The sequence below is a fragment of the Rhagoletis pomonella genome, unplaced genomic scaffold (genome assembly GCF_013731165.1).
Source record: "Rhagoletis pomonella isolate Grant_MI unplaced genomic scaffold, Rhpom_1.0 Rhpom_scaffold_00065, whole genome shotgun sequence".
Classification (NCBI taxonomy): Eukaryota; Metazoa; Arthropoda; class Insecta; order Diptera; family Tephritidae; genus Rhagoletis; species Rhagoletis pomonella.
This window is the reverse complement of record NW_023458619.1, coordinates 90,613-162,701: the sequence shown is the minus strand read 5'-3', so window position 1 is coordinate 162,701 and position 72,089 is coordinate 90,613. Positions and strand designations below refer to the sequence as shown.

Genomic DNA, 72,089 nt, shown 5'->3' with positions numbered 1-72,089 from the left:
AGTGAATGTACTGTTCTTCTACTTTCTAAAGAATTCTGTCTGATAAGCATGCAGCGAGCGCTATAAGATGGAATGGGATCGGAGAAGTTAAGCGGTTGAAGAGCAAACCGAATAAATTTCCTTTGAACTTTTTCAATTCTACTAGCATGACAGCATTCAGCATTCCCATTGACCTTTGAAAATAGATATTTCCCATACTTAAAAATTATACCCAACTGAATATTGTTACACGTATATAACCACGAATATTTAATTAACCCACTTGATATGCCTATTTACTAACTATATTTTGATTGATTTTTTTTTGTTTTTTCTCGCGTATAATTATTTTTGGATCGGCGATTTTTTTTTAATTTACTTTGCGTATATTCTTGTTCAGTACGCAGCTGAATAATTAATTTTGATATAATTTATTTTATTTTTTATTTTTTCGTCGCGATCGGGTACGGAAGTATCGCGCCACTTAGTTAAATTCCTTTATTTTTTTTATTTAAAGACTTTCTCGGACGTTTAATTAGGCTTTAGCTAACAAGCCGGCCATACTTTGCATTTTGTTCGGATCTTCAATTTTGGTTGAGCTCTGGGGGAGCCAAGCTTTACGCACTTAGGTAGACTTTTAATTTGAACTTGTCTTGACCTCAAGCGTCACAATTTTCTGATTTCTCAATTGCCTCTGACTCGCTTTATGAAACAGCAGCTTATGCAAAAGCGCAGTGCTTCAGTTATAGGTAGCGGCGTTAAGTCAAGAGGGGCCGGAAGAAATAACACTCCTGCTATGCCAGCAACTAATCCTACGGTGATGCACTCACCTATTGCTGACCATACGGAAGGAGTTCCACCTTCAATTCCAATGGCCAATCCTGCTCCGGGACTTAAGATTGATAGCCGTCAAAGTTCAAATTTACTTGACACTTCACCACCTGGGACTTCGGTCCACAATATATCTACCTCTATGACTATGTTGTCGGGAAGGCAAGGGAATGATAGGTCTTTGCCAGGGAATATCGGTTTTGGGGAAGGTACTGCAGAAGATAGAAGTAGACGTTCTAATGGCGGAGTGCCTGCAGGAGATTCGTGGGTAGGGGTGCTTCATCAGCTCTTACGTACTTCGCAAGAAGATATGGGAGCTGAAATGAGAACAATGCGAGAAAATATGAACGCATTAAGTGCAGTGGTAACTGCATCTCAAACCGCACCCAATGACCCTAGGGAGTTTGCTTCTATCGGACGCAATCCGACACAAGCCACTTTAAATAACCGACCAAATTTTACCACCAATATTGTCATTAAGCCACAGGATTGGAAGGTATCCTATGACGGCACTGGTAGCGTTTCGGACTTTCTTTTTAAACTCAATACGTTGTGTGAGCGCACGCAATGTACTGACGAACAGTTAATGGCAAGCTTCCACTTATTTTTGTCAGGGCGAGCTGAAGAATGGTACTTGTTGTTCACCAAGCAAAATCCAGATGCGACTTATCCCTTTTGTGTTATTCTATCAGGCGGGAATTTGGCACCTTAAAAAAGTGACCATGACATCATGATGGAGATCTCAAAGCGTCGTCAGAAGGCTAATGAATCGTATGATACATTTCATACAGATATATTAGCTTTGAACGCGAGACTAAGGGAGCCGATGTCAGAAACCTTTTAATGGATATATTGAAGAGGAACGTTAACAGCAGCCTTAAGTTGATGCTTTTAAATGCTGGTGCGCACACCCTACATGACCTACGTAACGTTGCTAGGAAAGGCGAACAGATCTTGAAGGAAACCAGGAGCTTGATGCCGAACTATTCAGGACGTCATGTCAACGAAAAAATGACTATTACACCGGATGAATGGACAGGAGGAATGGATGGAGAAGTTGATCCACAAGTGGAAGCGCTGAATTTCCAGAGGCCTAGGAAACCGGACTACTCAGGGATACAGTGCTGGAACTGTGACAAGATGGGACACTCTTACATCTGTTGCGAGGAAACGATTCGGAACGTGTTCTGCTTCAAGTGTGGACAGAAGGGGTGGTTACTCCAAGATGCCCCAGAGATCATCGGCGACAGGCAAACCGGAACCCGAGCGAGAAGGCAATCGGGGATTCTCGTTCGGCACCCTAGCCCCCGAAGCAGGGAGTACCGGAGCAGCAGCCTCCTGTACTAAACAAAAAAGTAAGCCACTCCCAGCCAGAACCATTCGTTTGCATGGAGATGTCAGTAGTTCGGAGAGTAGTACCAGTCCCGCGAGGAGGTCGCCAAGGGTCATCATAACGTTCCCAGATAGTTACGATAGTTCCGATTCAGAGTGAACATTTTCTTCTACAGCCAATCCTCAGCAGGTTCGAATTCTTAGAGCTTCGCGTAGGGATGTCGCATACCAGACTCAATTCCCAGTTAGTTTAGGGCAAAGAGAACAGGATTATGAGCAACCAAAACTTGTAGTTTCGGAAAATATACTACAGTGTAGGAAAAGATATTCTAGCCGAATAAATATGCGTAAACTTCTGCAAAGTACTAAAATGCTGATAAAACCAGATGAAAAACCGCTAGCAAAGATTAAAATACGCGATAGTCTCGCGGTGGGTTTATTAGATTCCGGTGCAAACGTTTCCATTCTTGGAAACGGATGCGAAGATTTCTTAAAAAGAAACAATTTAAAATGTCATTCTTTTCGCGCGTTTGTTTACACGGCTGGTGGAAATCAGCAGAAAATACTCGTCTCGATATATTTACCGGTCACTTTTAAAAACATTACGAGGACTATTCGCTTTTATATTGTACCGTCATTAATCCAAGAGGCATACCTGGGAATTGATTTCTGGATGGCATTTGCGTTAGCTCCCGATGTATTTCCAACCCTTTCTCACACCAGATCAGAAGATAGCAATGCAAGAAGTTGTTCATGAGTTTCCCTCGTACGAAAAGCTAGGACTAGGTCGAACCAGTTTAGTGACGCACCAAAGTCAGGATGTGCATAGATTCCAGGAAGGTGAACGCGGTCACCAAGAAGGACTCGTATCCGTTGCCCCATATTAATGGGCAGTTGAGCAGGTTAAAGGATACCAACTTTATAAGCGGTATTGATTTGAAGGATGCTTTCTTCCAAATCAAATTAACGGAATCGTCTAAGACGGTATTTGCGGTTCCAGGAAAGCCATTGTACCACTTTAAAGTAATGCCCTTTGGCCTGCGCAATGGACAACTAACAATGAGTCGGCTGATGGATAAGGCTATTCCTTTACGATTACGAGAGAACGTCTTCGTCTACCTAGATGATCTGATGGCGTGAAGCTCAAACTTTGAAGAACATTTGGAACTGATGAAGGAAGTGGCGAAATGCTTACGGGAAACGGGACTTACAACCAACGTGAATAAGAGCCAGTTCTGCCAGAAGGAAATTCGGTATCTCGCGTATTTGATAGGGAATGGTTTGAAAGTAGACCCAGGCAAAATAGAGGTCATGAAGTATTTTCCGATTCCCAAGTCTCCTCGTCAGTTTCGCAGGTTTATATGAATGGCAAATTGGTACAGGTCGTTTATTACCAATTTTGCAGATTTGGCGGGTCCAATGACAGATTGCCTTCGAAAGTCACCTGGTCCATTTAAGCTAACTCTTGAGACAGTCGAAGCATTTGGTAAACTTAAAGTCGCACTCTGTTCAGCGCCTGTCCTGGCACAACCAGACTTTACTAAAGAATTCGTAATTCAATGTGATGCATCCAAAATAGGAGTAGGAGGCGTGTTAATCCAGCTACATGAGGAAGGGGCAGAGCATCCCATAGCTTTCGTATCAAAGAAGCTTAATAACGCTCAGTGGAATTATACGGTCACCGATTTGGAATGCCTCGCCGCAATAGTTTGTGTCAAGCGTTTCAGTACCATATACTGAAGGATTGCCTTTTCAAATAATTACTGACCATTCAAGTCTCAAGCGGCTAATGACACAAAAAGACTTGAGCGGCAGGCTGGCAAGATGGTCACTTCTATTGCAACGATACAACTTTAGGATGGAGCATCGCAAAGGTTCTTTAAATGTTGTGCCGGACACCCTTTCGCGTTTTGACGTGGACGAATTCTCTCCAACCCCACCTCTAGAAATTGACTTGGCATCACCTGAATTTGATGGCGCGGAGTACTCGGAGCTTCATGAAACAATTGAAAACAATCACGAAGGGCTGAAGAGTGATGTTTCGAAGAGGTGTGGAAGAGGAAGAGGATTCGCTCTGGCGTCTGTGGTTACCGGAAGGGCTGACGGAGCTCGCAATCAAATGCTCACATGATTCCAATGCTAGTTGCCATGGAGGTTGACAGAAGACTTTAGAGCGTGTTCGGCAGAAATATTTTTGGCCGCAAATGGCAAAGGACATACGCCTCTATGTGAACTGATGTGAAACATGCAAAGCTGTGAAAGCCACAAATCAAGTGTCCAGACCACCTTCGTATCCGAGAGGCCATTCCAGCGTCGTTATTGCGACTTCACAGGATCAAAGAGAAGAAACCAGTTTTTGTTCATAGTGCTAGACCATTTTTCCAACTACGTATTTTTGAAGGCGACGCAAAACGCGACGTCGGCAAATGTAATCAGCTTCTTTAGTACAGAGATTTTTCCAGCTTTCGAGGTCCCTCAATTCGTCCATAGTGATAACGGAGCGCAATTCATTTCGAGGGGGATGCAACAGTTTTTTGAAAACTACGGAGTGGTTCACATTAAGACGGGGTTATACTCACCACGCCTCTGAACGAGTGAACAGAGAGATTGTTTCGAAAGTTAGAATAAACATTCCTGAAGGACAAGCAAGATCACTTGGACTGGGACAAACATATTCCCGAAATTTTGTTGGTTTTAAGAAGCGACATACCGCGATTACCATACGTCGATACAGAGCTCGCCATACTTCGCGTTAGTTGGACAAAATATGATACAACATGCATCAACCTATAGCATACTGAAGAAACTTGGTAGCCTAAGACAAGACGAAGTCCCGATTACAAGCAGAGCTGACAAGCTAGCAAACATTCGCGAACACATACGAAAGAACCTTGAGCTACAACAAACGTACGCGGGCTGTGAATTACCGGGAAGGACAAGAAGTATTCCGGAAAAACTTCGCTCTTAGCAATTTTAAGCAAGACATAAATGCTAAATCCTTGCCTAAATATATCAAGTGTCGTATTCTGCGAAAGGTAGGTAAGGCTTTGTACGATTTAGAGGACCTGAATGGCAAACCGATCGGGAGGTTCCATGCATCTGACATCCGGCCGTTACACTGTCATCTGTCACGAAGAGCGATCCGAAGTAAAGCATTTTTTTCCAAACTTTGATGATCACGTTTTTTTCTCAAATTTATATATATACACGTTGTTCCTAATATTAAACTTAGCGATAGGATAAAACCTTGACCGCCCGCAGACTGCCCGGGGTCCAACTTTGCATGGCTTTTCCTCGAAGCTAAGTCATGTAGTGCTGTAACTCGCTTCTATAACTCCTCCTTACCGATCATTTCTCTGCTGGTAGAGAATGTGTCATTCACTACTACTCATTAGCAGTAGAGAACAAGGCGGGAGAGAATCGGGACAAAAAGGAGCTACTGGACTAGCGGGGGGGCCGTACTGTGAAGACCGACTAAGTTCGGCAATTGGGGGGTGGCTAACTCTAGCCAAAGAATGTGAATAGGGTATCTTTTTTTTCTCTTACTGTCCTTTTCACTGTACGCTTTGGCGGTTGGGGACAAACCGCCCAGTATCCTCCCCGAGCATCTATATTCACAGGAAGTTCACGCGCGCTCCCGTCGGGAGTCGTGAACTGCCTCACAATCCGCACTCCCATTAGGATTGTCTTTTAGGAGTTTTGACGAGTTCTCCTTATCGAAATGTCTAATTTATTTCGGAGTTTTAAAGGGTTCTCCTTTAAGAAAATGTCTCTTGGGCCACAAAGCCATAAAGAATAGGAAACAAAATAAATATATACACGTTTTTCTCAGCCGCCGGATGGCAATAAACTCGCGGCCAAGTGTCCTTTTCAGGACAGCCTGCCCTGTGTTCTTCTTAGCGGTGTTGAACTAGAGGGGAGCCAGGGTGTTAAGACCGACTAAGTTCGGCACTTTGAGGGGCTAGGCTTCTCTGACCTAAAAAAATAGAGAACCACCGCAACACCGGACTTGAATTTTTTCCCAGAGTTTACTCCGTATAATTCTGACTCAAGCATTTCGAAAGGAACCCTAATTCAACCCATACTTAGTCACAACCGGGATTGAGTTCCGAGTCTAGTATGCTAAGCAAACTCTGACGCAACCTTTATTTTATTTTTTTCTACCAGAATTACGAAAACCACCCTGACTTACTGAAACCCCAGATTGAACCTTTTAAAATATTAAATCATTGTTTTATGAATACAAGAATTACAGGCGCCCGACTCAGTATTGACTAAATCAGTAGACTTATTGTTCCGGAGGCCGACTATACAAAACTGATCCACCCAGAATTACAGTCTAATACTGACGCGGAAAGTAGTACAAGCGTTAACTTCAGTGGTCCAGTATCATAGAACTAAACTTACTAGTCTCCCAATACTTAGTCTGGCGAATTTGAACTTCTACCAGACGTAACTACGGGGTTGTAATTCCTTGCCCGGCTAAATACTCCTTTTTTTTAGACTCTATATCTCAGGGGTGAGTCGTGCCCCACGTTCCTGTGATTTTACCACCTTACCCGTTTTCCTGTTCACTTCTGTGACGAGTCGTGAAGTGAAGCAGGGTTGGTGTGGGTTACTGTTCACCGCACAAAATATATATACTTTATTCTTCGGCGTATAGCGCCCCCGGTAGCGTGCCATACATTTCACCATCTAATAATTTTTATAGAGCGTACGGCAACACCAAAACTGCATGGAAGGTATGCCATTTTGTGATAGCTGTGTTTCTTGCGGACAGTGTCGCTGATTGTCAAGCTGAAATTAGTCGAGAACGCAGAACGTATACTTAAACGTAGTCTGTATACGCAGAATTTTGTCGATTACTGGAGCCCTCAGTGTTGCTTACTACACTATTGCCACTCATCAATGCATTTTCATAAACTTACCCTTTCAACTACAATTTTTCGTGCTATAAAAGATTTTAGCTAAATATAAACTACTTAGTTTTCAACAAAAACCTTATTCAATAGTACATTTCAAATATTTTAAACATATTTTGAATAGGAACTTATATCTTTTTTACCATCTGTAAAACTGACGAAGTGGCAACCATCTAAAGAAGGAGAAATCAGCTGACACGGAAAAATCTAAATTCCGGAGATTTCTGCGCTACGGGCTACAACTACAGAAAAATTCTGCGGTGTTGAGTTTTCATTTACATGGCGCTTTGGTAAGACAGATCGTGTCAGCTGACTCGGGTTTACGTACCGGTAGGTTTACGTTCTTGACTAATTTCAGCTTTACTAGTTCCTGCAGGTCTGTTCGTCTACTTTTTTCGGTTAATAAACGTTTTCCCGCGGAGGACGGTGATAGTTTGTGACAGTTGTCTGTAACTGCACGTCTTCACAGGATTGAGTTTATATCTTGACACAAATGTTAGAATATAGGGAGCAATATATATCAGGGCTTGTATTTTGGCATCTACTGCGGTGTGTTGGTAGTTTGACAGCTACGTTTTCCTTTGTACTAAAACATTTTGGCGGCAACATTATCAATATTCTGATATAGAGCCAGTGGCAATCGGTAACTTTTCGGCATGGTGTACGAATAAATTGAGTTTTGCTGTGCTAAACGCAAAGAAAAGTTTTGACAATTGGATAAAAACCACACAAAAGTTCATGCAGGAACTCTATTTCGTGTGTTGCTGAAATTGTTAAATTTACATCCATTTTTTAACTTGCAAGTAACGTACGTTCATTTGTTTTATCAGATTCCATTTTGATTTTCATTCTTTATTATCGCCCACAATATTTTGCCTTATCCTGAGATTCGCCCGAAAAGTGTTCATCCGCCCATAGTAAATACATGGAAACCAAAGTTGAAAAGTGAACCGGTTCGGAAAAAAAATGAAACTCATGATAAGGCTGATTACACTTAGAAGCTGTCAAAATTTACCTAGAATATGAACTAGATAAAATTCTAACGTTCGTATTCACCACGAAACTGTCAAATTTGTAAACTAGCAATTTTAAAAGAATTTTTTTTGCGGTTAACTCCGGTAAAAGTACTTGCAAAGGAGTCATGGCAACCCCGGATTTTTTTTTTGATATTCCACCTTGCACTGTGGCAAATTCCATTTGGAAGAGTAACGGAGCCAGTCCAAATGACGCAGTGCCCGTTACTCTTCCAAATGGAATATTCCCGCAATGCAAGGGTATAAAAACCCGCTGGAAACTCCGCAATCAGCCATTTGCATATTCATACGACTAGAACAAGTGGAATTTATCAAGGTGAACGAAAGCAAGTAAAGTGCATTGTCATAATGAAATAATTAATTTTGTGGTTTCAATAATTTAAAGACCAAAGTCAACGAACTAAAAATCAATTATTGCCAAAGGCAGTGAGGAAGAAAATAATTAATAGTGAAAAAAAGGGCATAAACTGTCGGCAGTGGGGGAATTAGCCCCAGGAAGTGCGTCCCAACATACGTTTCTATGCCACCGCTACGGGATAGTGTCACTAGCTGTGCGCATTGTACCCTGATTCACCATCCGCAGGAACCGGCCACCAGCTGGAGCTCTAAGACTGCCACAGTGTGGCAAAATTGCTGGCGTGGAGCGCATTGCATAGCAGTGCCACCGCTATAGCCAGGTAAGTTTTGTGGTAATTATCCTGTTTATACGATGTACTAATTCGTGTTAACTAAGTTGTTTCATTTCGGTGGGGACATATTGACGCAATTGGCACATGTTGGGACTTTTAGCGTGTTGAATAATCTGCACTTGAAATGCGAGTTAAGAGCCTCTGAACTGTGTTCATAAAAACGATGTGCGTCAAGACGTCCGAGCTCCTGGTTTCTCTCTTTTTTGTGTGAAATTTTCTTATGAATGCTGGTTCCATAAAGAAAAGGAGAGAAAAATATGCGAAACCTCTGATTATGTCCATTGGACCCACCTTTTTCGGCAGGGATAAACTGCCAATTTACACTGGCAAGAGGAGTTTACATTAAACTGAATTTGGGCCGTATAAGCAGGGTAAAAGGCGCGTATTAATGGTCCAGCTAAGTGTGAACCAAACACGATTAGGAATGCGCCCCAATGTTATTGTAATAACTATAAACTTATTATCCACCCACCTCCCTAGTCGCTGCCTCAGTCCGTGAACTAGCACCCGCAAGGGGCGATACGAGCAACCGCCCACGAGCGGTACCCAGCTCCCGCAAGGGGCGACACAAGCTACCGCCCACAAGCGGTTACCAGCAACCGCCCAAAGAGCGGCAACACAGCGACCAGTAACCGCGGAAGCGGCAATCTGCAACCGGGGTAAGCACCCGGGTCCACACAGCGACCGCCCAGGGAGCGGCACCAGACGACCGCCCAAAGAGCAGCAACACAGTGACCGCCCAAGGAGCGGAATCGGCGACCGGCAACGACGACAACCCACCGCAGCAGCAAAAAAACCAACAACAGCAGGGCCCCCATCAGTGGCCTGCTGCAACGACAACAAAGGCTGCCACCGTAGCAGCCGCACCAGCAGCAACAGCAGTGCCCAACGAAGGCCTGCTGCAACGGTGGGTGAGTCCCTATGAGAATACAAACTCACACATTAGGGTGACAGTAAAGAAAAAATAAAGTAGGATTGAATTTGGAAATATAATTAAATCTATTACCAATCAAGGTTTATATAAGGCAAACTAAAGTATAATTGCCTTATTCATAAAAAATAAAGTAGCCTTATAAAAGGTTTATAAATTGAAAAATGTATGAAAACGTCAATTTATAAAGCTCTTTAAACCTACTTTATTTTTTATGAATAAGGGCCTAAGTATTTAACTAACTCAACTGTAAATTATAAATCAAAACAAAACTTGAGATTAGATGCAAGTTAGATTAAAGAAGAAAAGATAGTAAAAGAATTCATTGAATTACCTAGACATTAAGTAAGAACACATGGCAAACTGATAGTAGTATATGCATAAGTAGGAATCCCTGATACTAAGTATGTACACTTATGCTTATACATCGAGAAAAGGTGATTTTTAATTGAAACATATCTTATCCCTCGGTAATTTAGATAATGAAGAAAAATCTATATACACTTATTAAATAAATAACTCACGTAAAATTGAGTTATCTCAAATTGAATTAATTTAAGTTAAATTAAATCAAATGAAAAATCAATCAAGTTAATTAAAATTAAATAACATTTTAACTAATGCTAAATAAAACAAGATAACTACAATCTCTTAAAATCTAAATAACCTAATTTGAATTAAATAAAAGAAAAATAACCAATTTTTAACAAAATAAATCGAATAATCTACAAATAAAACATAAATTAACATAAAATAAAGATATAACGAAAATTCAGCTAGAATAATTTTAAACAAATAAACAATGATTGTAGTTGGCTTATCAAGTGAAAATAATGGAAATAAGCAACAACAATTAATAAGGCGAACTTAGCGCAGTGCGTAGGCAACTGGCTGAGTCAGTGGGATCGTCGGTTCGAATCCTACTGAAAGAAGTCTGATGAGGAAATGTGGTGATTTCCGAAAGAGTATCACTTCTACCATTTTTCAAATTATTGTTGCTTTTCCACAATAAGTTTTCATTAAAAAACGGCCTCGAGCTCAATAAAAATTGTTGAATATAAATAAACAATACTAAATTATAATAAAAGAAGATGGCCACAGATAATATAATAAAGTTATAATTAGTTAAATCAATAATAATAAGATAAAAACAACTATATAGCTTCTACCGTAAAAAAGGGTTTATTTTAAGTATTGTATTGTGTGTCTTCGACTCCATGCATATAACAGGCAGTCGGTAACATCGATAACGATGTTTAACCGCAGATTAGTGTTAACCAGACATTGAGTACCCGGCCCTAAGTTAGTATTCGCTCTTTAGCGTCTAGGTCCCTTACCTTACACTAGAATTATACTTACTTTGATACTTATACTTACATGATATACTTACCGGATTTTCCTACTGGATTTACCGACCTGACTTACCGTAATTATACAAGAATGATAGAATACAAGATTGCGCCGTCCTGGCCGTTGACATTTGTGTACCACAAGAAAACAAAGAATAGAGCGAAAAAAAGAACGAGTTGAAACTGCCAAAACAGTTCACTTTACAGCGGAAAACGTGTTTTAATTTTGCTAAATGCGAAAATATTGCATTTTCACATAATCTATTAGAGAATAGTGAACGTTAGTGCACACGATTGCTTTGCAATCGAAGCTGCTGCAGCAAACGTTTTAGTGCACTCCATTGCTTTGCAATCAAGGCTGATGCAGCAAACTTCGGCAGCATCTCAGCGGGATTGATTAGTTAACTTGCTAAAGGAGGATGCTTGGAGCAGAAGCGAAGTCATTGTGATTAAATGCTGTCAATATAATAATAAAGATACATTTCGAGAACGGCTTTACCGTGTCCTATGTACACAAAATGCAGCGATTCGTCACAGCGCTACACTTGCATCTCGCATCTTGATGGCTGTCGAAATTTAACCACGGCACTTCATTTTATTAGTTTTTTACGCAGTCTTCAACTCAAAAATCACTCACAAATTGCGAATTAACGCTGTTTAAACTGATTTTTCACTTAAATTTAAAATTCTCTTTGTCGCAGATTTGTAAACAAGGGTTTATTTACAAGTTACCACAACTGTCAAAATCGGCAAAACCAAAGTAGCGGTACCACAGGCGAAAACTCCCTTACGTAATATATGGACAGCCCCATATGGCATCGATGGGAATTGTTACCTCCTATTTTTCTTTATATATAAATACATTTTTACTTTTTATTTGCATCTATCTACTTTTAGGTAAAGTTTCCGTAAATTAGGTACAATTTTAGAATTAAATTTTCCATCCCTGATGGAATATCAGCTGTAAAAGAGGACCAGAAACAAACAGCTGATTGCTCTTTGTTCAATAAACATACCTCCAAGTCAAAATTAAACATACCTAGCAGGGTTGCACAAGTCTGACAGAATTTTTTTTTTAACTTTTTATTTTTATTTATTGAATAAGTTTTCGAATCTTAATCTATTCACTTAATTTACATCCCTTAGTTGGGACGAGTATTTTCTTAACTGGCCCTAAGAAAAGATTACGACTGGGCGGTAAGTCATTCCTACGTAGTCTTGAGGTGCTGTTGACCCGCAATAAAGATCTTGCTAATTGATTTGGGTGCACTAAACGCTTCGATACATATTAGAGCTCTCGATTTTGTTCGCACATTTTCAAACAGCCCAGGTATATGAGCAGCGAGTACTCGCACACTTGTTCAATGCTCATTACTCGAAAATTTTCGAGCATGAGCTCGAGCATTTCGAGTTTTTTCGAGTAATTTGAGCAATGTTTTTTTTTATTATATTAACATTTTTGGTAGCAACTTTTTAAATTTTTCAAATTATTGATATATAATGCAAAGATTGTTACATTGGTATTTAATAATATAATTTATTTAACATGAATTAGAAAGCAGCTGCTAACAAATACAATTTACAAATTTTCTTTTGTTTATGAAATTGTTCAAAAACTCGAAAATTTTGAACAAACATTTGAGCAGTTGAGCAATGAACGAGTTTCGAGCGAGTATCGAGCTACTCGCATTGCTCGATACCCGGGTATCTAGAGCTCTAATACATATTTCGTCTTCCGTTGTTCTATTTCGGTTCTTACTTCTGGTATTCTCAAGTCGCGGTGAATGTTCTCATTTCGGATATACCAAGGTGCTCCGGTGATTGTTTGAAGGATTTTAGATTGCGCACGATGAAGGATTTCGATGTTGCTGCTGCTCGCGTTTTCCCATAACTCACATCCATAGGTCCATATCGGTTTTAAAATTGTATTGTAAATAAGCACTTTATACTCCAGACTCCGGGCTGAGCGAAATTTAATAAGCCAGTGGAGAGAATTAGCCTTCAGCTTGAGATGAGTCCTTTTAGCCACTATGTGGTTTCGCCAAGTAAGTCGCCTGTCCAGATGGACCCCTGGGTAAGCGACATGATTGCTTTGTGGTATTTGTACGTTGTTTAAAGTCGGGGATGGACAGTTACTCTTATTCAGTGTAAATGTAACTTGCTTACATTTTTGCTCGTTAACCTTTATTCGCCAGTTTGCGAGCCAATTGGCAACAGCTTCCATATGATTGCCTAGAAGCGCAGTTGCTTGTAGAGGACACTTGGAGCGACTGATTATGGCATCGGCAAAAGTAGACATTATCAGGCGGTCGTTTGTAGGAATATCCGCGGTGTATAAGACATACAGCATCGGACCAAGGACACTGCCTCGTGGTACTCCAGCTTCGATTACATGGGCTTCAGAGATGGTGGTGTTGCATCGAACTGCAAACTTTCGATTTTAAAGGTATGACTCAAGCAGTTTGTGTGTGCTTTGTACGAGTAGCATCTGTATTTTATACATAAGACCGTCTAGCCAAACGCGATCAAATGCCTGGGCTACGTCAAGAAATATTGCAGCGCAATATTCCCTCTTTTCAAACGCTGTTCGGATTTCGGTTGTTATGCGATTTACTTTCTCGATTGTTCCATGTTTTTCCCTGAAGCCAAATTGGTGAAGTGGTATTATGTTGCGGGCTTGCGGATGTGGGGAGATGCGCAGCATAAGAAGTTTTTCGAATAATTTCGACATACACGGTAGCAGGCTGATGGACCTATATGAAGATGGCTGCGTTTTGTCCTTACCGGGCTTTGGTATCATCACAATAGTCGACTTTTTCCATTGGTGAGGGAAATGACAATGTTTTGTGATTGCGTTAAATAGCATACAGATGCAGAGTACAGCACAATTTGGTAGCTCAATAATCATTTTTGGGCTATTAAGTGGTGGCCTGGGACCTTATTTGGTTGCAGTTCATCCTTAATTACTTTTGAAATTTCTGCAGGTACAAATTTCAGCGGCTCACATTTTGACATATTGGGTACGGGTGGTAGTTGAAAATCATTAGTTGCGGGGTTTGGCCTAAAAACATTTTTTAGATGATCAGCAAAGGTGTTTGCTTTTTCTGCGTCACTCCGAGCCTATTTGCCATTATGGTCCCGAACTGGCATTTCAGTCTCTATTGGCGCATTTAGATTTTCGTGTGCTTTCCATAACGAGTGCTTTGTGCTAGTCGGTGAGAGCTTTTGGATCTGCCGGTACTGTACGTACTGTTCCTCGTTCTTGAGGGCTCTCGCCAGTGTATGTATGGCTGCCTTGAACAGTTGGGCTGACTTCCAAAACGTCAATTGCATTGCATACGTACAAAGTTTAATGTTCCATAACGCCGAACTACAATTGGTTGACAATGTACACTTTTCCAAAACCCTCCGAAAAGTTATCGAAACGCATTAAGACACTTGCAAACGAGACGCCATTGACGGTGTTTGATAGAACTGTGGGCGACGTAGCTCTTTTGGTGAAGGAAACGTCAGGATTCGTTTGGGAGAGTACAAAGGCATTCTATACATTATAAGTATTTGTAAAAAAAATTTGTAGGCGTTTTGCACTTTTAGGTTGGTATGTATAAAATTTTGTTTTTGTGTCATTCAGGTATTTGGACACTGTGCGAAAATCCTGTTCGGAATAAATTTGAACTTTAGTTTCGCGAATATTTCCCTTAGATAGTGGGATAATATGAAACTTATTACTACCTATTAGCTGAGTGAATTTTTTAACAAGAGCGCTTGAATTCTCTTCTCTTATAAAAATCGGAGGAGGTTTGGCATTAGTAGCTTTTGCAACACCTTCAGGAATTTGGCTATTCACATCATCGGCATTGTCTTTTAGCAGTGCAAATCTATTCGTACTGACTTGCTGAGTTGAGTTTAGGCGGTTTATTTTTTCTTACTCCCCGTTGAATTTTCTCTGATTTAGGGCCGTTTGCACCATGTCTAGTTAATTCTAACTCCCAGTTAAACATCTTTATCGACGTTATCGACACCCATCATATAACATGTGATCGATAAAGCAGTTAACGTGCTTAACTGAAGGATGTACCTCCAGTTAGCGTTAACTAGAGATGGTGCAAACGGCCCTAAGTTTTCTTTTTATTGTAACATAGCGGTCCATTCCAGTCTGTATGGCCGCATTTTTAGTTGTTTCGTTTTTCAACTTTTCTTGCACTTTACCTTTGTTGCTAGTGTAAGTGCTTGCACTCAAGTCAATTTGTGCTTGTTCAGCAAGAATAGGCCGGGCTGTTGACATCGCAGTGCAGCCGGCGGGTACCGGTATGTTTGCTGTTGTTGGCGCGATTGAGGTAGTAAAAGATGTGACTGTACTAGTTGTTGTTGCAGCTGTGTTTGGGGATATGTTATCGCTTACCGAATTTGATGTAAGCGTTGGGCGTGAAATGTGATACGGCCCAGGTGAAGCGCACTCTTCACTCCAAGACATCGGAGTCGTCGATGGTAAGCTTGGAGGGCAAGTCCGCTGACTTGAATCTTGAGGAGGTTTGAGGGTGGTCGATGGATTGGGCTTTGCGCTTTCGCTGTCACTCTGGGACCGAATAGAGAAATATGCGTTGTTGCGTTGAACTGAGAGCCGGCGCTCATTTTGCTCGCGTTGCTTCTGGGCTCGGATTGCAGCTTGATTCATCGCTTTCTGTTTTTATCTGGTTTGTTTGTTTATTTATTTTATTTACTTTAATTTTTTTATTTTTTTCTTTTTTGTTTTATTAAATTAGCACAATATTTAGTGACTACGGAGCGAACTTAAAAACACGTCCGCACTCCTCGACGTTCTAAGTCGAATTTGCAATTAATAACTTGAATTTAATTATTAATTGGCAATTAATAACTTGAATTTTCGTATGATAAATTGTTTAACAAATTGCCTAAACAAAGGTCTAAGTTGGTTAAAAGGTTCTTAATTGCCAATAAGGTGCCTGTTTGAACATAGTCTTAGGCTTAAGGTCAACACAGGCCAGCACCGGGCGTCACAACTCCACCAATGGCGACCTTATATTCGGCCATAGTTTTTTTGTTTTGTTCATTGCCTTTCATTTTAGTTTTCATAGTTGGTTTTTAGTTTTCTTTCGATTTTCAGTTATTTTAAATTTTAAATTTAACGTTCTTTTTCAGCTCTTATTCTTGTCTGTGTTAACGGATTTCTTTTTTTTGAATTTTTGAATTTTTAATTGTGCGTCCGTCCGTTAAGACGTTTGACAAGGCATGACTTTTCTCTGATATGGCGCAGGGAACGGCCGTGAGGGCAAAAGCCCCGCCCAGCCGACATGACTAGCCACAGTGCACCCCATTGTGTCATGCCGCCTGCACTCACTATTGCTCCTAATGTATGCGTACCATAACAAACGATCACTTTTCAGGCTATTTGACACTTTGAGTTCGTTTGTTAAGTTAATTTGTTTTTTTTTGGCACACCCAATTTTGACACCAGATTTGTGGGTTCTTCGTTAAATAAAAAACGGCCAATTGGTAAAAAGGTGTTACACTTTATTTTACATTTTGGTGGAACAATATAAAAGTTTACTAATTTTAATTTAATGGTTAATGCCTTCTCTTTTAGGGTTGAATTATTGTGTCTGATCAGCGTTGTGTTAAGTATGTCCTGTCGTGCTATGTTCATTAAGCCCTATCATTTCCCGTCCTGATCACTAGATGTCACTGTCTCACATCTTTCCTGTCTTGATCGCTAGATGTCACTTGTACCGTGGGTACATAACTAAAAAAAAAACCCGCAGCTAAGTATGTTTTTATCATCAATTAAACATTTTTTTTTATCACTTCCGGTGTTTCTTTTCGGACACCCTGTTCTTCTCACTTAACACAGCTCCCAAAGATGAAACGAAATCTCCTTCATGGCATCTCCTGATCATATGATTACCGGTTATGTTTAGGTTGTCGATAAATCTGATTATTTTCCGGCTTAGGAATAACTTCCGGGATGACTATTCGTTCTTTTCGCTGGGAGTCTTCAAGTCGTCTACATCGTGGTCGTTCAAAGTATGGAAACATAAAAAAATAAAAGTATTTCTTTAATTTTTTTTTTTGTGAAAAGTTAATAAGGTAAGGTAAGAGATCCCCTAAAAAAAGTCATATAATATGTTTTGTGAAAGTGGTAGAAAAACGAGACCCGAATTTCCTCTAAGTGATAAATTTAACTCCCTTCCAGAAATGATTGAAAACCTTTAACTAAAGGAAATCACCATTAATCTGGACAGTGGGTTGGAAGTCTTATGCGGCCCTTAATTAAATTAATCGCGCATATGGTCAAGTCAGCCATCTGTACGTCCATCAAAATCCACAGCCTTGGTATTACAACGAACGCTGCATAAATTTTACTCCCGGTGGCGTATAAAATATATTAACTTTTTAAGATCCCTAGATGCTTGAAAATATTTGTATGCATATACCAGTGAATTGTTTTATGTTGAATTGTGAATTATGCTGGATTCAGTAATAGGGATCCGCGACCACTAAAAACCTAAATTGAAAGAGTTAAAACAAAAATTATATACATAAAGTTAGTTAACATTAAAGAATGTTACATTTATCTTCTCATACTTACCTTATTCCTATGCTTACCTTTTAAAATTAGAACTATTTTGAGTTGCTTTTATATATCTAATATAAAAATCAACACGTTGTTAAAGAATTTCTGAACTTAAGTTAGATTTTTATGATTTTCGCACTTACCTTTTGAACAATCGGTGAACCAATGGGTCGCAACTCCCGCAGTAGCACCAATGTTAATTGAAAAAAAGAAAATGAAATGAAACACAACCAAGTGTATTAGTAACAGCTATAATTTCAATTGGTTTTATTATCAAATAACTCAGTGGGTGTGCAATATGATTACCTTTGAATATGTATCACTGGATGATGGCTGAAGGCGTCCGGTCTCCTTGATAGCTCGAATGAAGTGAAAAAGTCCCGCTTTGACAAAGTTAAGTTTATCCGCCGGCAGCCAACTGCTCGGAGGGGAAACTTAACGAAATTATATTACAACGGGAAATAATACATGTATTGCTAACGGCGTAGCAATAAAGGTAGGCCGTATATATGCCAGAGTATGTTTGTGTGCTCGGCTCAAGTCAATGCACTTTTACATTACCTTTAAATTATTTAGTTTTGCATGAAGGCCTAAACATGCCGGCTTGCTATCAGCAACGTCGGTCGAGCGCTTCAGCCACCACGCCGGACTAAGTACTAAGAAGTAGAAAAACCAGTCTAAACATATGTAAAATAACAACTCATTTGAGAAAAAAAGATTATTATTGTTTCCAGTGGAAGGATGCCTCCAAGTTCCGGTGGTCCACGTCTTAGTTTCCTAGCTAATGAAAGGATAAAAGGAAAAAATACTAATAAAAAGGTATGGTTGAACATTTCAGAGCACAATTATTCATACAAAATTTCAAAATTCAGTTAAAAATTCATGTTTAAAGAAAATCAAAAATGGAATTTAAGAGCGACATACTCCTGAGAGCATCCATCCAAAAATGGTGCTTTGCGCGATAAAGGGACCAAACGTATTTGGGAGCATACCCGGCAGTATGATGTCTGGGTATACGTCGGCTCCCAATACTAAGCGAATCGGAGTAGACGTATAAAAGTTTGGATCCGCTAATCGTATGTGCGTATACGCTGTCGCTACTGATGGATCGACGCTACTAGTGGGGCTAACACGAACGTAATTTTTTATCATTGTGGCGTGGATAGCCAACCTGGTGTTCTGGCAGTGTTTTCCCCTCAGACGTAGTAGACAGCCACGTTGGGTTCCGAAATTTGAAACGTCAAGCCTGAGTTCTACCGCTAAATCTGTTGAAATTATCGAAGACGGAGAGCATACGTCGATTAACGCGCGTATAAGGTGCAGCCGTCCACGAGCTTCTACTTTTACCACGACCGTAGGAGCAATAGAGGTCACCGGTCGTAACGCTTGGGTTTCGCGTGCGAGTCGACCCGCTCGAAATGCAATGGGTAGCTGGCGAGGCCTCGTCTCCAGTCTACCCTGATCGCGATTGGGCCTGTCTGACTCCTCTCGCCTTTGCCGCAGGCGGAAAGGCCTAGTTTCCGCTCTGCGGTTCTGTCGGGCTGTTGACCGCGGTCGGAAAGGCCGTGTTTCCGATCCACGTTCCCGGCGTCGCTCGTGTGCTAACAGTGGTCGGAAAAGCCGAGTTTCCGATCCCCTGGTTATACTCGGGCGGAGAGCCCAAGTTTCCGGTGTGGATTCTGCTACTTCGTCTTCCGGGCGGAGGGGCCTGGTTTCATTTCCGTAGTCGGACGCGTTTATAGATAACACGCGTTCGGACTCGTCTCCACTGGCAACTTGCTCGCTCCACGGTCTCGGGTCAATCGGCTGAAGAGGTTCAAATTCATCTTCATTAGCAACTTGCTCGCTCCATGGTCTTGTATCGATTGGCTGAGGAGGTTCAGATTCGTCTTCACTGGCCACTTGCTCGCTCCATGGTCTTCCGTCGATCGGCTGAGGAGATTCGGATTCGTCGTTCATGTGCAGTGTTGTGTGGTGCTTTTCGCGACATCGACGGCATCTTTCTTCGCTCGTGCACTCGCCAGACCGATGTTTCATGGACAGACAGTTTCCGCAGAAGCGACCAATCAGCGCCTCCCTCAATCTCTCTTCGGGAGTTTTCCCGCGGAATGATGGACAGAGCCGTATCGGATGCATACCTTGGCATAAACGGCACGGTAGAGCAAAGCGGTTCGATTGTTGCTCTGCCTTCTTTCTCATCGAGGTGAAGCAAGTCATCGTTGATATCTGAAATCATCATTTTTCCCCTTTGTATATTTGGCTATATAGATATACGCACTTGTATATATACATATATTATGGTTGGGTGGCGAGTAGCAAAAAAAAACTTAATTATATGTGGTTATTATAAATTTCGTGATTAATATGTTCAGTTATTTTATGGTACGGGTGGTCTCATATATCACTGTTTTGTGATAGTGTGCATAATCTTGCATGACTTTTGCATAAAGAGTGTGGAGCACCTCATGTTTATGCATCGACACACTGTTATCGACTTTGATTTCTGTGCGGAACTTCGCTAAATCGCAAGTACTTATATATGTGCTTGGGATAAATTGAAATTTACGTTCTTATATTAGAAATGTGCTGAGTCAACACATATGAGTATTCATACCTACTCGGTACCTATTTAAAATATCCAGTACTTTTGACACTCGGCGTCGGACTATTAATATTATACACACTGTATTGAAATAAATAAGTCAATATATATATATATGTATTTATTTTTTTGTTAAGGAGCTATGTGCGGGACGCTTTGTGAATACTGAGTCAATAGCGCCTTTGGGGAGTGAAGAACAAAAATTAAATAAATGAGAGTCATTAGTTGTCGAAATTGTGAAGTTATCAACGTTTCGTTTTTATGTGAACCCTTATTATTCTTTTCAAAAATTGATGGGCCCGAAATTGTGCAACAAGTGGTTGAAGTGTGCTTATATTGCCCAGGTATAGTGCATTGTGTCGGTATCGGTTACCAACACCGGGGCTCTAGGTACCGAGTATTGGGGCAATTCTGCACATCACTATTTTTTAAATTGATACTTTCATTGATGTCAATTGCAGCCCATATAAGAATTTCCTCAATGACACAAGTGGGTACAATGAGGTAAGTTGCGTATTTTGGCTCATAGTATTTTAATTTGGTATTTTTTGTTTTTTCTTTACCTTCTACTTTCAGCTTCCATTAACTCCAATCCCATAGCAACTGAGGTGTCAACAATCTTTATCACCAAAAGCTCCGGCTATATGCAACCATTTCAAAATGATTTCCAAATTGATGTTCCATTGAAAATCCGGCGAAACGGAAGCCTTTACGTACAGGTGGTGCTAGCATTGAAAGGGGAGTCACTAGACTGGAGAACATTAAGACGGGACGGCCCAACGGTAGTACTTCCTACAAGAGGTGCAATCCCGTATTCCTCGGACTCAGACTAGTAAAACTGTCAAAAAATAAAAATTCGCTCAGAGCGAGAGAGTAACATTGGAAAGTACGGGATCGCTTTCTAGTAAAAAATGGTAACTTCTGTCAACTTCAACATAACCTCCAAATTTTGGTTGTAAATTTTTCCTTATTTGGTATGTAAACACAGCTCACACATGTAAATAACCAAAAATACTTTCAAATTCATTAGAATCCACTTAAACAAGTAATTAAATACTTTTCAACATGAATAAGCAGAGTGCACTTTTCTTTTGTTTACAATTTGGTTGCCAAACACACTACAGCTGATCGTTTGACACATTTACCAGAATTTACCAGCAAAAAGTTCTCGGACTAAAACTGGTAACTTCTGACAGAGAGAGAACCGTATTTACTTTCTTTTTTGTCCATAATGCCAATCTTTAAGACTGATTTATTTTTATGTTTTTTTTAATACACGTTTAAAAAATTTGGTACAAGTTACCAAAAATACCACCGAGTTGAAAGTAACATTTCATTATAAGCCTATTGGCATTGGAAAATTGCGTTTAATGCTAATGGTCGAACATACTATGCAAATGATGCAGACTATAGGATTCTCCCAGAAGGATATAGATGAATTAAAAGGTATAAAGGGTGACACGAACGCTTTCCTTCTCTGCGGTACTATATTTGTTGCCAGTGTGCATCTACTCTTTGACTTCCTATCGTTTAGGTATGACGTTATATTCCGGGGGAGAAAATATAGTATGAAGGTCTTTCAACGCGTACGACTCTTTGGTGTGCATTCTCGCAAATTGTGATATTTCTGTATTTACTGTACGAGAATACATCGATGTTAGTGCTCATCCCTGCAGGACTTGGTGTGCTTATAGAGTTATGGAAGTGCAAAAAAATATTGAAACTATAACTAGGCCTCACGGGCTTGCGAAGAATGCAGCCAAAAGATCTAGAAACAAGCAGAAGCACGAAAAGTTGTAAATTCACACATGTGCACTTTTATATGTGGAAAAGTGGAGCAGCTCGCTAGCGAATAAGTATCAATTAGGTGCTTAAAAGTGGCTCGCTACTTGATAAGCAGTGAAATGCATACTTCCACCGTGAAAACTGAAAACTGAGAAGCAGATTAAGTGAAACGTAAAACTTAGCCAATAAGCTATATTCGTACTTGTTTGCCAGCAACTTTATGCACAAAACGTTTAGGGCCTGTGCCAATTGATAGAAAAGTTCTATGGTGGAAAAACTTTTTACTATGGTGAGAAAATTTTACATTTCTGCTGTGCCAATTCGTAACTTTTTACTGCTGGAAATTTTTGACAGTTGCTTTGATGCACAAGAAGACTATCGAGTTTGCTATTTATAAAATGCAGCAATTATATAGAAAATATTTGCCTTTGATGATTTCAATCCTTCTGGAACTAAAATCCATGCATTTATTAGACCTTTTAGCAGTAATATTAAAAATAAAAACACGTCAAAACCGTCTGGTAAGTGTGTTCACAAAAATGTTTAAAACCGTGTACAATTGTTTCCAATAAAAACATATGTCGTTTTAGGGTATTATGTACATGCAAAAAGACGTTTATTCCAAAATACTAAGCAGCATTATGAACGGCGATAACAAGACTACAAAAATGTATCTTAGGTTGTCCTCTGCTTCGTTTCGAAAAATTGTAACTCACATTCCCAAAAAGCGCCACGGATGGTCAGTGGAGTACGAAGTCATTTGCTTAATAAAGTCTTCAAATTATTTATATTGTTCTTACTCACTTCCAGCCTTCGTTGCTGTTGGCGTTCTTTGAACTGAACCAAACATCCTTGTCAATGCGCTTTTCCAGAAGGATTCTGCGTTCTGAACTGCTCCCTGTAAAATAGTATTTTTAATTAAAAAAATACATAACGCCTTTTCATATGTAAATCTGAAATTAAATCTTACAAGTTATATAGCTTTTCTTTATTTTTTTTGCCGGCGGGACCATGTTCTTTTATTTCCACTAGCTTTTGTTTTCTTTAATTTATGTGTATACGTGCGTTGTTCGTTCTTCTTCTTGATAATGCTTGCTGTCAAATTTTTCACTAGCCCTGCCGTATCAAACATTTTTATTCACCTCATAGCTGTTAAAAATTTACTATCCAGAGAACTTTTCTATCAATTGGCACAGGCCCTGAGTTCAATTTTTCTCTTGGGCGCCGCTGCTATTACATACACGCGATGATGAGGTCATTTGATCTACGGCTATGACACGGGGTAACTCGGCATACCTATAGTGTGTGGCCAAAGGAGATTGCAGATACGCATCGAGTAGTGTTGCGAGTTCTAAATTGATTTCTTCGCCCGGTAACACAACTCGTATGCTGTATGTAGTAGAATTCTATATCGATATATCATTCCGTATATTTCTAAAAATGCTCGCGTTTTGATTGCAGAAAAGGGTTGCGCAGAATGACTCACTGGAATGTAGATCAGCAAGACCTCCGTATTAGGCAACATCCCTGGAGCGCGATTTGCAAGCGACTTCAAACACGTCTCGGAACTATTAAAAGGATGAGTTACTCTAATGCCCTGGGTAGGATAAATTTGCAGGTATGTGTAAACACTAAGCAATTAGTCTGCATGTATTTATGAGGATCTGGACCTAATCTCAGCACTGGGTTCAGATAAAGGCAGAATATTAATGTGGTTACTTAGTTTAAATAATAAAAACAGAGATGCTAAAGGCCAGCCCATATAATTACTTTGCCCACAGAATCCGTCCGATTATTGGGTTGAAAATTTTTAATTTAAGCCTATTTCTTATTCGGAATATGACATGAGTTTTCACTGATTATCAGTTACTCAGTAACTTGCCAGTAATCCAATTCTGTTGCAAGTGCTAACACCAGTATTGCCGTGTACCTCGATTTTTGTTTTAGCCGAATTTGTGCAGAATTATGAGGAAGTCGATTTAAAATACTCGTAAATAACTTAGTATTCTGATACGAAGTTTCAAAATAATAATGCTTTGAATACTTTGGGGCTGCTTTGTGCGTAAATATCGGATTATTACGTTTGACATGAGCATAAAAATGTCAGTACAGACTAGAAGTAGTAACAGGAAGTTCGTTTTTCGGAAATTGGAGCTGCTTTCAAAAGTCAGTAATTTGAAAGAGTAGGCCGATAGGTAGTGTTCGCAACTGCTACACTGTTTTTTATGGTTGCACTCTCCTTCTCATGCAAATCAATTATCCGTGAGACCTTACAGTTTCAGCTCTTTCTTTGAACATTACCTGAAGGTTTTACGTATAATGAGTAAATAATTTTCTTGATGAAAGGCCATAGTGGTGGATTATGTTAAATAAATTCGCGCTATGGTTGCGGCTTTTATGGCTTTTATGTGCGTGCCAACTCTTGTCATTTTCAGACTAATCGTTTTCAAAGAAGTTGGTCGACTACCAACTTTCGCTAAACCTTTTATTCAGCCAATCGCCCATGATGATTGTATCATGCACCATTCTCTATAAGATTACTTTCTCCTACTTTCCGTTGGTTCGTTTGTTAACAGTTTAAACTCGACAATTTTTTTTTCACGCAAAACTCAGTATTCAAAGTTTTTGATTAAGAGTGATTTGCAATAAGGTGCATTCCAAAGAAAAAGGCATCGAGTTATAACTTAAAATAAACTTGAATATTATAAGTTCGATTGTCGAGACTAGACTGGAGCTTTACTGGGCATGAATCACGTAACTTTGAAACGATAGTCGTTCAAAAGATACTGACAAAACGATGTTGTCAAAACACTGATTTATGCATTTGTGTTGCTGTTACGTGTTACTGTTACTGTTACGTGAAGCCAAACTGGAATCGAGTTGACGATATCGCACAAACGATCAAACAATATTTGATTTTTATGAAGTAAGACAATCTCGACACGATATCGTTCAGACGATTGTCGTCATACGTGATTCATGCCCTGGTCTATGAAACATATATATATGCGGTTTGCATGCGTTATTTTCAAGATGCCTGCCGTGAGAGCAGTAATGATTTATATTTGTATGCTGAAGTGGACGGTATTTGTTGCGAATTGTGGTTGTGGAATAAGTTGGGTTTTTATGAAGAGGAATCGTTGCTTGGTTGCGATTCGCTGTGTTGTTGATCACAGGGGGGTAGTAGAACCAACTAGACTACAGGTCTAGTAACCTGTCCTCTCCACTACTCTTGCCCTATTGTCTGCACCTAGATGGACGTTAACTACCCTTTCAAGTCCCCATTCGTTTGGCGACAGGTTATCTTCTTTGATGATCACGAGGTCTCCAATTTTCATATTGGCTTGCGGATGTCTCCATTTTGTTGCGTTTCTGCAATTCCGTGAGATATTCACTTTTCCACCGTTTGCAAAACGTGTGGTGTAGAGCCTTGAGCCTCTGCCATCGATTTACAATCGAGGCACGATTTTCAATTATTTATTTATTTAGCTATATAACATTTGTACAAAGTAAGACCCAGTCTTTTAGTAGTACATTTTCTTTTACAATATTTCTTCTGAACAAGCAACTTACAAACTAAATGAACTTAAACCTATTATTAGATACAGATATTATTAAACAAAAGAATTAGAGTACATTATAAACAAGAGTAAGTACTTAACTTAGTTGAATGTCAAAGAGAAGCTGAGAAGTTAAACGTAGAGACTGCAATTTTAAAACACCTTGCTTGCTTTATATTTTTAATGTCAGACGGTAGGGAGTTCCATAATTTTATGGTGCTAACAAAGAACATGCGTTCCGAAACTAAGTAAGGTGTTTTGGAGCAACGAGATTAAGAGTTCGGGGACATTGACCCAATTTAATTTTTTTATAAAGGTAAGATGGTTGACGGCAATATAATAATTTATGTAGATATAAGAGCGCACGTAATTTAAAGTACGCATTTAAATCTCTGCCTAGAATCTGTTGTGCAAAATGGGAGATATGGTCATACTTCCTTTTTTCAAACACGAATCTTGCCGCGTTATTTAGAGCAATTTGTAATTTATAAGTTGAAGCATCATCAATATTACAATATATGAGTGCCCTAACAAATTTCAATTTCGTTTGCTGTGGTAATTGGTAAGCATTATAGTATAGCTTTCTAAGGATATTGTAAATTTTACTAACTACGAAGTTAAGGTGGTCCACACATGACAATCTTGAGTTAATTTTGAATCCCAAGTTTGTTACAATACCATCATACTTAATACTTATTCCATCGAGTATTATCGGAGATGTACCGCTAAGGTCAAACCCAGATGGGGAAAGCGCGATTGCTTTCGTTTTTGACGGATTTAATTTTAAATTGTTTGCAACTGCCCAGTTAGAAATCCGAGACAGATCTTCGTTAAGCCTGGAGATCAAGTCTTCAACAAGACCAATGGGCCTTGACAGATACAGCTGGGTATCATCAGCGTAAAGGTGGATTGATGCGTTTTTACAACACTTCACTATATCGTTAATGAAGACACAGAACAATATGGGGCCCAAAATGGAACCCTGCGGCACACCTAATGTATTTGGCTTTAGACTTGAGTAATTGTTACCACAGTGAACTTGCTGTAGTCGACCCGTTAAGTAACTTTTTATTAGTTGTATAGAAAAAGCTCCAAACCTAAATTGACTACCTAGTTTACCTAATAATAAATTGTGGTCGATGGTGTCAAAAGCTTTTGTGAAATCAAGGAGTACTATCGTTGTCAAGTTATTTTTGTCTAAAGCTGGTCGTATGTCTTCAAAAATTTTCAGCATTTCTGTGGAGCAGCTGTGCTGACTTCTGAATCCCGATTGAACATCACTCAGTACACAGTTTTTGTTTAAGTGGGTGGTGATTTGTCGTGCTAAACATTTTTCGAAAACTTTCGAGAGTGCGGGTAATATGCTTATCGGTCTGAAGTGATCCGGGGAATTCGCACATTTAATTTTTGGAACTGGTATTATAATTGCTATTTTCCAGAGGGTAGGAAAAGTGGAGGATGTAAGGCAAAAGTTAATAATGTGCGTAAGTGATCGGATCGCGAAAGGAAGAATCATTTTAAAAAACTTTAGACTGATACCATCAACACCTGTAGCATTTGATTTGACAGCATAAACACACTCAGCTAAATCTTCATCCGTCGCACATTGGAATTGAAACACATTATCATCCACATATGAAGGTATAGAGGGCACACAAGCAGATGAAACTGAGTGGCTTGACGAGGGAAAATTGGCATTTAAAATTTCTGGATCTAAGTTACATGTGACATTGTCCTCACTAGAAAAACCAAACGTTTTGAGGTTTTTCCACAAAACTTTTGAGGGGAGGTTTTCATTGAGCTTATGTTGTAAGTATGCTCTTTTAGCATAACGTGTGCTTGCCATAACCTTATTCCTGGCTACTCGGTATATTTCCCACAGGTCAGAGCATCTATGGTTTTTCCAGCGTTTGTATGCTTTACTTCGCTCTTTAATTAATGACAAAATCTCACTGGTGAACCACGGCTTTTTGCTATTTTGAACCCTTACCTTCCTTAAAGGAACAAACTTATCAAATAACAGGCCAACTAGAGAATTAAAATGTTGTAACTTTTCGTCAGCTGTCGTAAATCTCCAACATGTATTCCAGTCAAGCAGATCTGCCTGCTTGAATAACTCACTTTGATTTACTCGCTTAAAGTCCCTAAAAAGCAGTTCTCTTGCTAATATTTGGCTATGAAAGTGGAACAGGAACAACATTTCATGGTCGGAGACGCCATCCATTGGTAGTTGATCAATGTGGTTGACATACTTAGAATCACTAACGCCAAACACATCTAAATGACTAGGTTTGCAGTGCGGAGCGAAGCGGGTTGCATATTTGTTTATAATAGTAATGCCTAGCGATAGGAAGTTGTTTATCAAACTTTTAGAGGAGTGGTCATTACATAGAAGGTCCACGTTTATATCACCACATACAACAATATGTTCATTGGAGATCGCAAAATCTGATAATTTATCAAAAATAACTGAAATGTCATTTCTCTTGCTTGGGGTATATATGCACGCAACAAGACACTTTGAACTGTTATTAAAGAACTCAATAAACAGATATTCTACTTCTTGAGAAGACTCCGATCTGCAGATTTCCTTCCATTTCATGCATTTCTTAAAGTAAAATGCAATGCCACCTCCTCGCATCTTAATCATTCTATCGCATCTTACTAACGAGTAGTCGCATAGGGCATCAATGTACTCTTTGAACCACGTTTCTGTAATACAGCTTAAGTCAATATTTAAGCTATTAAAAACAAAATTTAAATAATCAACTTTTCCGCCATTTAAGCTTTGAGCATTTAAACTACAAATATTAAACCCAGTGTAGCGATCTGATAAAAGTTTAAGAATCCCTCTTACATGATCTTTTCTAGCCAGCTCACATATTTCACTATACATTTTTAATAAGTGTTAAGGTGCGTATGCAAGGCGTGTTTACATTAACAGTCAGAAAAAATAACAATGAGACAGATATGACATAAAGAGAATAGATGTATGTTGATAAGTAGAAAAGCAAAAATACTAAATAAGGGAGAAATGTTGACAGGGTGACAATGCTAGTTACATACATTATCATAATAATTTTACATCTATTTACTTATAGCTGCAATACTCTCTATACTTTTTAAGTCTGATACTTTAACAGCGTCAGTTTGTGGATGACCTCTAACATATACATGCCCCAGAAATGAGAACGCTGATGTTAATCGTTTTTGCTTTTTAAGCTGCGTAGCAAAACGCATCAATTCACGATTTCTCTTTGTAAGGCACTCATGAATAAAGTTTCAACTTTACAATAACGGGAGCATCATTTTTATTATTTTTTGCTGGCAGCCGAAAGGCAGAGCGTACTGGTGTTAACTTCACTGCAAGCAGCTGACATAGTTGAGAGAAGCTGCTTGTTATGTTCTCGCCTTTCACGATAGGTAGGCCTCTGATGATGACATCGGAAGATATGAAGTTATTCTCATGCTCACTCATTTGTTAGCTTAGTAAGTGTACATCGCTGCGAAGCTTTTCTACCTTAGCACATTCAAGTTCGGTTTGAAGTAAACGCTCGTTGAAATGTTTTACCGCTGACTTTAGGTTTGCAATTTCTGCTGATAGCTCACCAACTCGTTCCAATATTCTCTCTTCGGATTCTCTTACCCTTTGTGTTAGCTGCTCAACTAGATACTCCTTATGAGATTCAAGGTGAGCATCTAGTTTCTCGAACCAACCATTAAGAGACGGAGTTGAACATTCAGCTCTTTGGAACTTACTCTGCAATAGTGGAGTTGTTTTTGGCGATGGAGACACTTTGCGCCCAGTGGTTCTTGTTGACATTTTTGACATGTTAACAAGAAAAGTTCAAGCAAATAAAAATTCACAAAGACTTAGAATTTGCAGCTTTATATATAGATGACCCAAAGTTGAACGAACTCGACACACCAGGATAGCTGATTCACTCACGGATATGATTGCGACAAATTGAGCAATTGATTTTCATCAGCGTCTATTTCTGGTGGAGCTAGTATGTTTCCACCGATTAAGAAGAGGCCTGGAGTCAGTGGCTCCAGTGATTTGATGAGGGACTCAGGGGTCGAGAGTTGAGACATGATTCAACTCTGCATAATAGGGTTGTAAATTCCTCAAACGTGTATTTGTGGTTGGGGAGCTGAGGCGGGAATGAAGTGCCACGAAAGCATTTGGTGAGCGTATTTCGCCAAAGTGTTATCGCGGGCGTCTTTTAAAAAGGCTTTTGTTTCGGCTCTCAGAGCTCTAGAAGCTATTGTCTGAATAGATATTTTTTGGACAGCCTCGCCGCGCAATGAACCTGGCACATGCTGCTAAGAACGACTGAGTGCTCAGGTCCGAAGTGGCTTCCAAATGGATTGCCTTTGTTGCGAAGCATACAAATAGGCAGACATATCCCTTTGACATGCGACAACCCCGGCCACTATAACTTTTTATGTCAAATGGACCTGCGAAGTCGACTCCCGCATTTGTAAACGCTCGTGAAAATGTCGTCCTTTCCTTGGGAAGAATTCCCATTAACTGAGTTTGCGCGTGTTTGCGATAAATCGTGCAAGCCTTACAGTTATGAATTGTGGACCTAATCAAGTTTTTGACCCTAGGTATCCAGTACTGTGTTCGAATCAAGCGCAGCATGAGCTGATTCTCACCATGCAGGGAAACTTTGTGAATAAACTGAACTATGATTCGGGACAAGGTGTAATTATAAGGCAGGATGATTGGGTGACGCTCGTTGTAGGCGACATCACGAGATGCTCCCAGCCGTCCACCTGTTCTCACTATACCGTCTTTATCGATGAATGGGGTAAGGGGCAATACATCACTTTTAGAACCTACTGATATTCCTGATGCTAATGCTGAATATTCCTAACCATAATGCTGCTTCTAGCAAACTATTACTAAGCGTTGGGTCGTTGCTTTAATTTCATCAGCTGAAATTAAACAAGATTTCGCTTGAAATGAAGCTTTGGTATTTGGACGGGTTCTTTAGGAGATTCTCATTACGTATGATAGCACTCTGAAAGCTCTTGGAAATTCAGAAAGCCTATCAAGAATATCAGTTTTACTATCCATTGTTGTTGTTATATGAACTTGTACCCTTTTTTCTTCAACGGTTGTGTTATAGTCTTTTCCTTGAGTGGGCCATTTTGAGTGGTCTTCTTGAAGCCAAGAAGGGCCCTCCCACCACAGGGAATTGTTTATTAACTCTTGCGCCGTAAGTCATCTGCTGGCTTAATCGGATGGGAATGACGTTGAGTCCACATGACGCCAGTTTTCTCTTCCCACCTTCTCAATTGTTTTGGTCACTCGATGGGCTACAGATGTTGACTATGAGCATGGAGGCGTGCGTATCCAGGCGAGCAAGATGGTCGAATCCGTCCACATCTGAGTTGTAAGATGGGCTAAGTTCAGATTATCCGAAATCGATTCCAAAGTTTCAGCCAATAGGACCGCTCCACAGAGTTCTAGGCGTGGTAAAGAAATCGTTTTAACTGGTGCTACTCTAGTTTTTGATAGTAGCAGGTTGATGAACACTTTGCTGTTTATTTCGACGCTCAAGTAAATAGATGCTGCGTATGCCTTCTCTGAGGCGTCACAAAATCCGTGAATTTCGATCTTGGCCACAGGGCAAAAGTGTACCCAACGCGGAATACGAATTCTTTCGATACTGCTGTAGCTTTCCCTAAAATTTTTCCAGCGGTCTAGGGTCGTAGGTGATACGGTTTCATACCACCCTGTTCCTTCCAACCATATATTCTGCATTAAAATTTTCGCTGTAATTACCACTCGTGCAAGCCATCCTAGAGGGTCGAATACTTTGGCAATAGCCGATAGTATTTGCCTTTTAGTATAGCTAACTTGTTCCTCTATTGGCTTGGCCGTAAAGTAAAAATTGTCAGAGTGGGCGTTCCACCTGATACTCAAAGCTTTGACTGTGCTGGTGTCTTCAAAGTCCAAGAAGTCTTCTTTCAGTAGAGGGGATTTTGGTATTCCCTTTAATATTTCATTGCAATTGGACGTCCATTTCCTCAAGGGGAACCCAGCTGACTACAGTGCAATTGTTATTTCGGTTTTTGCTTTGAGAGCGGATTCGATGGTGTGACCGCCTGTTAAAACATCGTCAACATACATGTAATTTCCTAATAATAATTCGTGACATATGTCCTAAAGTTTCGTACTCGGACAGTACCCTATTATTGTGTTTGTAGGCGTGGGTTCTTTGCTAGACGCGTCTCATTGCGAAAAAATTGAGAGCAAGCGCTCTTGAGAGAGGGTCCTAACCGCACGCTCCCTGGAAAATCTGTTTTCAATGGCAACGATACTGTATATTTTCCATCTTTGTTCCTTTTAGTTATGCGTTTGTAAAGGTCCTCGCAGTAAACTTCCTCTCTGTTGTATGTATGGTTCTTTGGGATATCCTCTAATTCCCAAAAATACGCTAATTGTTTATCTAGAGTGACTTCGTTGAAGAATGAAACGCATTTATTCGTTGGACCTGTTGCCTCAGTTTGACCGGTTAGTATCCAGCCGAATACAGTCTCTTGCGCAAGCAGGGTACCTAAAACATTCTTTTGTATGCCACTCAATATTATTTGGACGTAAATATCGCCGCCTAGTACAAGATCAACTTGCTCCTTTATGAAGAATCTCTTGTCAGCTAATACTAGATCCGGAAACGCTTGCTTTGTCATAGCATTTATTTGACAAGTTGGCAGATTTCCTGTAAGCTGTGGTAGAACCAGAGCAGTGGTATCTATTTTTATTAAAGGGTCAATCGGTGACCGCAACTGTATTAAACACGCTTGTTTTACTTGGCTGAAACGGTGTTGTTGATGCCTGACACCTGAGCGTTCAAACGTTTGGATGGTAGATTAATTCGGCGTTTAAGTCTTTCTGTTATGAATGAACATTCCGAACCGGAGTCTATTAGTGCAAGTGCTGAATAATTATTATTATTGAAGAAGATATTGACACGTGCCGTTCCTAATAGAACTCCCTTGTTCGTGTTGGCAAAACAGGACTTAACGTTATTAACCGGACTTCTATTTCCTTTTTCAGAGTTGCGTCTGGCCTGAGCTTGCGCAGAAGTTGACGGCGTATCATCTGAAAAATTTGGTTGTTGCCTTTGGTTCATGGCTGCTTTTGGCTGAGCTGCTTGATTATGCAGGAGCGTGTGGTGCCTTTGGTGACAGGTGGTGCAGTTAAATGAGCATGTACACCTTGACAAAGTATGTCCAAGGGATAAGCAGTTCAAGCAGCCATGATTCTCCTTAATGAAGGCTATTCTGTTTGACACCGTGAGTTCGAGAAATTTGTGGCATTTCGATAATTTGTGGTTACTGCTTTTGCAGAATTTGCACATGGTTTTGGCTACAGAAGCTTGAAATGCGCCAAGTCTTTTTTGCGGTGCTTTGGGGTCTTGGTATGTTTAATACCTACAATGCCCGAGACGGTTTCAATAGTTTGGAATCTGTTGGACAGAAATTTGTCCACATCCTCCCACTTGGATATTTCGTCTTGTTCTCGATCGTTTGTTCCCACAATGCTAAGGTACTTTCTGGCAACTTCGTTGAGCAGAGATAAGTAAATATTGCATCCCAGTTTGATATGTAAATTTTATGGCTTTTTAATGATGAGATGCAATTATTTATATCTCGCTGTAGTTTCTTAATCGAGATTCCGCACTCGTTTTCTACCGACTTTAAATTAAAAAGAATTTGTAACTGGGAGTTTACGAAAATACGTTTGTTCTCGTACCTATCAGTTAAATTTTTCCATGAAGTGGCAAATCCCTCGATGGTAAGTGGGCATTTTTGGACGATATGTTTGGCCTCCCCCTGTGTTTTTTGGTTGAGGTGGAATAATTTCTCAACCGGGGTAAGGCGCTTATTCAGTAAATATATGGCCGCAAACATGTCTCGGAATGTTGGCCAAGAGAGGTAGTCGCCTTTGAACACGTCCGTATCGCACGGGGGCAGATGTATATTGTGTTCCTGGACAGACACACCCTCTGTATCTTTTTCAACCTTAACTAACTTTGCCTGGAAATCTGACATGTTCGTCATGCATCGCAAATAAACAGAATAGGAGCTCTTATACCTAGGCTTAACCGTAGAGACTCCTTTAGCGTCTAACGTGTCGGAATACACTAATTCTTCGTAAGCTGTTTTTACCTTTCTCCATATTGCCTTAAGTTCCTCTTGCTGAAGAGTGAGGGTATATTTTGTGTGGTCAGTTTGGGCCGTGTCATTATAGTCGGCCTCAAATTCTGCCACAGCATCAGTCAATTTTGTGAATTTATCCATTTTTGTTGATCAGAACAAAAAATTTTTGCAAACTGGCAGGTATTATTTAGTACAGAGAAACCACTGGAGACCAAGATTCAAGTATGACTTCACTTAAGAAAAATGTTTAGAGACCACCACAATCCAAGATTTTAACACAAGAATTTCTAGTGTACTTTCACACGTATCAAGAAATATTGTTTTATTTGTAATAATATATATATGTATGTATGTTTTAATGGTTATACGTATGTATGTATCTGTATGTATGTATATCTATTTTACTTTTTTCTTATGATTGCAGAATCTAAAAACTCGCCACCCAACTCTCAATTGTAATTGAATTATTTGTCTACTTATTCCGAAGTGACTTCTTATTTGTCCAATATTGTGTGCCGCACGCGACTAGTGATTTTGTGGATGAAAATTTAAAGTGAACTCAATATTTGCCAACCAAATTAATAACAAGTGAGGTTAGAATCAAAGCTCCGTGATGAGTTAGTGTTGATGTACATACATACATGTTTATATGTACGTAAAGAATTTAACTAGCAACACGAACTAAATACAATAAACGTGATGAAAGCCAAAAATCATCGAATCGAATATGTACTTTGCAGATATGGGAAAATAATTTTGAGCCCCGAAATTTAGTGGCAAAGTGTGTTGCAGTTTTGTTTAAACGAATAGTTACACAAACAACTTACGTGAAAAGTTTTTACTAAAATCGCTGTCGCGCGCACTGGTGTTACTGTTCGTCTTGCATACCCGTATGTATGTATGTACATTAGGGCGGGTTGAAAATCTAATTTTTCTCAAATCCCTTGGTAATAGTGAAAATATGTTGTATCATGAAGTCAACAACAAGCCTGCAAAATATTAGTATTTTATTTTAGTTGTAAGAGCCCGCGCATCGACCGCAAAGTGACCCACAGCACACTAGTCGAATAAGACCAATTCTTGTTAAAAATTCTGGGTTCGGCAAAAAGTTTTGGTGCACATTATTAGATAATGAATCCGTTTACGTAAAATATAAAGTAAAATTTCATTTCTCGCAGCCCTTTAGCTTATCGTTATCCTCAATGTTATCTGTTTTCAATAAAATTTTAATTGTTCTCTTGATAATTGCACAGGCCTATTGTCACAATATGTAAAGAACAGCATTAATGTTACTGGCGTGCATTTAGGTCGCTGGTTCCAAATATTCTAATTTTTTTTCAATATTAGCTATAGTTTGCGAATTTTCGCAAATTTCGGAACAATTTCGGTAGCTCTAATAGAAAAGCCATTATTTTCAATCATCGTGGAAAAATTTTGTTTATGCAAATGAGTATGGAAACACTGAACAGGCACAACTTCTAGAAACACTAATTGGTTTACTTATGTTTATGCATGCAATATAAAAATTGCAAATATAAGAAAATGACAAAACAATTTGTTCAAATTTTTTTTTATTTTTAAATAATTTGTTTATAATCTGAACGATTTTAATCATATTATTATCAAAAATCAGTAACATTGAGTCTCGCCTTCAATTTGGTAATTATTACCTAAGTACCGACCGAGTAACATTTACCAAAGTTATATCGAAAAACTTAAGTGGATCTCCAGTTTTTTTCTAAAAAAATTTCTCTTCAATTGTATAAATAACTTTTAAATGGTAGAACCGGATTCCAGAAAAGTGTTTCAGGGAGTGACTTTTTTCGTTCAAGCTAAATGCAAAGCAATATCGTCCAATTGGAGAGTCCTCAAAAGGATTTCCCAGGATATGTTAAATACTATTGCATTTACCTACAGTCACTTTTTCACATAATGGATAACTAAAATATTTAAGTATCTATATCGAAACACTTATTGCACGTCCCCTACTTTCATATAACGGCAGATTTATAAACCGCGAACAATTTTCGAGACTGCATAAAGGACTTAAAATGGGCGTTTCTCACCCTAATTGCATTATGTTAATGTATGTAAATACTTATATGCTTGAAACTTATATTAACTTATCAAACGATTCCTAATCTTTGACAATACATGTTTGACTTCATTCACCACAATCTTGAAAACTGACCAAATCGGCGTGACCAAGTCCATGGCCCACTTAATATTACATAAATATCCGAAAACATTAGAACGTTTGAAATAAATCTCGTCTCACTTTTTTGAATTTTTCACTTGGTTGCTGAAGTAATGAAGAATTGAAACTTCATAAGGGAAAATTATAGTTTTTGTAAGTTTTATCTTAATATCGAAAAACTAGTAGACTTATTGAAAAATGATAAATGAACGTAAAATACTAAATTTAATAACCCTCAATTTGATATATCGTCCTGTTTATAACAATTAACACATACTATAGATATTACAAGCCAAAGTTTAATTTTAAAAATTCATACACTTTGATTCAATTGCGCGGGCTAAAGATAAGTTTTAAATTAATCTTTCGCGGTCAATAACAATTGGCTTAGACCTAAGACATCATAGTATTACTATTACAATACGGTCAAATGCCTTTTATTTTCCCCCATACAAAATCGACCCAGCCTAATGTACATATGCTCACAAGTTTTGTTTAATGTTTTGACAAATTATATTAATAATTGAAATTCACTGTTCACGATTTTCCACAAAATCAATATCGGTTATTATTGGCTTTTAAGTGCGCGAATTTTTCGGGATTTATCACGTCTTCACCAATCATACATAAAAAAAATGTGCTTGAAACGACAACCACGTACCTTTGTAACTAGTGTTTGAATTTTTTGGTGACTTGCGCTGTTTGCTGGAAAGATTTGCGCCTTTATGTTTCGCTGTGTTGGTAGGGTTTATGGTGAGCTGGTGGTAATTTTGAGCGCTTTTGCGTTGTTACCGCACCGTGTATATCGGTCCTTTGGCTCCTTATTATTTTTGTATGGAAAGACGTCTGCTCGATCCGTGAATCTAATCTGGGGCGTTTTTGTGATAGCTTCCGTGACTTTGAATATATATTAATGATCTCTGGTTACCTTGAATTTCGGCTCCAAGGACCATGAACAATCGGTGAACCAATGGGTCGCAACTCCCGCAGTAGCACCAATGTTAATTGAAAAAAAAGAAAATGAAATGAAACACAACTAAGTGTATTAGTAACAGCTATAATTTCAATTGGTTTTATTATCTAATAACTCAGTTGGTGTACAATATGATTACCTTTGAATATGTATCGCTGGGTGATGGCTGAAGTCGTCCGGAAAAAGTCCCGCTTTGACAAAGTTAAGTTTACCCGCCGGCAGCCAACTGCTCGGAGGGGAAACTTAACGAAATTATATTACAACGGGAAATAATACATGAATTGCTAACGGCGTAGCAATGAAGGTAGGCCGTATATATGCCTGAGTATGTTTGTGTGCTCGGCTCAAGTCAATGCACTTTTACATTAGGCCGGTTCTACCTTTAAATTATTTGGTTTTGCATGAAGGCCTAAACACCTTTCATTTTCATACTTACTTTAAGTTTTCATATTTGACTTGAAGCTCAAATGTACATAGGTATGTACATGCTTAACTTAATGTTAATTACATATATATATGTGATTATTAACATACATACATATGTACATTAATACCATATGGTGAACCCACAACTCTATCCTAACTCAACAACGTGTTTTAGTTTCACATTTTCCTGTTTTACAGCCTTATTATAGAAAACGCAACGTGGCGCAACGAGTCACTTTTACTCATGTGAAACAAAATTCGTATTATATAAGAGCGTTCACTCACTTTAGTGACTGTCAGTGAATGTGAGTGAATATGTTACATTTTTGGTATAATATAACGACGCAAACTGACGCGAACGCTCATTTTAGCTGTCAAAATATTCACTTGCTTCTGGGGTCGCGTTTGCGCGTTTTATTTCATTTTGATTGCTTGTGTTTGGTTATTTTCAATCGTTTTAATTCTTTTCAATATGAGTTTGGAACAAGGAAAAATGTAAGTATATAACTATTTACACAACTTGCCTAATGTGAAGTGGTGATTTGATGATGACGTCAAGCAACTCTTACCTTATGAAGTATCAAGTGAGTGTGAATGTGAGGTACTCGACACCTTTGCTGAGTTCAACCTCTGTCAAATTAACAGAGTTAATAATGACAATAACCGTATTCTTGACTTAGTATTTACAAATAGTGATCTTAAATCTGATGTCGAGCCCCTCTCTTCACCCCCCGTTCACCCGTTCGTTTCGAACTTATCAACTATATTAAATCAGTTAGTTATAATCGCAAAAGCTATAACTTCACTGAAGGCAACTTTGATGAGATTTCACGCTCCTTGAACTTGGTGGACTGGGAATCTGCCTTGGGCATCGCCCAATTATCAAACGCTTACGATACTTTGAGAGCCGAACTTGAAGTGGCAATTGAAAAATTTGTCCCTATGAAGACTGTGAAAAATCTTTCCAAACCGGTCTGGTATAACTCTAGGCTTATCAACCTAAATAATAAAAAAACCAAGGCGTATAAACTGTATCACCAGTCGAGTAATAGCTTAGAGTTTGATGCCTTGAATAAATTTTTATATCAGAACTACATCATTAAAATGGAGAGTGAAATAAGGTCTAACAGTAAAAGGTTCTGGAAGTTTGTGAATTGCAAGAAGAAAACCACAGGGATTCCTGACATGGTGCATTATTTAGGTGAATCTTCGACGAACGTTCAGATGATTTGTAACATGTTTGCCAATTTTTTCCGTTCTGTGTATGTTCCTCACTCTGAAGCCGGAACAGTCAATGTTTCCTGTAACAGCACACTCGTCCTTAAAGGATTGGAGCTCTCAGAATATGAAGTCCTAGATGGCCTTTTAGCCTTGCCAAACGACCCGAATCCTGGTGAAGATGGCTTTCCCCCTTCCTTGTTAAAGAGCTGTGTGCCAGCGTTAGCATTACCATTATCCAAAATATTTAACAAATCCCTAAATTTAGGTGAATTCTTACCGATTTGGAAAAGGTCCTTCATCACACCTATCCATAAGTTTGGGAGCAAGTCCGATGTCCAAAATTATCGTCCAATCAGTAAAATTCCAAGCATACCTAAATTCTTCGAGAAGCTAGTTTACGATAAGATTATTTTCCAAATTTCTGAGCTCATATCGCCCTATCAACATGGATTCATTAAAGGTAGATCCACTTCTACAAACTTAGCGTTATTTTCAAATTTTGTTCTAAAACAATTTGAAAACGGTCATCAATGCGATGCCATATTCACAGACTTCTCGAAAGCATTTCATAAGATTAGTCATACATTACTACTTAAAAAGCTGGAATTAATCGGAGTGCACGCAAATATGCTTAAGTGGTTTGCATCCTATCTTGTTGATAGGACCCAATTCGTTCGCATTAATAATACTACATCCGATGTGATTAAAGTCACCTCAGGGGTGCCTCAAGGCAGTCATCTGGGCCCGTTACTTTTCTTGGTTTTTGTCAATGATATTCCGGACGTTTTCCTTACATCGCATTGTTTAATGTATCCTGATGATATAAAGTTATACAGTCGTATAGTAAGCGTGTCCTACTGCATTAATCTTCAAGATGACTTGCTAAGACTGAACTCATGGTGTGATGCTAACTCTTTGCCTCTTAACGTTGGTAAATGTCAATTTATGTCCTTCAGTAGACGCACAGTAACAGTCGACTACCATTATGGGTTAGACACATCTTCTCTTACTAAAATTTATGAAAAGAAAGATCTGGGAGTCATATTTACTTCGAAAATGTCCTTTTCTAAACATATAGATTTTATGATCACCAAGGCTAGGTCGATGCTTGGCTTCGTAATGAGGAATTCTAATGAATTTCAAGACCTCTTCACACTTAAGAGCTTGTACTTCTCATTTGTAAGATCGAACCTTGAGTATTGTAGCATCATTTGGGATCCCTTCTACTCGGGTTCATCTTCAAGGGTAGAGAAGGTCCAAAAACGCTTTACCAGATACGCAATTCACTCCCTGCGGTGGAATTGCAACATGCCCGATTATAAGAGTAGGTGCCTTTTATTGGCATTACCTACTTTAGAAATGCGTAGAAAAATGTCTTCAATCATGTTTATTAGGGACATAGTCACCAGCTACGTCAAGTGCCACTTCTTGCTCGAACTAATTCTTTTCAATTGTCCTGTTCGGGATCTCAGATTCAGCGACATGTTCCGTTTACCTAATCACAAGACCAACTTTATGTTTAATGAGCCGCTTACGCGTTGTCTGAGGCAGACTAACCAAATTTGTCAAAATTTAGATGTTTTCTCAAATTCTCTGGAGAGCTTTAAGTCTAAACTTATTCTCGTTCTGCATTTCTTAAATTGTAAATAATTTTTTTTTTATTCAGATGCACATTCACATACCCTTGTATTTTGTACATGTACCTTATTACTCATTTACTTATTTTATAGATTTTTTTTCCTTTTCTTTTTTATTTAACTTTAGTAATCTATCTGAGATGTACTCTAATTGATGAATTGAATTGAATAAATGAATAAATGAAATAACTATTGACAACAAAATAATTAAAGAAATATTTTCATCTTTCAGGTATAAAAAAACGACAAATGAGCAATTTGACATTCTTTCCCGAGAAATGGAAAGAAATGTCCTGATTGCAATAGGCGCCCCCGTTTTTGGAGGAAGTCGTGCGCAATTTGAAGAAAAATGGGAGGAAATCTCGCTTAAATTAAACTCTGCTGGTCCACCACATAGAAGCGTTAACGAATGGAAGAAGGTAAGCTAACAAATTTCCTTACAAAATAAAATATATTCATAGTTTTGTATTGGAAAATATTTAACACATTAGGTATGGACCGACATGAGAAATCGGATGAAGAAGAAGATTAAAAAAAAAAAAACTCTCTTCTCCGCGAAACTGGAGGAGGACCGTTCAATGAATGTTCTTTGACACCATTGGAGCGAACAGTTGATAAAATTGTGAATCTGTCCAAATCAGCTGCTCCAAGTGGTCTTGATTTTGGTGTGGGACTTTCAGACAACGCCGTTCAACTTTCGTCCTCCCCTTCGCCTTCTCCACCTTCGCCTACACATCCATCGTCCACCGAAATACCACGCGCGCAAATTGAAGAAAATACACGACCAACAACATCATTGCTATTGGGTTCCAACTCAACCTCAGCACCACAACCCGCACAACCCATTATATCCGGAAGACGCAAGCGGAAGAGGAATGACTTACTGGAACAGCAAGTTGAAAACCAAAACATGCTTTTCGATGTCCTGAAGTCGCACGTCGAAATGATGAGGAGGATGGCTGAAGCTGTGGAGCGGCAGGCTGTTGCCTCAGAAAGGTTATGCCGGCTGATAGAAGAACGAAGCCAAATTGTTTTGCCATTTTGAAAATTAGCTTTTTATTTAATATTTTATAATTTACAATCTTACTATGTTTACATTACATTATTATCATTTTCATTGGTGGTATTATTATTATTATTTTTTTTTTTTTGTCGTAGGAGAGGGAATTGCTTTATGCACTGGCCGGGGGCGCTAGTCTCTATACTACCTTCCCCGAGTGTGGGACTCCCACCGAAGCGTGTTGGGCTACCCACTAAAACCCAAACTCCCACCGCCCGCGCAAGTACCCGCATCTGACACCGCAATTCTGCATGTCTTCAGATGCAGGAGCGCGCTGTTAGAGCCTTGGGGCTGCTCTTTTGTAGGGGCGTTTCATTCGGGTGTCCTCAGTAGACAACCGTCCTCTCGTTTGCAGCGGAGTACGAATTTCACGTATCTCGCAACTGCTTCCCACTTTTCTGCGCTGGAGATCATTACCCCAACTATGTTGTTCGGAGTTATGTCTCCGTGTCTTTCGCAGGTAAAGAATGTGTGGTACACGTTATCTTCGACGTTTCCACAGTAGTGTCAGAACGGTGAGTCCACCCTTCCCATTCTATGAAGATATTCTCGGAAGTAACCATGACCGGCGAGGAATTGCGTCAGGTAGAAATCGACTTCCCCATGTGGTCTGTTCAGCCATTTTTTAAGGTCGGCTATCAGGGAGTGCGTCTATCGACCTTTTGTGCTTGCGTTCCAGTTTTGTTGCCACTGCTGGATCAGTTGCTCCCGCGCCCTTGCTGCGGCAGCTGATCGACCTATCTCGGCACTGAGATTGTAAATCTCTTTTCGCTCGTAAGCGAGTAGCTCAATTGGCATGACGCCAGAAATAACTAGCACCGCGTCCGCGAACACTGTACGGTATGCAGAAGCAATGCGTAGTGCCCCTCTGCGCTGGACCGAAGACATTTGAATCCGGTATTTTTTGACTTTCAATGCGTCGGCCCATATTTCTGCCCCGTACAGGAGCACCGATTGGACCGCTGCCATCAGCAGCTTCCTGCGGCATGGCTTCGGGCCACCCACGTTCGCCATCAGCCGGCTTAGAGCCACCGTGCTCTGCGCAGCTTTTTCACATACTCCATGGATGTGTTCCCAGAGTGTAAGTTTGCTGTCAAGCTTTCTCCCTAGGTATTTTGTAGACCTAGAAGTCGTCACGAGTTGAGGTCCGGCCATCATATTTATAATTGTTGGGATCCGTTTTCTGGTGAGGAGCACGATCCCCGTTTTGGCTGTAGCCAATTGCAGACCGTGATCGCTCATCCATCCACTGACGTTACGCATGACCTGGTTTAACTTGAGCTGTGCTAGCTGGACGTTTCTTGCTGTTATGACGGCGGCCACGTCGTCCGCGAAGGCGACAAGGAAGGCGCTCTCCGGAATTTCCGTGCGCAAAAGACTCTCATACGTGGCGTTCCAGAGGTCCGGGCCAAGTACCGACCCCTGTGCCGCTCCGCCGGTTACACGTCTCTTTCTCTGACCTTGTGTTGTGTCGTACAAAAGCCAACGGTCTCAGAGGTAGTCCCGGATCATATCTAGCAAGTATGTTGGAGCCTTGAATGACCGTTCCAAGGCCGCCAGCATGTTGTCCCATCTTGCCGAGTTGAAGGCGTTCTTGACGTCCAGTGTGACTAGCAGCACTATTGGCCGCGCCAGGTGGCAGGCTTCTTCGGCCTTATGTACCGCCTCGACTACTTCGCCAATTGCTCCTATAGTTGAGTGTCCCTTCCTGAAGCCATGTTGTCGGGGTGAAAGGCCTCCCTCGCTTTCTATGGCTGACGTCAGGCGTATTTTTAGCAGACTCTCCATCATTTTGCCTGCTGTGTCTAGCATGCAGAGTGGCCGGAAGGATGAAGGAGAGTTTGGGTCCCCTTTGCCCTTGGGTATAAGCACCAGTCTCGCCTTCTTCCATTGGCTTGGGAAGACCCGGGCCCTAAGGCAGCTGTTGTACATGTTAAGCAGGAGATCAAGGCTCGTTTTCGCTGCTAACCTGATTGCCTCCGCTGGTATGCCATCTGGGCCAGGAGCCTTGCCGGCTTTCATGCTTCGCAGGGCTAGCTTCAGCTCGTCTGTCGAAAACAGTGGTGCCTCGGCTTGCTCCTCGACGAACACTGTATCGGCTCTTAGCGGGTGTGTGGGAAATAGCGCATCCACTATATTCTTAACTCGGCCTCATCCATCGCTTGCGATGATGTATGGAACTTTTTCATCACTATTTTGTATCCCTGGCCCCAGGGATCGCGATCCACTTCGTCACATAGCGCTTTCCAGCAGTTCCGTTTACTCTTCTGTATCTCGGCCCCAAGTGCTTTCTTAGCGCTTTTGTAGGCTGCTGCTCTGGTCAGCGCCTCAGGTCTTCCACGAGCGCGCGTTGCGAGTCTCCGCATTCTATGGCAGGCCCTTCGCAGCTCAGCAATTCGGTCATTCCACCAGTATACCTGCTTTTTACCTGACCATGCTCTCCTCTGTGGCATTGAGGCTTTGCATGCCCGGTGAATGCAGCGCATAGTTTCTTCGACCAGCTTAGTACAAGACTCCCTGTTGTGGATCTCTCCCGTTGTGGGTGAAATACCTTGGGAATCTGCTAGGAGCGATGTATCGAACTTGCAAACATCGACCCTGGACGGGTTCCCTTCTGGTTTCCGCGAGGGCGAGGGATACTACGTGTTTGCCCTCGCGTTGTGTCAGTGACTTGGAAGGTGACGTAGTTGTGGTCGCTACCACTCAGGTCTTCCATCACTCTCCATCCGTCGGCCCTTCGAAGAAGGCTTTCCGAGATCAGAGTTATATCAGGGATAGAGTATCCAAAACCCGGCCTTCGATATGTAGGGGTCGATCCGGTGGTGAAGATGGTCAGGCCAATGCGGGCTGCCATTTCAAGGACTGGTCTTCCCCTGGTGTTTGTTTGGGGCATACCCCATTCCACGCCTCTCCAGCAACAGTTATGTGGCCGGTTATATCGCGCAATTCGTCTTCAAGGTCTTCGAGCTTTTCCTTGAAGACAAGGACTGTGTCGTTTGGAGACAGGTAGCAGCTCACCAGAGTGATTTGCGCCATTTTCACCCAGACGTAGCAGCTGTCGATCCCGCTGCACTCTGCGCGATGGTTGGGGTTAGCAATCCATATCGCGGCCGATCCTGATTGGTCAACATGCCAGGTTTCCTTTGTTCTATAGGGTTCACTGATGATGACAGCGTCTGCTCTTGGTTCAAGAACCAATTGGTCCAGCAGATCATCAGCTACCCTACTCCTGTTCATATTGCCTTTACTCATATTCTCTCAAGCTTTGTCTTAGCCCCAGCAAGGGCATCCCTGAAGGCCTTGCACGCTCCCGACCAGGGCAGGTGATTGGCATTTTTCTGTCCATCTCCTGCCGAGCACAGGTAGCAGCTTGGGCTTTCTTTACATGCAGAGGCTATGTGGCCCTGCTGATCACATTTCCAGCATGAACTGCTTCTGTCTGGGCCTTTGCATGCCGCCTTTTTGTGGCCATACCCCAGACAGCGGAAACACCTTTGGACATCCGCGCGCTCTCGGACGCGGCAGATAATCCAACGTACTCGCAGCTTTCCCTTTGAAATAAGAGTCCGGCCTGGCAGTTCGTCGATTTCCACCATAGCCATTCGTTGTTCTCGCGAGTTTACAGCGAGGAGAGAGGCGCGAAGTCTTGTCTCCTAAATCCCCGCGTATAGCGTTCTCCACTTCTGGGGCCGTGATTAGGCAGTTCATGCCCAGAACTTCGAGACGTAATATGTGGCAGTGCACACATTTTCCTTAAATGCTGAGTGGTCGCCACAGCGCTCCATTTCGATGAGCACGCCGCCTTCGCGGGTTTTCCGAACAGATCGAATTACGGTCTCCGTCTTCTTAGGCTGGAGCTTACCACGTATCGTTCCCAGCACCTCTGCATAGGTTTTGCCTTCAGCTGGTTTAATGAATAGTTTGGCGAGACTCTTCTTTTTTCTCACCCTCTTCTTTTTTTTGCGGCTGGCCGCCTCGCCCTTATTGACCAAGGGTTTACCTGGCGCTGGCCCTGGCTTGGGCTTTCCGCTTTTTCCAACCGTTTTCCATTGATTAGCTGGTACGGCTTTCTGTGCATTATTATTATTATTACCATTATTGTTATTAGGATTATTAATAATAATATTTTTACTACTATTTTTATTATTATTAGTAGCATCTTTTTTCTTTTCCGGCTCGCCTGTAGGAGAGTCGGATCGAGTTCGAGCTCTCTTTTGCGAGCCAGGGCCAGTTTTCTGCAGCTCGGAAAGGGTAGACCCCTTCCGGCGCTGCTCTCGGAGGTAGCTTGGTATGTTTCGGCTCTCCTCGATTTGGGCCATACCCGTTTTTATGTCCAAGGACACATTTTTCTGCTTGGAGCCAGCATTCTGCATCTTCTTCAAGACGAGCCGAATCTGGGCCAATTGCTCATCTTCATTGCCTTCGCACGTTCCCAAGCTGGCGGTGGCATGCTTGTCCCTGTTTGCAGCAGCTGGCGTTTGATGACCACCATCCCGGCTACCGGGAGTTGTCGTTTGCAAAGGTGTACCCTTCTGCACCACGTCGACGGCTTCCTCCGTGCTCGTGGTGATTATTATTATTATTATTATTATTACTATTACTAATAGTTGATATTAATTACTATTATTATTCTAATTATTTTTATCACTATCATTATTTCTGTGGTCACAAGCAATAACAGCCTAAGTTGACTTAAGAAAGAATGGTATTCCATGCGTATGTAAAATCCCCATGTCGCCAGCTAGGATACTTAAAATGTTATAGGCGAAAATATTTTGGTTTATTTGGCCTTATTCATAAAAAATAAAGTAGGTTTAAAGAGCTTTATAAAGTGACGTTTTCATAAATTATTCAATTTATAAACCTTTTTTAAAGCTACTTTATTTTTAATGAATAAGGCTGCAAATATTTAAGACGTTTTTTTCTCGAATTCAGGTTTTTCGACTTAGGCGGTTATTGCTTATGACCACAGATTTTTATTATTGTTATTATTATTACTACTATTATTATCATTATTACTATTGTTATTATTATTACTAATTGTTGCTATTAATTATTATTATTAATATATAACTGTGATATGAAGTACAATTTAATTTAATTTTACAAATTTTTCGTTATTTTATTAAAGACGCAATCAGTATTGCATTGAAATCGAATTTTCTGAATACATACAAAATATGCCATATTTTTCAACGTTATTAATTTCTTGAGTGGAATATTTCTACTTACCTTTTAGCCAACAGTACAAGAAATTTAAATAAAAATTAATTTTTTTCTTTTTTATTTGTATAGTGATAAGCTCTACAACAAACTTTCTGCGAGCCTTTGCCTGATGTTTCTCGCTTCAGGTGATAAGTTGCTCCCGAATTCTTCTACGTGTGCAACATCATCCTCTTCGACCTGTACCCACTCATCTTTGTAAAATATACAAATATTGTGTAAAGCGCAACATACATTAATAATTTGGGTTGTCTTTTCCGGACTGTAATGCAAACCTCTTTCTCCATTTATGCAAAGGAATCTATTTTTTTAAATTCCAAAACACCTTTCTACAACGTTGCGGCCTTTGCACAATTTCTTGTTGAATTGTGTCTCAGTTTGATTGCCAGGACTACGGAAAGGTGTCATCAGGTACGGCATAAGCTGGTAACCGGAATCTCCTAAAACAAGTTAAGGAAAATTAAAATTGAAAAATACAGAAGTAAATGATTAGGAGTTTCCTTTTGTCTTACCTAAGAGCCAAGTGTTTCGTTTACCAGACTCAAACTGTGACTTGAAAAAAACTTCCGCCCTGCTTGCACTCCAAACAAATGCGTCGTGGTTTAAGTCTGGATACCTGGCGTCAACGTATCGTATGCAAGTGCATATGTACGTAGAAATTAGTTTCCTTAGTAAAAATAAGCAAAAATAACTTACTATCATTGCATTTATACTATAATAGCCTTTCCTATTATAATGCTTTGTGTCCTCACTTGGGCATTTATCCTTAACGTGGGTTCCATCGACGCATCCAACTATACCCGGTATCCCGGTGACATAAAAATTTTCTTTGGCTTCGCTTTCCTCTTCTGTCATCCTCAGCTTTATCCAATTTGGACAAAATTTTTTTTAAAAAATTTCCAAGCACTCTGTTATGGCATTGCTAACCATTGGCTGGGGCATGCTGGATAGAAACCCATTTCCGACGCCTTTTTGATAGCTGCCTGTCGCCAGAAATCTTAAGACAGCAGACAGCTTATGTATTGGCGCCACTTTGCTGCTTCTGCATCCACTAGCCATGTGTTGTGGCATTTCGTCCAAAATAATTTTAAAAACTCGCTTTGAAACTCTAAAGTTTTTTACGAACCTTAAAGAAAAATATAATTTATACATTAGTTTAATAACTCGCATATCGACGACTGAGTGGAAGACCACCCTATGGTTGAACAGTGGGCAATCTCAGCAAATGGTTCAAAAACTCCCTGTCTCAGCTGCTGCTTTAAAAACGCCTTATCTCACTATATATTCAATATGTATATCGGCAGCTTCAATCAAATTCTGGAATGAGGCGTTCTTCAACCATTTGCTGATATAAGGCGTTTTCGAACCGACAGTCGAGATAGGGCGATCTCCCACCCAGTCGAAGGTATATAATCCTTAAATAAACCTACTCTCTGTCGGGAATTTCGAGTAGATTGGAATTGTCTCGGAGCATTCGTTTACTTTCCCGCATTAAGCTCGCATTGCCTTCCTCATCACTATCGCTGGTGTCTGATAGATAGCCTCCGATCGAAAACATTATCTGAATAGAGAGCAGCAATACATATAAAACCGTTTTAAAAATATATAAATCACCTTTTTACCTTTTCGCTGATAAATATACTCTGCTTTACTATTTCGCGCTTTTGTTTATTTTTATTTGTGATTTGCACCCCTTGGTCAGCTGTTCGGCATCGCAGTGTTACCCACTCAGTGACACACTTTTATTCCGAAAAAAAAAAAAAAATTTTTTCGAAATTACAGCAAAAAAAGGGTGGCCGAAGGGGCTATGTAATGTGTAAACATCTGTTTGACAGTCGTAGTGACTACGCAACAGGATGAACGCGAAAAAAAACGTAAAAGGTTATATAATAGGAACTTTTTGGTGAATGTGAATGTGAATGACTGGGACGCAAAGTGTCACGGCGTTTTACATAATTAGGCCGTTATTTTTACAAAGACTTTTTTCTAGTTTTCTTTCCTCCCTCTCAATCGTGTAAATTGGTGAATTTTTAAGTTAATATTTGTTGAGAGGCTGTATAATTTCATTGGCTTTACGTTGCATTGTTTTTTTGTTTTTGTTCACTTCATTAGGAGTGATACAGTCGCGGCCAAAAAAACAAGTACGCTGAAAATCGTATAAAAAGAATTATTGTGATAACTTTTTTTGCCGGATTGCAATTTTAATTTATTTCTTTATATTATACAAAGTATAACGAACCATTAAAAATTAACAAACACTGTAACGGGGTTTCAGCAAGTAATCATTGCAGCAAGTACACAGAAGGAAGGCCTTCTTCGCTACGTGGGACTGCGTTGCCGACCAAAAATATAAGTCAATCTTCATTTTGATTCCTTTTACACTTTCATTTGTTTTTTTTTAGCATAAGTAACTAGAGCAAGCCAATATATGCCAGTGATGAAATTGATGGTACAATTGTTCTTTTTAGGTACATTTTGAATCTCAAAAAGTACATTGTACTACATCGACATTTTTGGTACAATTTTGTCAAAATACGGCACTGCGCCAAATTCTGTCGCAATACTACTATCTTTACTTGAATACTTGAATGTTTGTGGATGAAAGTATCCTCATCTTTTTCCACTTCATACAAGACGTGGGGTTTATTAAAAACGAAAGACTTACTAAAATCAATAAACAGTTGCTGTAATAATATAAACCGTAGAAAAGACTAAATATTTTGCAAAATATTTTTCTGAAACTTCGATTGCATTGAATTCAATTATTTTTTGTAAAGTTCTTGTGTTACTTGCACTTCATAAACATACTTGAATGCTTTTGTTGCTTGCCTTGATATATTCATTTGTATTGGAAGCTTAGAGTACAACTTCACAAAATGATTTTTATGCGTTCAGAATTGTATTCTTAGGGTTTTGATGGCCCTTTTAAACTACCCTGCAGAAAATGGGACTAGTTTGTAGCTAAATATTAACTAACTAGCAGTCGACTAGTGGTAAATATTTGTTAACTATTTCCTTTGGCCGTAACTAACTACTTTTGAAGGGCGATGGCCGAAAAATAGTTAGAACTGGTTTCCTCTGCATTAGATGTCAACTAACTTATAGCTAACTACTTTTGGACATGAAATATCAATAAAAAAAGACTTTACATTTTTTATATTTTTATTTATTTACTTATTTTATTTAACATTACATATTGGCTTATTTGTTTACATGTTCTTTTTTAGGTGATCTCATATTTGAATTCGATCAGACATAACATCGAAAAGGTAATATAAAATTTCGACCTTTATTTTATTTATCCTAAATACGCAAAAGAATCTGCGAAGTGCGGAAAAAGTTTATTGAAAGTAATTTTTGTATGAGGATATTTAAATAGCAACTTTTAAAGAAAACAAACTCACGATAACGTCTGCATGACTCCTGCACAATTTTACAACTAACTTAAAGTTAGTTTTGTCGTAGCTAATTAAAAGTTAGTTATTTATCGAAATCCCTCAAAAAGTTAACTAGAAGTTGATTATTTTAATCAATTGATGACTTTTTCTGAAGGGTAGTTATACATGGCCATCGATGATATTCAGCCTGACTGCATGTCACGCAATGACGAGTTAGAACTTCCACTAGAAATGAGAAGTGTAACTTGTTTAGTCTCACGAGCTCCCTGAACCGCCCTCGGTCTACACGTCACCAGAAGGACTTAGCCGCCCTGCATTCCAAGGTCTTTGCGCAGCGCACGCTTAGCTGGCTACACGCCCATCTGTCCAAAAGAAGACCGCATGAGGTCCGGGGAGTACCTAGACCTTGAGCAATTTCTCAAGTTTTCCCTGTATTGTAGAGGTCATACACTAGAGAGCAAACAAAGCCTCAAAGCCTGCGGCTACCCCTGCTTGGAAAACGCTACAGTGATCCGTAGGCCTGAACTTTAAGTTGATAAATTTTTTTCTTTTTACATTTTTGAATGAAAACAAAAATTTCATCAAATATTCGGATAGCTTGAAGATTTCTGCAAACTTTCTGTTCGCATACTATATTGGAAATTTTTCTCTTGTTAGAGAACAGATTTCACCATTTCACAGGAATTTTGTTGCTGGGGGAGTTTTACTGGAGATTTTAAGCGAACGTACCTATAGAGAAACTTTTTCAGCTGATTTGGTAAATTTTTTTTGCCATTTGGCACAAAATTAAAAAACGCATGTATCATCCCTGATATATATAGGTTTGTATGTACGTAGTATGAACGTGAGTGCCTGATTGACTTTTCGTTTACTTTGGTCTTGTCCTATATTTTTGGATGATCAGCGCCCATATATAAATATACATACATACTTACGTATATTACCTAGTTTTTTGCGCTCTCTGATTTTTTTGTTGCTTATAAATTTGCTTATACCTTTATACCTTATTTTTGCCTATGCCTACATATATACACGTACGAGTGTGCATTGTAACTAAGATTTTAGAGCTTCCCATACGTACATATGTATATAAATTTTGAGAGACTAGGGTCAATGACCATATAAAGCACATATTGTTGAGGTAGGTTAGGGAAATCAGCTGTATAACCATACACCCAAAAATAATATTAGCATTCATTGCTTTTAGTTTAAGATTTACAGTTATATCCATAATTAGAATTACTTGCTTTGAATTTTTATATATCTTAGAACCAAATGAGCTGAATTTAGTAAATAAAGTATTGTAGTACTATGGTTTGTTAAAGTAATTATCTTGGTCTGATTTCTTAAGGTTGGTGTGGGGTACACGGGGCTTTGCTGAGATCTAAGAAGGTAGGGTGGGTTGAGAGCAGCCGCAAAAATATACGGGCGCGCTGCATGGGTTAGGGGATTCCGGGCTTTGGTGGTTATTGTGCCCAATCTAGTGGTAGAGTTTATTAGTGTGCAATTTTAGAAGAATTTTGTTAGGTCTCTGAGTCGAAGGATGATGGCTTGGTTTGTTTTCGTGTATATGAACTCCCCCAGACTGAAGCTCCGCGACATCCGCCAGTGCACGCACCGCGACTGCAAACAAGTGTTGCAAGCCTATCCTATAGGCACGGCTAAAGGGGCACGTAACACACTGTTCCACATACATATATATATCAGAGCCACGATTTGGGAAATAAATGTTGCGCCGCGGACCACTAACCCTTCGCCGATTTGACAGCATTCACCTATTCGCTGATGTCAAAGATACTTTTTCGCACTAGGGATGAAAATTAAATTTTGAAATTGTACTTATTTGCCGAAAAAAATATTACCTAAAAGTGGATAAGTGGATAAATGTACCTAAAAATTAAATATCTATTTTATGTGTATACATTTTTAACAGTGGTTGGAAATTTCTCTCTTCGGTAGCATGTCTACTTTTGGACTCACATCAAACCATATTTGCCCTTAAAAATTTCCTTGAAAGGAATTTCGCCGAGGAGTTCTAACCAAAACTATACATATAGGTATTCACCAAATTGAGCAATTGGCCTGGCACCCTGGTAACAGTCGTCGCTTGAGCTAACCTGCTGTTTTAACTCAAGAATTATAGAATACAAGATTGCGCCAATCGAGCTGAGAGCAACCAAGCGTGATTTTGTTTAAATTTTTGTGAAGTTGGTTACCACACTTACGATTGCTATAAATTTTGTTTTAATTTTTTTTTTGTGTCCTCAAACTAAAAACAAAAGCACCAATCACCAAACTCAAAAATTTTCGCGTTTTGAATACCCACTAAAGGTGACAACAGCGAATGTAAACAAAACTATTGTGTGTCAGCGAATGGGTGGATGCTGTCAAATCGACGAAGAGAGGGTTAGCGGCCTGCGAATGGCGCCACCTTCATTTTCTGCATCGTGGTTATATCTAATAGTTATGCCACTTTGCAATGGAGGGACGCTATTGGGAAAGCCGTTGAAATGCCTATGAAAATAAGGGAAAATTTGCCGACAAGTTATTTGGCAACTTTCTAAATGTACCTAAAATGGTGTGCTTGTATCGAATATGCGATTTAATGTCGCAGCCACTTCAAAATTTAACGCACTGTGATAAAGTTCACCGTGAAGACTTTATCAAACGTCTCCGTCCAAAAACTGTATTTAGCTTGTCAAATATACTTTAGAGTTGTCGTATACTACGTTTATACGTAGGCTAATTCACGAATTCATTTCATGAATCTGGGTTAAAATTGACGTTTCATAAATCCAATTATGCACGAAAATTAACCATGAATTCGGAATAATTTCATGAAATCGTGAAGTGCAAGTCCGGCAGCGCCACGTTTCTTAACCAGCTGTTTACTAGGGTTATGATGTTTTTAGATTAAAAAACGTGAGTGGCATAGCCAGGATTTAAAACACTGGATTAGTTATGTGGAATCGTTCAAGTATAAAATAAATTCAAATAGAATAAACTGAAAATATATTATAACCAATTTAAATATAATATGGTGCATTGTATGGTACCAACGGCTTTTGCAAATTCAAAAGGGGCCAAAATAGTCACAACCCTACTGTTTACGCCAGTGCGTTGTCACTTTTTCAAAGCACTTTATTTCATGAATTCGCGAACTATGCATAAACGGGACCATTTTTGAATTCATGAAATGAAAGGCAAATTAGATTTGTTTCTGTACAAAATGTTTATATTTTCATCTGACACACAGATAGAATCATCTGAGTTTAGTTTTTTTCGTTTTCAAAGAACGTATTTTTAAATAGTTAAATAAAGACTGGGAATTTGACAGACATACGCAATTACATATGTATTGAAAAAGTCACGTTTACAGATGCAAATACATATCGTGTAAGAACGCCTTTAATAACTCTCACGTAGACAGTGTAGGTGAGTCTCTCGTAGAGTTCTATTGAGTCTTTACACGTCTGTAGCTTGACTTTTGTCCTAACTGTGGCATTTTTTCTCTACCGTGTACACTTAGCTTAAATGTAAAACTCATGGCGAATAGAACAAAAGAAGTACAAGCAAACTTCATTTTCTTTCGCTTGTTTTATTTTTAAATTTGTACAATCTGGAAACACATTCATTTTATGACAATGCACAAGCCGCCATTTACGTTAATTGTGAAATTATGAAACAAAATATCAAATAAATAAAATATAAGGCTATCTGCGCACTTGTCGTCCAATCATGTATTTCAAAACGAATTTCAGGAAAAGAAGAGATATTACTGAAAAATTATGTCTAGAATTGTTGCAGCACAGTTCATATTTTAAAAGTTGCGGATTTTTGTAAATATTTCGCAAAAATATCAACCAGAAAAACAGAAAATACCTGCTCCAAATGAATTTTAGACGCAAAATTAATTGAAATATCACGAGCGAATGTGCGAAAGTGTAGTCGTCATCTAATCGATGCAGCATGATTGTGACAATGAAACAACCATGATTGGAAGACCAATGTGCAGAAAGCCTAAGTGATTTTATAAGGGAAACAGTAAAATAATTAGTAATAACCAGAGGTGGGCACTACCACAGACAAGCGTTAGTGTGTTAGTTAGTGTGCCTAATTCATTTTGCATGCTGTCGCGTTCTCATCGGTACGCTCTTGCTTGTATACGTACACACGATGGTTACGCTTTTTGAGCGTGTGCTCGTTCTCTGCCCATGCCTGGTAATAACTAAACAATTTAAACTATTGTGAAGGGTTTTTGTGGTGACTGACAACGAAAACGCTTTGAAAACGAGCTTTGGGAATGTGGGCTGAAGGTGGTTCACACCGGCCACACCAATATACTTTTCTTATATTTTCTTTTCATTAACAACCTTTTCCTTAGGCCCAATTTCAGATGACCTATTTAAGTAGAGATTGTTGATTAACTTCAACAATTCATTTTCTGATCATACATTTAATCTGAACTTAAATGGCCAATATTGGCTACTTAAGTATGAGATATGCAACCCTGTGCTTGTACCAAACAACCAAGATTGATAGATAGATTGTTTTATCAATCTTGCCAAAGAACAATCAGCTGCTCAGTATAAAATGTAAACAAACAAGCAAATGCAACAACAATTTCAAGGAGCAAGCAACAGTACTGCCACTTGTTTGGAATATTTAATTAAATAACAATCCTTAACTTAAGTGCCGTTTAAATATTCAATTGAAATTGGCCCTTATATTCTTATTTCAATTTGGCTAGCTAAATAACAATAAATTAGGGATGTCGAAAAAACATCGATGCATCGAAAATTTTCCACTCGATGAATAAATAGTCGATGCATCGATGTTTTCTGTAAAGTGGCATCTTTATACATCGAACCGCCAAACACCACTTTGGCCATCGTACAATTTCCTAAATAAAAACACTACCAGCTGATTGCCAAAAAAATCATACGGCTGAGATGACCTGTTTTTTGACATTCGCTCTTATTTTGTACAATTTCTTTCATTTCTATTAGAACTTTTTCCGTTTCTACTACAATTTATTCAAAATACACTAACACACTGAAGCAAAAACACCAACACACTAACCAAAAACACACCTAATGCCTGCCAAACACACACCTACACTTTGGCTGAACTTCAAAGGAATGGCTCCGTCAGAATGGATACTTTGTGTATCCTCTAGTATGAATCTGATACTTGAGTAGACTGTGTGTGTTTGCATAGGGAGCGTCAGATTGCCAAAGTTTGCACCGGCGGACCCAACGAACGTTGGCCAACTCCCAACTTTTGACGCACGTAAATCCGGCACTGCTGTCAGTCGTATAACCTTGCGTTTACACAAAACCAGACACTTGAGAATATGTATCAGTTGTCACATTGTTTGTGTAAAGTAGAAGTCCAGACGATAAACAGTATTCGAAAAGCCAAAGACAGTGATAAAGACAATGAGAGAAGTGTGAATATTTTTTTTTGGCATTGTTCGAGCGGGCCAATTTAGGGGCCGAAAATACTCTTGATTCCAGCAACGGGGATAAGTGGGGGAGCCGATTCTTTACGATAATCCATTTATTTAAATAATTTCAACTAATGCCCTATTCTCCAATGGTATGAAAAATTGTGTTTTTGTAAAACATATAAAATTCACGTTTATTGATAAATAGAGTGGTGCAAATATACAGAACTGAGTTGACTCATCTGAGATGTCGTTGGCTGTCGTTCAGAAAATAGACCGAGTCAATGACTTGAATACGAATTTATAGCCCCCACAGAAGGTGGAGACTGCCAACGGTATCGACCAACAGGACTTGTGCCAAAAAGGAGATAAAGTAAAGAGTCCTGTCAGCGAGTGATTAGCAGCGACATCTCTCGATGTAGTTTGTGTACTAACTTAAGTTGCAGGCTTAAACATGCCGCCCGCCTTGCAGGATCGCTGCAATATAAGGTAAACTAATTCGATAATTCAAAATTCAATTACATTTCAAAATGTGTACTTCAACAATTCATAAATTAATTTTTGGGTTTTGGCTTTGGCGCAAACTTACCGCATATGCGTCGGCTCCTAATACCATAGATATGTCACTCGCGCGGTAAAAAGTTGGGTCGGCTAAGCGCAGATTGTCGAACTCATCTGCGACACGCGCGTCGACTGTGCGCTCTGGGGCGGTTCGCGTCAGGCTCGGTAGCACCTTTGCGCGGATCTCTAGCCGCTCATTCCACCCTTTGAGTATTAAAGGGCACAACCTCTCGGTAATGTGTGTAGTCTCCGCGCTAGGGATATTGCGATTGTGCAGGCTGCCCTGGGTCGATGATGGCTCGCACAGATTGGATTCTTCCTCTCGACATCACCTTGAGCATCACCGTAGGTGTAAGGACCGAAAAGCCCAGAGCACGTCGAGCAGAAGACTCACTCTCGGGCGTTGTTCAAACCTCGCGCGGCGGTTGAACAATTGCTGGACATGTGTCGCGATGAAAGGCAGTTGGCACAGTGGCGAAGGAGGTGGACAGCTCGAACTCTCTCCCCAGGCTCCATTCGGTGGAACAGCAAGCGGTGGCTGCGCTTGCAGAGAAGGCATCGATATTACTTTAGGGATGCGGTTGAGTCAGCTCGAACCATATTGGAAAATTATGGAAGTAGAAAAAAAGTTAGTTTGTATTCACTGGAGGGAGTAGTACTAATTTCACGATTGGTCGTGTAATTACGCCACGCGTGGTGCGCATTTCTATGACTCGCACCCGATTGTCTTGCCCTAAAAAAACCTTAACAACTCTGCCAAGTCGCCATTCAATCGGGGGTAGGTTATCCTCTTTGATAACCACAAAATCATCGACTTCGATGTCTCGTTGGGGGTGTTGCCACTTGGCTCTCTTGTGTAGCTCCTTTAGGTATTCCTCCTTCCATCGCCGACAGAATTCTTGATGAATGGCTTTGATTTTTTGCCATCGGTTGACGATTGACATCGGATTTCCACTTATTTCCGGTTCCGCGATTGCTAGCAACGAGCTGCCAATAAGAAAATGTACTGGCGTGAGGGGTTCTGTTCATTGTCTGAAAGCGGACTAATAGGTGTCGAGTTCGGACACGCCTCTATTTTGGCTAGCAAGGTTGAAAACTCCTCCATCGTAAAATGCTCCCTACAGTCCTCCCATATGTGGGGCTCCTGGCGGAATGAAGTGCCAGTCGATTTCTTGATGTGCGTACGAATGGGTTCGTCAAAAGTTCTTCTGGTTTTGGCGATTTTTATCTAGAAGCCTCTTACGTTCCGCCAAGTAGTAGTTTTGAAATCTATCATACGGACAATATTGTCTCCCTTGCTCAAAATAAAGTTAATGATAATCATCTCAGCGTGTTTGGCGATTTTAATCTTCCGAACATTATATGGTCAAAACATATTTCCGACTTTGGGCTACCTCCAACTAATATTACAACTTCCCTTCAATTACACTTCATTGATAATCTCTTAAGTTTAGATCTAGTTCAAATTAATTATTTTGAAAACAAACTTAATAGAAATCTTGATCTCATTTTCGTTACTGGCAACTTTGATTCTACTATCTCTCAGTGTCTTTTTCCCTTCTCTCCTGCTGACAAAAACCATGTTTCAATGCTGCTTGGAGTCGAATTTTATGCGTTTTCCGTCAGCAAACCCGCCAACAGAATTGCCTTTCATTACTCTTCCTGTGACTTCTCTAGGCTTAATGATCTGTTATGTGCTGTTAATTGGGATGACATGCTTTCGGGCTTAAATGTCACTGACTGCTTTAATACATTTAAATCGAAACTGTTGGACAGAGTTGTGAAAAATGCATTAAATTTTTTAATGCATAGCATTTTAATGTAAATGAAAAAGATTAATGCATTAATTTTTGATATTTCATGTAAAAGAAAATTTCAATACATTAATTCCGAAGAAATAATGCTAATGATTTTTTTTTGTATTAACATTAAAATGTTTAAATGAATGCTATTGCTAATTTATTGCATTAAAATTATAAAAGCATTAAAAACCCATTAACTACTTTTATTTTGAAGTAAAAATTCTTTACTGACGGTGAGGGTAAAATTTTAAGGTCAAAAATGATAGTGACGGACGTTAAGGCTGGTTTTCACTATGTCAAGTTCAATGGCATTTGTCGTTAAATATGTAAAAACCTGTTGCAAAATGGAACTAAAAAACGTCTTATTGATTAATTTAGATCAGAGTAGTTCCTCAGTCGCGAACATGCGCTGCAAAATTGGCTATCTGCCCGTTTTTTACTCATAATAATATTATTATAATATATTATATGATATGTAATCGGTATGCATCAACAATCAACATAAAAATCTACAAAAGCACTCTCAGTTGCATGCACATTGGCTTTTATTTTCATAAAACATCTAACAATGTTTAGAAGGATTTTTATACAAATACACATAATATAATGAAGCTGAAAAAACTATTAGTAATTATTCCAAGCCCTTCCATAAGAGGTTATTTATATTTCACCAGAAAAAAAATTTAGGGCCGGTTACTCAATGTCTGGTTAACGCTAATCCTCGGTTAAATATAGTTATCGACGTTACCGACTCCCTGTTGTATGCATGGAGTCGTAGACGTCGATAACGATGTTTAACCGCAGATTAGTGTTAACCAGACATTGAGTAACCGACCCTTAATGGTTTTTAATAATGCAAAAGAGCAAAAGTATTAAACATTTTAGTGCATTACAATTTTTTCATTAGCATTGGCTTGGATAATTTAATGGAAAAAAATTTCATTAGCTTTACATTTTTCAGAATTAATGCATTGAAATATTCATTTGCATTAAATTTCATAATTTAATGCATTAATTTTTTACATTAACATTATTCCTTTAATACCATTAATGCATTAAAAAATTAATGCATTTTTCACAACTCTGCTGTTGGGTATATGATTCTCTAATATTCCCCAAATAAAAGTGTTATTTAAAAGAGTTTAATTGCCTAAACAAATTTCTTTACCGTAATTACATACTTAATGTTGAGAATAATATTAAATCGAGTCCTAAGACTATTTGGCAATTCATCAAATCTAACAAGTCCTGTGCGAATGTACCAGCTGCCGTGTGTTTGAATGATAAAGTGGCGAGCTCTCCGTGTGAGGTTGCCAATTTATTTGCCGAGTTTTTCCATTCTAACTTTGTCCGAGACAATATAGACTCCTATAATCTTCCCGAATGTAATCAGTTTTCTTCTCTAAATTTTGGTAATTTGAATCTCCCCTATCTGAGGACCTATCAGAAGGAATTTTAGCTTTGAAGCCCTCATCTCAGACAGACGTGGACGGCCTCTCGGTAGTTTTATTCAATGTCCCGCTATAGTCACTCCACTAAAAATACTTTTTAATAAATCTCTAGCAGCCGGTGTCTTCGTTGATGATTGGAAATTGACTACAGTAACACCAATCTTTAAAAGTGGCAAAAAGAATGATGTACGAAACTATAGACCAATTTTCAAGCTGTCGACTACTTCCAAATTATTCGAAGCTATCAGTAAAGAGAAAGTATACTTTGCTACGAAAAGTTTAATTTCTTCCAACCAACATGGTTTTGTATCAGGCAGGTCCACGGTCTCCAACCTGGCCGTTTTCAGCGAATATTGCATTGAATCATTTTCGTCCGGACTTCAAGTAGATTGCACCTACACAGATTTCTCTAACGCTTTTGACACCGTGTCATATAGAATTCTCTTACGTTAATTGGGCTCTTTTGGTTTTTACTCGATTTTCCTTCAATGGTTGGAATCATATCTAAGTGAAAGGCGTTGTCTGGTTACGATTGGGGGCGAATCCTCTGCTCCTTTCATTGCCACTTAAGGGGTACCTCAAGGAAGTGTTCTAGGTCCTCTACTTTTCGTCCTATTTATAATTGATATAAGCAGTTGCTTTTCTTTTGCTAATCACTTATTATACGCAGATGACTTGCAAGTTTTTGCCGCAGTAAGAAATTTAAACGATGTAGCTAGGCTTCAGGCTGATCTTAATGAACCTGCCTGTTGGTGTACTAATTCCTTTATATCTTTAAATATTAAAAAATGTTGTCAAGTCACGTACTCCAATTCTCGTGATCCTCTGCAATCGTCATACAATATCTCTAATAATGTCCTTCAATCTGTGGATGAGATCAAAGACCTTGGAGTGATTTTTGACTCACATCTCTTTCTTAAGTCACATCAATTTTATTATCTCGAAGTCCTACTCGATTACACAATTAAATTATTGTTTACTGCATTTGTTCGGTCCAGGCTGGAGTATGCTTTATTAATTTGGAGATTCTTGCTATAGCAAGAATTGAACGGGTGCAAAAGGTGTTTCTGATCTTCGCTCTAAGATGTCTAAATTTCTTGGACCCTATTCCATCGTATAACTCCCGCCTGCTTTTAATAAACTTAAAGTCGCTTGAACGCAGAAGGTCGATACTATCACTGTCTTTCGTTTTTAATTCAATTCAAGGGGACATTGATTGTGAGTTTCTGTTGCAACGCATAAACTTTCTTATTCCGGCAAGAACTTTACGAAGCTCTTACCCTTTTTACCTTAAGATTTTCAAAACCAATTATGAATCCAATGCACCAATTGCACGGGCGCTTCGTGAATTTAATGAGATCTCGAATTCCATTTCGTTTGATTTTTCAATTTCTAAGAATCAGTTGACTCTTCTGTTGAATTCATCTTTTTAACTGTCATACATTTAATAAACCAATGTAGCAATTTTTATTTTAGTCATAATTTATCTTCGAACTATTACAATCTGGCAACGCTGCAACATGTCAAGTAAATTCATGTGTGGTGTTTGTCGCGAAATAATAAATGTTAATTCGTCTAGTATTCTATGTAATGAATGTAATAAATGGATCCATGCAATGTGCACCGGTCTGGACCGCAAAGAATTTAAGAATATTGCACCGGAGGTCAAGAAGAAAGGACTTAAGCGGAAATGTACCGCCTGCATAAGTGAGGTTACTGTCTACGTATCGAATGACATGTCTGAAGCTGACTGTGATGAGTCTGCCGCCAAAACTATTGAGGGCTTATTTGAAAAATACTTCGTCCCGTTCAAAAATGACATTGGAAACAGCTGAGTAGATATTAGGGCTGAGTTAAAGAAAGTTAACAAACAAAATGAAACCATCACGAAACAGTACTCCGAAGTAGAGAAACGCGTTAGCGTACTCGAAAAAATCATAAATAACATTGAGAGGGAGGAAAACGTGGTAGCACTCAACTTGCCGGAGTCCACGAAAACTGATGGCGTCGACTGACTTAGAGATGACCGTGAGCAGTTAGCTGTTGCCCTCCCACAGGAATTGACCGAAACTTTGTCAACACTGAAACTTCGTAGGCTCGGCCGTCCGTCAGGTAGTAGACCCCGACCGCTGCTAATAGAAAGACCCTCTAAGACGATTAAATACATTGATGGCATCCCAAGGTTGGTGGACAAACCAAAGCCGCAAACGCGCAAGCGGGCAGACAGAGCGCCAATAAACCAATAATTTACTATCAGGATACAAGGGGGTTGCGAACAAAGCTTAAGGATTTCTTAACCTCCACCGCAAGCCTCGAAGCAGATGTTATATGTGTGAGCGAGTCGTGGTTGCACTCGTCTATCTCGGACGGTGAAATTATCGATGGTACATATGCTATTTTTAGAAAGGATAGGGATCAACTAACAAGCAGCCACGACCGTGGTGGAGGTGTATTCATAGCAGTCAAAAGGGGTATCCGTGCTGAACTGGTAGACCACGATCACATAGAGCAAGTGCTAGTAAAAATCAGGGGTCTAAAATGTGACCTAATCTTAGAATGTGTATATATCCCACCTTATTCATAACCGGCGACGTACAAAGCCCACTTGGAAACAGTGTCTTATATCAATGCAACGAACGCGAATTGTAAACGACTAATCATTGGCGATTATAACTTTCCTAGTAGCTCGCGCCCTGAAAATTGTGAAATTCTCACCCACACAGAATATATTCTTAGTGGATGTCAACAAGCTAACAAAGTGCCAAATTCCAAAGGCCAGTTATTGGATCTTTGTTTCAGCAACATCGAAGTAACGGTTAAAAAAACTGATCCTATTGTCACTGAGGACGGATACCACCCTGCCTTGGGTGTGAACGTTCATTTCCAATCAAATCTGAAGGTGACCACCCCCAAACTCAATCATTTCTTCTCAAACAAGCTTGATACGATCGATGAAAAAGTTAACCTATTTTATGAACTAGTCTTTGAAGGTATCGCGCGGTTTGTTCCAGTAGTTCGTAGGAGAAACAATGAATTTCCCTATCTGGTTTACTAAGCAATTAATAACAAAAATTAAACAAAAAAGGCAGCTTATGCTTCTTACAAGAAGAATAACTCAAGCGTTAGTTACAGCAAGTTTCGTGCTCTACGGCTCGAATGTAAAACCATCAGTGCAGCCTGTTATAAGAAATACGTCGCTAGGGTGGAAAACAGTATAAACACAGATGCAAACAAGTTCTGGAGCTATATTAAAAATAAACGGCGAAATTGCATTGATATTCCAACAACTGTAACATGGGAAACTACGTCAGCAAGTAATGAAGAAGTAACCTATTTGCTTCGTATTTCAATAGTATATATACCCACCGTCTATGGCCGGTAATATTGGCATAGATACATCATATCTGACAGGAAGTGACGCTGATTTAAACAACTTTGACACCTGCTATAACGATGTCTTTACACAGCTCTTAAAACTAAATGCTCGAAAAGGGGCAGGTCCAGATGGGTTGGCAAACGTGTTTTTGAAAAACTGTGCTTTTAGCCTTTGCGAACCAATATGTCACATCTTCAGCAAATCCCTTCAAACGAGGATCTTCCTCTCTGCCTGGAAGGTAGTTTATATTAGCCCTATTCATAAATCCGGCCTGAGATCGAATGTCTGTAATTATCGACCAATATGCATCCAGTCGTCGCTGGCTAAGCTACTGGAGAAAATGGTACTGCCCCATATGACCTTTGCCTTCAGAAACATTATAACTACCAGGCAACACGGATTCATTGGTGGCAGGTCAACGCCCACTAACCTGTATCAGTATATTAATTACGCTTTGGACGCAATGGGCGACAGCAAAGAAGTCCATGCAATTTATACGGATTTCAGCAAGGCTTTTGACATGGTGGACCATAGCATACTAATCCAGAAACTTGGCTCATATGGAGTAAAAGGGAACGCTTTGGAATGGTTTCGATCCTACCTGTGTATAGGCATCTGCAAGTCAGAGTTAATGGCCACATATCGAGCAGTTTTGTTACAACATCAGGGGTGCCACAAGGGTCACACTTGGGTCCAATACTGTTTAATATCTCTGTGAATGACATAGGTAACCAATTTAAATCGGAACACCTACTGTATGCTGACGACCTAAAAATGTTTAACCAAATAACTAGTACAGATGACATGAGTAAATTACAGAATGATATCAATAGCCTAAGTGTCTGGTGCACATCAAATAAGCTTAGTCTAAAAATAAGTAAATGTATTGTCATGTCATTTTCGCGTTCGCATAAGCCACACCCACCTGTATACTGCCTGAATGGCCAAAAGCTGCAGGTGGTCACCACTATCAAGGACCTTGGAGTAACGGTTGACAACGAGTTGAGCTTTGCTAATCACATTAACGACATATCGCTACGTGCACGTAGAGTGTTGGGCCTCATTATCACGTCTGGCAGAGATTTCCGCGACCCATACACACTCATACGCCTGTTTGATGCCTTGGTTAAACCTATACTCGAATATTGCAATATTGTCTGGGCGCCTTTCACTGATCAGCTTGTAAACCGACTGGAATCTACTCAGCATAAGTTCTGTAAATACTTATCCTGGTTTTTAAATTCAGTGGGAGCAGCGATGAGCACGGATGATGTCTATAACCACTTCAAAATTAACAGCCTGTCGTGTAGAAGGCAGGCTTGTGACCTGCTTTTCTTTTATAAACTTGTTAACGGCATCGTTATCTCACCTAAGATTTTAGCTCAATTTTCTCTCATTTGTCCAAGAGCAGGCCTCCGATATAATCGACTACTTGAAATTAAAAAGACTACAAAGAACTACGTGTGGAATGGACCCAGAAGCAGAATCGCTAGATTAGTTAACGAACACAGCTCTACATTGAACTTTTTCGGTGGATCTTACAACCAGTTCACAAAAATGTAAAGGAGCAACTCTATAATCATCGATAACCCCACTTTAAAAATAGTAGATATAACGAATCCTGCTTGAATTCATATTTTAAAAGTCCGGAACATATTGCTCTTATCTATTTTATACTTTTCATGTGTGATTGTTTTTAAGCGTAGAGCCGTTTGGCTATAAGCGTTAAGCATAAATAAATAAATAAACTAATTTTGAATGATTTGTATTAGCACTAAGTGAGTAGTCAGTAAGAACCATTGTGTTTTTTGACTAAATAAATAAATAAATAAATAAATAAATAAATAAATAAATAAATAAATAAGTCTCGATGTTTCGTCCATGAAGTTTCTGAAATCCTGTTTCAATGCTTTGTTGGCTCCTACGAAGTTCGTCCCGTTATCAGATTATACTTTTCGAGGACAACCGCGTCTTGACACAAACCTTTAAAAGGCCGCTAGAAAGGTGGAAGCTGATAAATCACTAGTTACCTCCAGGTGTATTGCCTTTGTCGCAAAGCAGACGAAAACGCAGGCATATCCCTTTGTTATAAAACATGCTCGGCCGGTATAATTTTTAATTTCGAACGGGCCAGTCGAATCACGCCGGTATTCGTGAAGGGCCGCGATACATCCGTTCGTTCAGGCGGGAGTGCTGCCATAGGTTGGTCTCGTGTCTTCTTCCTGTAAAGGAACTGTCAATACCCAACCAAAAACTGTCTCCTGTTCCAAAAGGGTACCCAAAATATTCTTCTTCATTTGTTCTTTCATAATAGCTGGATACAAGTCCGCACCAATAATCATATCGACCTACTGAATTTTGTGGAAATTAACATCGGCTAATTCGATAGGGGGCAGTACACCAAGATCTGCTTTGTCAACTGAAATCTGGGGGAAGTTTCCTGTCAGTTGGGGTAGAATCAGGTCTGTTGCCTCAATTCTAAACTGGGGGTCGGCAGGTAAACCTAAAACAAACTGTGCGAGCTTTCGCACCTTAGCGGATAGTGTCGCATTTATTCCACATAAAATTGTGTCAATGGGGTTGCGCTCTGTCATGAAAGTCCCTTCTGAACCCGAAACAAGAAGAGCCCTAGCTTCAAAGTCCACTCCTAAGTGCCGAATGTGCACCATAGCCGTACCCAAAATTACGTTTCTAGAACCAGCAGCAAACGGAGAGTTTACGTTACCGGATGTCGATGCGGCATTAGGCTGCTTTGCCTCTGCATTTCCCGTAGAAGGCCACCTGTTTGTGGCCGTAGTGCTGCGTCCAGCTTGGGTTCGGTGCAATAGTGAGTGGTGCAGCTGATGGCAACTCAAGCAATTGAAGGTACTCTTACAATTCCTCGCGATATGAGAATATTCTATGCATTTCACACATAAGTTATATTTTCTAACTACTTTACACCGATCGTCTACCTTCATTGCTAAGACTTGGGACATGATTTGAACGCATGGGACTGGTCTGAGCACAGCCTGCATGCAGGCTGCTTACATTGGGTATGATGAGCCGATATCTTTTTCCTAAACGGCTCCGCTGGCGCTGGTGGTACAATTTTTCAACCGGAGTTAACCGCGAATTATTTTTATAAATGGCCGTGAATAAGTCCCTAAGTGATGGCCACGCCATATAATCACAATAAAAAACCTCCGTATCGCATGGAGGAAGGTTAAGGCTTAGCCGTGGTGTTGGCTCAGGCTCATGGTTTATGGGGTTAAACGTTGAGGAGCTTGGCTGAGCAAAAGTCAAAATAAGGATGGTTTCACCCATCAACGCCGCACAAGTCATGTAAGCTGTATAGCAATCCTGTTATTTACATTTGGCTAAACTCATGGCCGCAACACCCGTATTGTCTTCAGACAAACTCCGCGAATTAGAATGGAGAGAATCTTTGACTTTTAGCCACAGTGCCCTAAGCTCCTCCTTCTGTATCTCAAGTGAAAAAACAGAGTGATTTCCACCTGGAGTCTGAGCTTTCTTTGAGATAATTTCTCACCCCAGCTACACTCGTTCGGTAGAGTCTTGACGCAGCTTCTTCTGTCATCTAAGCTTCTTAGGCTGGAGCTCCTGGTCACGCTCCTGACACTGGATACTGGCTGCTACACAAACTTAAGCACTTATTTAAATTTTTTGATTAATTTTTTTCACTATGAAAACACCAATGTCGCTGTATTGCGGCTCAAGTCGATTGCGCAAAATTGTCACACCAATGTTAAATTGTGAAGAAAAAGACAAATAAACTTGGTTTTAGTCAAGTGCTTTTAATATAAAGGATTCGATACTCGTTATAAATATCAATTTGGTTTTCTACAAGTGATTTACCTCCGTAAATATGATGTGGCTTGGTAGCGGATGTCCTCGCTCAGTAATCTCCAGAAAAGAAGTGAAGCTAACAATTTGCGGTTTTTTAGTTTGGACCGCCGGACAATAACTGACGTTGAGGGGAAACTTAACGAAAGTTCGTTGTCCGGCGGGATATTAGTTAACAGCTCGAAGGTTGTAATAAATGTATGAGCTTGTATGTTTGTGTAAGTGAGTATATAAGTTAACAGTAGGGCGGATCACTAGAGTGTTTAAAAGAATCTGTAGGCTGTCGGCCTAAACATTCGGGCCTCCTTGCGGTAAGCAATCATTTAGAAAATCTGTTGCGTCTCAGCTACCAGGCGCACATGGTTTATTGGAGGAGTTTTATTATTATTAATAATATTAATAAAAATTAAAATTTCAAATCTGGAAACACCAATAAGCATTCCAGCAGCGGCGGCGGGGTCCATCAAGTTCGGCCTTCTTTCTTTGTCGCTACTACAGGAAAGAAATTGAAAAAGGCAATTAAGGAAATAGATGTGGTTACCATTCAAATGCACTTTATTCACGACTTATCTTATATGTATATAAAAAATTCATTATTTTTTTTCCAATAGAAATAAAATCCAATTTGAAACTATGGATATAATTAAAAAACTCAATTTAAAAAACCTGGCTCTGCAGACTCCGGAGAGTACCCATCCAAAGATGGTGCTCTGTGCCAGCAGAGGCCCGAAGGTGTTCGGAAGAATGCCGGGTAGCAGAATATCGGCGTATACGTCGGTTCCGAGTACCAGACGAATCGGCGCGGAATTGTAAAACTTGGGATCAGCTAACCGGATATGTGCGTACGATGCGGCAATGGTCGGATCTACGCTGGTGCTTGGCGCTACTCGGTGAAAAAGGGGCATAACCACGGCATGGGCCGCAACTCGCCTATTCTGGCCGTGTTTCCCTCGGAGACATAAGAGACTGCCCGTTTGATCGCCGACTCGTGTTTGCTCCAGACGTAGCTCGCGGGCCAGGTCCACAGATACAACTGTCGAGGGACTGCAAGCGTCAATAAGAGCGCGGACTAAATGCAGGCGACCTCTCGCCTCAACTTTAACCACGGCCGTCGGAGGAATAGCGACCATAGGGCGGAGGGTTGGCCCTACAACGGAGTTTTGCGCCGTTAGCCCATTACGGAACGCAACTGGCAGTGATTGCTGGCGAGGCCTAGTCGCCAGTCTATCTTCATGTGCGGATGGCGATGAATTGTGCAAAGATCGCTGCAGGCGGAAAGGCCGAGTTTCCGCTCTGCAATTTCTTTGGCGTCGCTGATGCGTTCGCTGTCGCTGATGCGTTCGTTGTCGCTTGTGGGGCAGTTGGTGCTTGTGTGGTCGTTGGCGATCGCGCTCGTGTTGGAATGGAGGAAAGACCTAGTTTCCGATCCCCTCGCAGTAAGGTGAAGAGGCCGAGTCTCCACTCCGAACTCGGTAATCTCGCCCTATTCAATATCTGGACGGAGAGGCCTGGTCTCTGTTCCAGAACCAGCTGCGTATATTGAGATAGCCGCCTCATAATTATTGCGCTCTTCTTCTTCGACTTGGACGCTCCAAGGCTCTTGTACTTCCTCTGTGGGTCGTCGAGCTTCACCGAGGTGAAGCATGGTATGGTGCTTCTCACCGCATCGACGGCATCGTCCTTCGCTGGTGCATCGTTCGGTTTCATGATCTGTGGCTAAGCAATTTCCATAGTATCGACCAAGTAGCGCTTCTCTTAACCTTTCTTCATGGGTTTTCGCGCGAAAAACCGGGCATACCCTTATTGGGTGATCGTCCCGATCAGACACACTTGCCCTTCCAACCGCTGCAAGTCTTTCCAAGTGGACCACTTTCATCTTGGTCCTCGGTCTCACCATTGTCTGGATTCGATGCACTGCGTCTTTCAGCCGTTTGTCAATCTTAAACGGATCTTTCCAGTCAAGTCTTTGCTTGGAGGTAAAGATTTTCTTCTGGTGCGACATGTACAACCACAATGCGTTACTGGACATTGCTTCCGGCTTACCAAAGAGAGTGCACCATCTCACATGGTCGCGCTTCTGCCGGCCACTGGTGGTGATCAGACCATGTCTCTTCTTGTGGGCACCCTTTCGCCAGATCTATGCCGCATCATCTGTCCATGACACCCAGACTCCCGCTTTCGTGCTGCACTGCCTTTAGCACATCTTGCTACATCCGGATCCCTACGCTGAAGCTTCCGCCGTCGTTTCGTATCTCGCTCTTCCGCCGATGCCAAATTCATTGACCGGACATGTATAATCTCGCCCTTGGCTTCCGGCTTAACTGCTCCCCTTTGCCGACCACCTTTTTCGGGACACTTCAAAGCGCGCCCACTGCTTCCACAGCCGCTTTCATTTCCGGCCAGCGGCGTATCACCATTGCAACGTGGTTTAGCGGCTTTCCTCCTGCCAGAAACACTGCCTGGCTTGCCATGACCACTTCCTTGTTGCGACCTCTTCTTCACTGAGCTGGAAGAACCGTCACGCTTTTCCTGTATCGGTGAACCACTTCCTTCTCCTGACGAAACCATTTCGTCTCCATCACTGTCAACCTTCTCTACGACCAACCGTCTGCTGAAGCACTGGTTGTCGTAACCAACCCTAAGTGGCACTTTCCTGTCGCCATAGGTTAGGATCATTCCCTGGAGGTGAATCTTCATGCCTCGCCCAAGTAGGAAATCCACGCCGATGATGACTTCATCTACAATGTCTGCCACAATAAACTTCGTGTACGAGGCCAACCCGTCCATTATTACCTCGCATAGTACTTCTCCTAACACTTGGGTTCGCTCACCAGTTGCAGTCTGCAGCTTTGCTTCAGGTAGTGGCTTCACATAAAAGTCACATCAGGTCGAATAATGGATTGGCGCTCCAGTATCCACTGTCAGAACTCGCTCCTGCCCATTCACACATCCACCAATAGTGAGGTTGCTCGCATTCTGGCCAATTTGTGAGACGGAGATTATGGGCCCTTCAACTTCTGGAGCCAGCACGCGGCCCTTCCTGCTGGCTTGTTTCAGTTTAACGACTGATTGGAGTCGGCTTCGTCTCCTTCAGCCCTGCGTTTGCGTCCTGCTGAATTGTTGAGCCCCCTGGAACTTGCGCTGCAATCGCGGGCGAAGTGGCGTGGCTTTCCACATTTAAAAAATTTTCCAGATCCATGCTTTTTCTCGCCCAGCAGTTGGATTAGCTTCTTCAGCATTTCATTTGTCTCGTCCGGTGTTTCCACTTCCACTCGATGGGCTTTGTAGGCTGGTTTACTTAGTAGTGCTGCCGTTTCACGTGTCTAAGCATACGAGACGGTTTCAGCAAATGATTCCTTTGGATTTGCGTACGTCTATCGCTTGGTATACATGTCCCGTATTCCGTTGATGAACCTGATGAAGATGCGTCTCCAATTGCCAAATGAGCCAACCTTTCAATCTCAGAAGCAAATTCCTGTAAAGTCTCGTTGGATTTCTGGCAGCGATTCTCCAGCTCCATCTGGTATATCTGGCTCCTGTGCTCGCTATCATAACGTCTTTCCACTGCACCCATTAACGCATCGTAATTGTTCCTTTCACAGTCGAGAATAATCTGCAAGATTTCCGCTGCAGGTCCTTTCAATGCGACGAATAATGCATCGGATTTATCCTCCATGCTCCAACGATTTGCTGTAGCCGTCTTTTCGAACTGGAGCTTAAAGACCTGGAAAGGAATCGTGCCGTCAAAGGACGGGGTCTTTACCTTGGGCGCACTCGTCGAAGTAGCTGGACGATTCAACTGCATATCTCAGAGACGACTTTCCAATTCTTCTATCTTAGCCTCAACTTTCTCCTTAATTAGCTCTTCGATTTTGTCTTGCCGCTCCTCGATTTTATCCTGTCTCTCTCTGAGTTCCGCGTTATCTTTGAATAAATTCTGCTCTAGCTGAGTAATCTTTTCATCTAGCTGCGAATACATGTACATTTTCTGTGCTTCCAGCTGCAATGACATGTGCGTTTTCTGTGTTTCCAGCTGGGACGACAGCTGTGATGACATCTGGGACATGGCGGCTAATAATGTGTTCATGTCCATAACTGTTGATGAACTAGGAGCCTTTTGCTGTTCTTCAATCTTCCCGGATGTTGTTGACAATTAGCAAAAAAAGTTCATAAAATATGGTGTTAATGATTGAGTGTTTGACAATCGCATATTATCGGCACCGGTCGATTTTTAAATGCCAACGTTCTGACCACAAATGTGCACCCACTTTTCATGCAAATTTACGCCTCTTGGCAAATCAAACAGACGCACAAACTTGTTCCAATCACAAAGCACTTCATATTATATCACAAATTTGTAATAAATCAAAATTTATAATTAAAATCGCTGCAGAAAACACATAAAATCACTAAAATATCACTACGAAGATGTAGAAGACGATGTGAACAGAACCAAATATCATCAAAAACGCTACGAAAACTTTTTTCGGAAAATCGATTACAAATACAACGATGGCGGATTACGTGATGTGTAGTCGTCGGTTCACTAGTGTAGGTACTGATTTCAATACGGCGCCATCTGAGTGTCATTACAGTAATGTCTAAATGCCACAGTTGTTGCAATCGAACACATCTTTAGGAATTGTATCAACTGTAAAAAAAATTGGTGCTCGAACATACAGTTTGCATTCTAATATCGTAAATAATTGTTTGGTATTGTGGAAAGTTTTGTTGGTCATCAGGAGTGCAAATTCACCAGCTAACTGCAAGCTCTAAAGATAGATGACGCTCTTTGTAGCATATGAGGGAAGCAGTGTTGCCATTTTGCTACTTTTCGAGCTAGATTTAGCTCTTTATTTTTCTATTTAGCTCCGAAAATTAGGTTTTAGCTTCTAGCTAATTTGCTTGGTTTTAGCTCCAAACGAAATTTTCCTCTGGCAACACTGGAGGGAAGGCTGTTTGGCAGTGTTTCCAGGTCTTCGGCATGAGAATACGTCACTCTTGGTCGGAAAAACCGTCATTTCCTGCCCAAAAACGTCTTTTTCAAATGTATGCACACAGGATAGTTCTTATTAAACTTTTATTGTATAAAAAGGTACATACATAAGTATATATGTAAGGTGTATTAAAATGTCATTTCGACAGAGCACATTTAAAATTCATTGTAAACTGGTTTAAGATTGTTAATATAAATATCATTTTATATATACACTTTTTATCAGCTGATTAAGTCATCAATATTTTGATCGGCTGTGGCTGTCTTTCTTTTGTTTATTTAATGTTTAAATAAAAGCCAAGCTGATTATATAACAAACAAAATATAAATCCACATTTCGAACTTTGTGCAAAAATTATAAAAAATCTGCAAAGTTTCAGCTAAATTTTCAAGTTTTTATTCGGATTTTTAAGAATTTTTTGAGTATACAGTTTGATAGCCCATTATTTTCCAGGGTAATAATGTGCAAGTTTTAAGTTGCTAAAAAATCACGTTGATTTTTAATATTTTTTTTTCTTTTGTAGACATTTGGTTAGGTGGTCGATTGTCGAAAATGCTAAATTACGTTCTGCTAAGAAGGAGCATAGCAATATTTCAGCCTTTTTTGCGTTCATTACATTTTCAATGAAGTCTTAAAAAAGTCTCCTACTTTTTTCTGACTTTTTATGCTGCTACAGATTTTTTGGTGC

General features: G+C 40.0%; 1 long non-coding RNA gene across 1 annotated transcript; it reads left to right on the top strand.

Annotated features, from left to right (window-relative positions):
* Positions 1-23,321: 23,321 nt before the first annotated feature.
* LOC118749839 lies at positions 23,322-23,668 on the top strand. Its single transcript, XR_004994293.1, has 2 exons — positions 23,322-23,437; positions 23,508-23,668. It is a non-coding gene; the product is annotated as an uncharacterized LOC118749839 (long non-coding RNA).
* Positions 23,669-72,089: the final 48,421 nt, after the last annotated feature.